This window comes from Lathyrus oleraceus, chromosome 1, assembly GCF_024323335.1.
Source record: "Lathyrus oleraceus cultivar Zhongwan6 chromosome 1, CAAS_Psat_ZW6_1.0, whole genome shotgun sequence".
Taxonomy (NCBI): Eukaryota; Viridiplantae; Streptophyta; class Magnoliopsida; order Fabales; family Fabaceae; genus Lathyrus; species Lathyrus oleraceus.
In genome coordinates, this window is record NC_066579.1 from 174,621,390 (window position 1) to 174,693,478 (window position 72,089).

Genomic DNA, 72,089 nt, shown 5'->3' on the forward strand with positions numbered 1-72,089 from the left:
ATTGGATGTCAAGCTGGACGAAGCCGAGTGGATTCGAACAAGGTTTAACGAGTTGAGCCTTATCGAGGAGAGACGGCTAGCAGCTGTGTGCCATGGACAGTTGTATCAGCGAAGGATGAAGCGAGCCTTTGATCAGAAAGTGCGTCCTCGAAGCTATCAGATCGGTGATCTAGTTTTGAAGAGGATCCTCCCTCCCGGTACAGATAACAGGGGCAAATGGACTCCTAATTATGAAGGTCCGTATGTTGTGAAGAAGGTCTTCTCCGGTGGAGCCTTGATGCTTACAACTATGGATGGTGAAGATTTTCCGTCTCCTGTTAACTCAGATGTAGTCAAAAAATACTTCGCATAAATTGACCCGCTGGACAAAAAGAAAAAAAGAGTCCAGGCAAAAATGGGCATCCCGGCGAACCAAAAAAACAGAAAAGAAAGGTTCGGGCAAAAATTAGGGATAAAATGAAAAGAATTTGTACACCCCGGTAAGTCGAAAACCCGTAAGGGCGGCTTAGGCAAAAATGGGTATCCCGGTGGATTGAAAACCCGAAAGGGCGATCCAGCCAAAAGAGGGATTAAAGCGAAGACTACAGTCTGAGTTGTCTGTACTTCATCGAGCTTTGTCGTCTGCCATCTCGAATGATGTGATCCGTCCAGTCATTCTTCTCAGAAAGCAAGGGGTTGGGAGGAAAACTGATGATCTGTGAGTTATAACAGAATTGGGAAATAGTGGATGTCGTGTTCACGTTGCCATTAGGATAGATTTTTCCTTTTGTGCGCAATTACCTCTTTCTAGGAATTGCCTCCCAATGTATTTGCCTCTTCAGGCACATTTTCAATCAATAAAAGTCGTTATTCAGATAAATGGCTCTTTTGTTTTTATTTTTACTGTTTTGTTTGCAAAAATGTCCGAATTTTTGATAAGCATTGCATATAAAAACATGAAGGCTAAACAATAGCTTGCAAGATGACAAAACATTTGAAAATCATTTTGAATGTTGAGGACACTTGAGCGTATCTTGTCCATGTATCCCCTGGGGGCATTTTGTTGTGCTGTTTTTCAGGTTGGCATCTGTGAGGACGTTTCCTTAGCAGATATTTTCCCCAAGCAAGTTTGGAAGCTATCAGAGCTATGTTCCCCTGCGGAGACGTCTGTGGATAGTGCCTTCTATTCCCCAACAGATCTAAGGATTGCCTATCCCCAGCAGGTCTGTATTTGCCGATTTCCTCCCCGAGTGAGGCAGGTTCATTGAAATTTATCTCCAGCATTTATCCTATCGTGGACTGAAGGATATCCCCAGCGGAGTTTACCTTTCCCCAGCAGCAGTGCTGTTCTCCAACAGGAGTGAGAAGTCGTTGCTCTCCCTGCAGAGTCTCCCCGCAGAGTTGGAGTACCCGATCAGTTTTGGCTCCCCAGCCGGAGTTTTTCATCATTTTTGCATTTTTGCATTTTAGTGATCATTGCATCCTCAAACTGCGTAGCATCCCCATTCAATATGGAGCATTACGCCATAGAAAAATTCAAACATATGCATTCATGTGTTAACCCAATCAGACAATATCCCCGGCAGAGGCGGATCATTTCATTCAACATCAGCACATCAAGTCTGCTACAGTTGCTCTTGACAGCATTCAGGATTGATATCCCCACAGAAGTTTATTACCTCACCCGTTGGTGACAGAAAATTTGTTTCTCCCCAGTGAGACCCCCAGCAAGTGGTCAACCTTGCCTTGACATACCTAAGATGTCGTTCTTGTGATACCGGTAAGTGTCATACCAGCACCCGCGTGTGTTTCTTTGTTTGGTGTCGGTAAACACCATTGTTTCGGTGTCTGTAAACATCGGGTATTCTCCCCAGTCATCGGTAAATGTCTGGTCATCATTTTGGTGTCGGTAAACACCATTGTTTCGGTGTCTGTAAACATCGAGTCTTTCCCCCAGTCATCAGTAAATGTCTGGTCATCATTGTTTGATGTCGGTAAACATCGAGTCTCACCCAGTCATCGGTAAATGTCTGGTCATTTTTTGATGTCGGTAAACATCATCTTTCGATTTCAGTAAACATCGAGTCTTTTCTGCAGTCATCGGTAAATGTCTGATAATCCCCAGCTAGGGATCCCCAGTAGAGTCATCGGTAAATGTCCTATCTGGTTTCCAGTTGCAAATATTTGTTTTTTCCCTTAGTAAAGTGTTCCCCGGGCATCGGTAAATGTCTGGTCGTTTTTGGATGTCGGTAAACATCATCTTTCGATGTCGGTAAACGTCGAGTCTCATCCCAGTCATCGGTAAATGTCTGGTCATGCTTTGTTTCCTTGTTGATAAAATCAAGATCCCCAGAAGTCGTCGGTAAACGTCTTGTTGATTACACCACAAAGATTTTGTTCCTCCCCAAGTGGAGACGCCGTCGGTAAATGGCCCGTATGCTTCGATATCGGTAAATATTGAATGCCCAGTTTTATCCGCCATCGGTAAATGGCCCCGTTTTCTTCGATATCGGTAAATATCAGATCCCCAGTTGCAGTAGCCATCGGTAAATGGTCGAGTTGAAATTGATATCGGTAAATGTCAAGTTTCTTTGAAGCCACCATCGGTAAATGGTTTTGCTTCCTTTTACATCAAAAGTTGTTTCCCAGCAGCCATCGGTAAATGGTTTTGCTGAAGTTGATATCGGTAAATATCAAGTTACCAGTTTCTAACCATCGGTAAATGGTTTCGCCTTTCTGAAGTTGTCAATGGCAGGCGTCATCAGTAAATGACGTGGTTCTTCTTGTATCATATCCGGCAGAGTGCAAATTTCTACGGTTCTTGGTATTCAATCCCTGTTTACCCTGAAAGTCTGACAGCCGTTGCTCTCATCCATTCGGGTTCCCAGCTGATTGAATAGGGGCAGCTGTAGCACCTCAAATTTGCACCTATCATTGTACATACATTTTCATATTAGGTCATAGCATATCATGGTCCACTGCATAGCATTGCATTGTCCCATTTGCCTCAAGTGCAAGCCAATCAAGAAATTAGGTCAAACTGATCAGGAGATCAGTCAACCAAGCAAGCAAGCACAATTCTCAAGGAGCCAAGGCCCTAGGGTTGGTCCAACATGTTCACATGACTTGGGGATCCATTTGAAGTGTTTTGGTCAAGGATTGGATGTTCAGAAGTCATCAGTCAATGCACAGTCAGTCAGAAACCCTAAAAGTCAACTGTTGGTCAACTGTCCATTTAATCAGTGATTTGATGATGGAAATTGGTTTGAGAAGGTCTCATTCATGTCCATATAGTCCTCATATATCATGTCAAACACCATCATGGAAGAATTTGAAGCCAGATCAGAAATTTCCAAAAATGGAAACTGGACCTGTAATTGAAACCTGCCCAAAATGGAAAGTCTTGATCCTCAAACTTACATCATGATACAAGCTTCAAATGAATTTTTGCCCAACATGAAAGTTGAAGATCTTGTTCTCCCATTTCCAAAAAGTCCAAGAACTCTCAATTCCCATGTATGGTTGGCAAGTTATGATCGAATCATTTTCAGAAATTCTTGAACTTCAAAAGGCCATATCTCTCAAACCATTTGGCCAATTTGGGTGGGGTTTTTCCTACAAGTCACATTTGATCCCCTCTTTCCAAAAATGTAACTTTCATGTACCAAAACCTTATGGATCAAAATGGCATTTTTTGACTTACTTGAATTAATTTCAAGTGAAGTGAAATTTGACTTTTTAAAATAAACCTTTTCATCATTTTGGCCATTGGAATTGATCTGAAATTGTATTTTGGACATGTTCTAAGTCAAATTCGTGCAGTACATACACCCATGCCAAGTTGCTTGAAAATTGAAAGAAAGTACATTTTTACCAACTCTCCCATATTTCATGGATTGTGATTTGTACTCTTAAACAGAATTTTTGGACATCATTTTCTGTCATTACAAACCCTAGTGGCAGCCTCAAAACACAAAAAAACTCACTCTCTAAAAATCTCATCTTCTTGCCATTTTCAAAATCTGTCAACGTTGGCCAAAGACTGAACCTTGCCTTGCTTAATACAACATCCATACAACATTTTGACTCATTGCAACTTCATTTCCACAACTGTAAGAAGCTTATACCCGACTGTTCTTCCAAGCATCATCCATGGCAAAGTTGGTTTAAAGCTATTTCAAGCGTTTTCAAGGCGAACCATCTTCATCATTCATCATCTGGAGGGTTATAGGTCATCTGTTTCGAGCTTGCATCATCAAACAACAACTGTTTCTCCACTTTCTTCAAAACTTGGTAAGAATTCGAACTCAACCTTTGATGAAATACATGATGCATCTTGTAGATCTTTTCACTGTGAGTGTCATGAACTTTAAACCGATTGAAACCGTGCCAGATGAGAGAGAACGAGGTTTTGAAATTTCATGTGCTTGGCAAGATTCAATCGATTCTTTAGTTTATTGTTGTTTGAGATGAATTACTTGTGGATTCGTGTTAAGTTTTGTTAGATCTTCATAAATATGTGCTTGAATGATGTTTCTGGGCTGTTTGTTTTTTCTGGGAATTTCACGCATGAAGATCATGAGGATCTTCATGCTGTTCATGAGACTGCACTTTCCTGCGGATTCTCGTGCGGCCTTCATAGCTAGCTACGGATTTTCCTGCGGATTTCTGGGCTAGGGTTTTTTCATGAATTTGTCACTGTTGCATTAAGCCTGGCCAATCAGCTTATTTCGTTTCCCTGGCCAAAACGGCGCGTTTTGATTAGTGGCGTGGGTAATTTCAAAAATGCCACTGGCCGTGCCCCCATGTCCCATTAAGTCATGTTGCTTTTCCATTTTTATTTCATTTGTTATATTAATCTTGTAAAAATCATAACTCCACCAATTTTAATCCAAATTTCATGGGATTTTTTGCATTGTGTTCATCTGAATCTCTACCTTTTTATCATGATTTTTCCAGATTTTTTTGATCAGTGAATTTAAATGGCACTAGGGTTTGTGACATGTATGCATATTTGTACACTTTGCCAAAACATTTGTGAAATGGTGATACTTTATCCAATGGCTCCCAAATTTTTGTGCTTAAACTAGACACATTCATGGTGATTTTGGTGTAGAGTTTGTGAATTTATCATTGCTGGTTTGTGAGTTATGATTTTTTGAATTAGGGTGTGACAATTTGTGTCACACCATTGATGTGCAACTTCATGATTTTTGATACCATGCTTCTTACCTCCAATTGATGTGAATTTTTGCATGAACCTACTCTTGGATGTCTAGTTTACATGTGAATTTTCTTGGAATTATTTGTGGCATTTCCTAATTGTTTGAGATTTTCTCCCCTGCTTGGTCTTATGTTGACGTTTTGTGACACATGTCCCATTTCATTTGTGAAATTCTCATACTTTATTAGATGGACATGAAATTTTACATGAGATTACTAGACATCTTAAGCTTTGCCATGGTTTTAGTCCCATTCATTTATCATACACCATCTCTGATTTATGAATTTTTCAAGTTGATGCATGTTTGGTTGACTTCTTTGAGCATGTTCAAAATTGCCTTGCCTTTCTGATTTTCATTGACTGCCTTCCACTTGTCCAAATGAGATGAAATTTGACATGCTTACCATGCTTTGGGTTGTGATTGATCATGATTTATTTGGTGATTTTTGGAAATGTTTGAGATTGCTTTTGAGTTAAGTCTTGCTGTTGACTTCTATGAGCTTCTGTTTGCTATACCTTGACCTAATTTGTTCATGAAATGATGATAGTGATTGATATGAATGTGAACCCAATTGGTTGTGTTTCTTAATTGTTTGAACATGATTTTGGATGCTTGCCCTTTGCTGTTTTGACTTTTTCATTCTCTTTTGACCCTAGGCTTGCCCTAGTGGTCCTGTTACTCACTTTTGAGCTTGTGTTTTCAGGTTGACCAACAAATGACCAATGAGACCAATACAAATTGATTGAGTTGCTTGTTTATCATGACTAACATGTTTGTTTTGTAGGTGGCTTGGCTCAAGCCTTAAGCCTTGTGCCTTGCACATTCATTTGCTTCTGACTGACTGTTGACTTCTGTTTCTTTTGCTTTGTCTTGAAGTTGCATACTAACATCTGCTTGACCATTTCAGGTGCTTTTAGTTGCTTAGTTCCTTGTGAACTTTTGCTTTGCTTTGCTTGTATAAGCAATTTGCATTGAGGTATACTTCTAATCTTCATGTAGTCTGGAAGACCTGGCCTGTTACTTGGCCAGGCAACTGTCTGAAGTCCTCCTTAAGAGGCAATGTTTGTGGATGTTTAATTTTGTCCTTGTACATAGTCAAAGACCTCCTAAGTGAAGAGGCAATTGGCAGAACCCAAGGGATATGCAACCTATCCCCTGCTATTCTGTGTGTCATCTGCTTTGCTCACACCACTGTGTTGATGCATTGCAGATACAAACCCAAGATCTTGTACAATTGTACAGTTGAGTCAGTTTTAAATGTGTAGAAGGGTTCCCACTTTCTGAACCCACACATTCTTGTCTTAAGCTCTCCCAGGCCAGGGATAAGAGCTGTGAAGTCTCATCTTCACTCACCTTTCATCTGCTTCACCTTAGCCCCTCAATGGCAAGGTTAAGAGCACATTCACCCAGTTCCAGAGGTTTGTTTGTTGAGGTTGATATGACCCCTCGACTAAAACCTAACCCTTGTTTGAGCCCCTTGTGTGTATATAGTGTGTGCTACCTGTGCTTGTATGTTTGTTTGACTTGCTTCCTGTGCAAGTTAGGGTTAGTTTAGACTTGCTTCCTGTGCAAGTTAGGTTTTGCTTGGCTTGCTTCCTGTGCAAGTTAAATGTGTGTGTGGCTTGCTTCCTGTGCAAGTCATGATTAGGATAGGCTGGCTCCCTGTGCCAGTTAGCTAGAAACCTTAACTTAGGGATGATTTGCATGATAACATCTAGGCTCGAGTCGTAGTCTCCCTAGTTGTGTCTCCCTCTGTTATCTGGTTAGGCTAGTCCTTATCCCTCTGTAGGGGAACTACGTCGCCCTGATCCTCATACCAGATGAGGTACGTAGGCAGGAGATGAGCAGATCTCTCCGGGCGCCTGTGTCTTTGTTTTGTCTTGTTGTGTGCTTGGAAGCTGATGTAAGTCCATCGAGTGGCAGTTAGGTTCCAGTGTGCGTGTGTTTTGGTTCGGATGCTGATGTAAGTCCAGTGATTGGCATTCAGGCTCCACGTTTGCCTTCTTGTGTGTTTTGGTTCGGATGCTGATGTAAGTCCAGTGATTGGCATTCAGGCTCCACGTTTGCCTTTGCCTGTGTTTGTTTGTGTGCGTGTCAGCCGAGCTACGAATGCTCTGATTCTCCTTCGTCCAAGGAGATACGTATGCATAGGATGCGACATCCTAGCGAGCATGTGTCGTTTCCCCAGTCCGAACTACTTCGACTCTGATGTCTATGCCTGATAGACTAAGTAGGCCCAGGATGCGATATCCTGCCGAGTCAGTTTCAGTCAGTTTCTTTTGTCTCTTTCAGCCAGTGTGTGTGTGTTTGAGCAGTGTTTAGCAACCATTTTCCTTTCTTTGTGCGTGGATCCCGTAGAGTACGACGGATGCGTAGGGGTGCTAATACCTTCCCTTCGCATAACCGACTCCCGAACCCATTCTCTTTGGTCGCGAGACCATGTCTTTCCCAGGTTTACTCTGAGCGTTTCCTTTCCCTCTTTTGGGATAAATAACGCACGGTGGCGGCTCTGTTGTTCTTGTTTTCCCGCCGGTTTTTCGCGTGATGCGACAGCTGGCGACTCTGCTGGGGATATAGAGAAGTTGACCTGTGCTGGTCCGTCTTCCCTAAGCGAGTCTCTCCTAGCGCTCTCTAGGTTAGGGTTTTGGTTGCTGTTTGCTGTTATTTATTGCATTCATTTATTTGTTGTTTGCATTTATGTTTGCATTGATGTTTGCATTCATTCACATTCATTATTCATCTGGCTGGTTGTCTGTTTCTCTCTGTTGGGGTGGGAGTTACATGAGGTAAAAGGCCCAATACCCAGGCCATGAGTGAAATCTAGGATACTTAGGAATAGAGTGATTCATGGGAAGCGGGTGGTATTGCGCCACTTAGCGGAACATTGATATCACGAGCAGTTCAGACCCTGGTGGGATATTATCGTTACATACTTCGGGTGTGTATATGATGATGTTCTGCGAAAGGTTATTTATGCTGCGTTTCTCTCGACCTTACCCTGGCCTAGATGACACCCGTGAGTGGGGAGGGAATGATCATTATTACAGGTACAGTTGGTGACTTGTTGGTGACTTGTTGGTGACTTGTGATCCTGTTGGTGACTATTGGTTCAGAATTTTGGGGTCTCAGATGACTTTGGGTTTCAGATGAATTTGTGGTTCCGAGTTCAAGCCGAAGCTTTGATCCTGTGTTCTGAGAGACACAGCCAACCAGTCCAGTCTGCATCATTTGCATCATAGCATATTTATTTTTCAAAAGAAACGCAATAAAAAAAAGAAGAAAAAAGAAAAGAAAAAAAAAAAAAAACTAATCCCTGCATGCATATCATTTCTCAGGTACATTCCAGAGCTTGTTCACTGATAGAGATGGCAACAGTCCCAGAGTTGAAGCGGAAGACTTGTTCCTACAGCTTTCACCGTGAACCTTTGACGTCTCTGATTGAGTTGAGCAACCTTATGACCAGTGGTAACCAGAAGGGGTTTGTTGACCAGTATGGAGATATTCTGACACTGTTGAAGATGGTAGTCGATCCGGTGCCGTTGCAGACTCTTCTACAGTTCTACGACCCAGAGCTTCATTGTTTCACCTTTCAAGATTATCAGTTGGCGCCTACTCTTGAGGAGTACTCCATTCTGCTGAGTGTCCCGGTCCGGTATCAGGTTCCTTTCTTGGATGTGCCCAAGGAGGTTGATTTCAGAGTTGTTGCCAGAGCTCTCCATTTGGGTATCAAGGAAGTCAGTGATAGTTGGAAGTCCAGTGGGGATGTTGTAGGATTGCCTTTGAAGTTTCTGTTGAGGGTAGCTAGAGAAGAAGCAGAGAAGGGAAGTTGGGAAGCCTTTCATGCTCAGTTGGCCGTCATGATCTATGGGATCGTCCTGTTTCCGAGTATGCCCAATTTTGTTGACTATGCTGCAGTCAGTATTTTCATTGGAGGAAATCCAGTTCCTACTCTGTTAGCTGACACTTACTATGCTATTCACAGTAGGCATGGTAAGGGTGGGGCTATCAGGTGTTGTCTCCCGCTTTTGCTCAGATGGTTCTTGTCTCTCCTGCCAGTCAGTGGACCTTTTGTGGATGCTCAGAGCACGCATAAGTGGACTCAGAGGGTTATGTCTCTTACCTCCTATGATATCAGGTGGCAATCTTACCGGATGGATGTGCGTAACGTCATTATGAGCTGTGGAGGATTCCGTAATGTGCCACTCATAGGGACTAGGGGTTGCATCAATTACAACCCGGTTCTTTCTCTCCGCCAGTTGGGGTTTGTGATGAAGGGAAGACCACTTGAGGCTGAGGTAGCTGAAAGTGTGTATTTTGAGAAGCAGAGTGACCCGGCCAGATTGGAGCAGATAGGGAGAGCTTGGAAGTCTATTGGTGTGAAGGATGGATCTGTCTTAGGGAAGAAGTTTGCCGTTGCTATGCCTGATTACACTGATTGGGTCAAGGAGAGAGTAGAAACTTTGTTGTTACCCTACGATAGGATGGAGCCGTTGCAGGAGCAACCACCTTTGATCCTTGCTGAGAGTGTGCCTGCGGAGCACTACAAGCAAGCCCTGATGGAGAATCGCCGTTTGAGAGAGAAGGAGCAAGATACCCAGATGGAGTTGTACAAAGCCAAAGCTGATAGGTTGAATTGGCTCATCAACTCAGAGGAGTGCGAGAAGAAGATGCTAGCAGACTGAGAAGCAAGAAGAGATCCTACGAGGAGGTGGAGAGCATGTTAGATGCAGAACACCGGGAGTGCTTGAGGCTGCAGAGAGTTGAGGCCAGCTATCAGAAGAAGATCAGAGACTTGGAGAAGCAACTCAGAGATAAAGACATCCAGTTGAAGAAGGAAGTAGACTTGAGACAGGCATCAGAGAACCACCTTGGAGGAGAAGTGGTAGAGCTTAGACGACAACTGAAGGAGAAGATCACTCTTTTGCCAGAATGTTCAGAATGTGACCTGTTGATAGACCAGTGTCAGTACTTGAAGACTCTCATTCCGGGAGGCCGTTTGTCTTAGCTTGTATCTTTGATGTGTATGTTGAGAATCACCTCCAGGCTTGTTGGATGGGATTCATTGTTGTACTCCGATTGTTTGGATTTTCTTTGTCGACTTTGTTGTATGATCCTGTTACTCATATAGATGAGGTTGTTGGTTTCACCTTGTACTCATCACTCTTGTGTATGTTGTTTCTGTGCTTCTGTGTTGTTCTTGCTGCAGGTTGCCATCTTTTGAGGATGACTCAGGCTCTTTGAATGCCTGAGAAATGAACATATCATGTGCATCATACGCATCATTAGCACCATACTCATATCATTTTGCATAACAGGTGTTCTTGGTCGTGACTTCTCACTCTGGTTCCTGTTCAGGCAGGATAGCTGATCAACGTCCGCACCGCTACTCAACAAGACTGAATCAACAGAGAGGTATGGATCAAGTTCAAGCTGAGTTGGCTGAGATGAAGGCTAACATGGCCCAGTTTATGAATATGATGCAAGGGGTTGCACAAGGTCAAGAAGAACTTCGAGCCATGGTTCAGAGACAAGAGGCTGCAATTCCACCGGTCAACCATGCTCCGCCAGAGGGAGGCCCGGTCAATGATAACAATGTTGCTGCTGCTGTACCCATCAACAACTATGCTGTAGGTGATGAGTTGGGGGGTATTCGAATCAACGGTCAACCTATTGCTCCAGATGCCGCTAATGCCAGAGCAGTCCGTGCCCCGGCCCGTAATCCTGCTCCGATTGTTGACAGACAAGAGGATATGTTCTCTCTGCTCAGTGAAGACGAAGACGTTCTGGGAAGGGTTAATGAGAGGGATCGTAAAGTTGATGCCCTTGCTGAGAAAATTAGAGCTATGGAATGTCAGAATTCTCTCGGTTTTGATGTTACCAATATGGGGTTGGTGGAAGGTTTGAGAATCCCTTACAAGTTCAAAGCACCGTCCTTCGATAAATACAACGGTACTTCTTGCCCTCGCACCCATGTGCAGGCTTATTATCGAAAAATCTCTGCGTATACCGATGATGAAAAGATGTGGATGTATTTTTTCCAAGATAGTCTATCTGGGGCTTCTTTGGACTGGTACATGGAATTGAAGAGAGATTCTATCCGCTGTTGGAGGGATCTGGGTGAGGCCTTTTTGAGGCAATACAAACACAACATGGACATGGCACCGAGCCGGACTCAGCTGCAGAGTCTTTGTCAGAAATCCAATGAGAGCTTCAAGGAGTACGCCCAGAGGTGGCGTGAACTGGCTGCTAGAGTTCAACCCCCTATGCTGGAGAGGGAGTTGACAGATATGTTTATCGGTACTCTTCAAGGTGTGTTTATGGACCGGATGGGGAGCTGCCCATTCGGTAGTTTTTCTGATGTTGTCATTTGTGGAGAGAGGACTGAGAGCTTGATTAAAACTGGGAAGATCCAAGATGCTGGTTCCTCTTCTTCTAAGAAGCCATTTGCTGGGGCACCTCGTCGAAGAGAGGGTGAAACTAATGCTGTTCAACACCGCAGAGATCAGAACAGAAGTGAATACCGTCAAGCTGCTGCAGTAACCATTCCGGCACCTCAACCTCGTCAACAACAACAACAAAGAGTTCAACAACCGCAACAACAACAACAGCAACGTCCGTATCAGCCCAGACAAAGGATGCCTGATCGACGTTTTGATTCGCTACCCATGTCGTACGCCGAACTGCTGCCCGAACTACTCAGGTTGGGGATGGTTGAGTTGCGTACAATGGCTCCGCCTACAGTATTGCCTCCTGGGTACGACGCCAACGTCCGTTGTGACTTTCACTCTGGGGCACCAGGGCATCATACTGAGAAGTGTCGGGCTCTCCAGCACAAGGTCCAAGATTTGATCGATGCCAAAGGCAATCAACTTCGCTCCAGTGCCTAACGTCGTAAACAACCCTATGCCTCAGCATGGTGGGCATAGAGTGAACAATATTGAGGGGAAAGAAGCTGAAGATCTGGTTGTTAATGTTGATGATGTTCAGACTTCTCTGCTAGTTGTGAAGGGCCGTCTGCTGAATGGGGGTGTCTACTCGGGCTGTGATGAGGATTGTTTGGGCTGTGCAGAATCTGAGAATGGTTGCGACCAGTTAAGGGCCGGTATCCAGGGTATGATGGATGAGGGTTGTTTGCAATTCAGTAGGGCTGTAAAAGATCGTGGAACAGTGTCAACTATCACCATTTACTTTAAACCGTCTGAAGGACGTGGACAAAGGGTCGTTAGTGCACCTGCAACAAATGGTACCCCAGTTACCATTTCCGTGCCTGTAACCATCAGTGCTCCAACTACTATCGCTGCGTCTGGAAGAAGGGCTGTTGAGAATAGTAGAGCCGTGCCGTGGAAGTATGATAATGCTCACCGCAGTTACAGAAGGGCTGAAAGTCAGACGAGACCAGTGAATCAAGCTCCAGTGACAATTGGTTTACCGAATAGAGTTCCTGCAACTGTTGGTCCGGCTGTGGATAATGTAGGGGGTCCAGGAGGTTTTACCAGAAGCGGTCGTCTGTTCGCACCGCAGCCTTTGAGGGACAATAATGCTGAGGCTCTCGCCAAAGCAAAGGGTAAGCAAGCTGTGGTTGAGGAAGAACCTGTCCAGAAGGAAGCGCCCGAGGGGACATTTGAGAAGGACGTGGAGGAGTTTATGAAGATAATCAAGAAGAGTGACTACAAGATTGTAGATCAGTTGAATCAAACTCCGTCCAAGATTTCTATACTTTCACTGTTGTTGTGCTCTGAGGCACACCGTAATGCCTTGCTGAAGATGTTGAATCTGGCTTACGTGCCTCAGGAGATTTCTGTCAATCAACTGGAGGGTGTGATGGCCAATGTGAGCACCAGGCATGGTGTAGGATTCACCAACCTGGACTTACCGCCTGAAGGGCGGAACCATAACAAAGCCTTGCACATCACCATGGAGTGCAAGGGGGCAGTGTTGTCTCACGTATTGGTAGACACCGGGTCGTCGCTGAATGTGCTGCCTAAGCAGATTCTGAAGAAGATTGATGTGGAAGGGTTTGTGCTTACTCCCAGTGACCTGATCGTTCGTGCTTTCGACGGATCCAAACGTTCTGTGTGTGGGGAAGTTACCTTGCCTGTGAAGATAGGTCCTGAGGTATTCGATATCATCTTCTATGTTATGGACATCCAGCCCGCCTATAGTTGTTTATTGGGGCGTCCATGGATTCATGCAGCAGGGGCAGTCTCGTCGACTCTCCATCAAAAGCTCAAGTATGTCTGGAACGGTCAGATTGTGACTGTGTGCGGTGAAGAAGAGATTCTGGTGAGTCATCTATCCTCGTTCAAGTATGTTGAGGTGGATGGCGAGATCCACGAAACCTTATGCCAGGCGTTTGAGACTGTGGCTCTTGAGAAAGTGGCGTACGCTGAGCAGAGGAAGCCAGGTGCTTCAATTACTTCTTACAAGCAGGCTAAGGAGGTTGTTGATTCTGGCAAAGCTGAAGGCTGGGGCAAGATGGTGGATTTGCCTGTCAAAGAAGACAAATTTGGCGTTGGTTATGAGCCTCTCCAAGCAGAGCAGAATGGTCAAGCGGGTCCGAGTACCTTTACCAGCGCTGGGCTGATGAATCATGGCGACGTCTCTGCAACCGGTAGTGAAGACTGTGACAGTGATTGTGATCTGGACAACTGGGTTCGCCCGTGTGCACCAGGGGGGTCTATCAACAACTGGACGGCTGAAGAAGTGGTTCAAGTTACTCTTCTGACAGAGTAATTTTCTGTTGTTTTGTCATTTTGCATGAAAATCCTACGTTCTGCCCAAGGCGTAGTGATTCATTGTAGGGCCTCATCATGTTTTAATGATTATCATTAATGAAGGACATTTTTTGAAATCAAACTTTGTGATCCCTTTCTATTTTTTTTTTGTTTTCATCTTTTTTTCAAAACAATAAAAATGGCAATGTTTTTGTTTTTTGTGACTTTATTGAACTCTTTTTCTAAAACAAAGCATTAAACATGCAGAAGCGATCTTATGGCATTCACTATGAACAGTTCTGTTATGGCTCAGTATGATTTCGACAATCCCATCTACCAAGCTGAAGAGGAGAGTGAGGAAGACTGTGAACTTCCTGCAGAATTGGTCAGATTGCTGAAGCAGGAGGAAAGGGTCATCCAACCTCATCAGGAGGAGTTGGAGGTTGTTAATTTGGGTACTGAGGACGCCAAAAGAGAAATCAAGATTGGGGCTGCTTTAGAGGACTCTGTCAAGAGGAGGCTGATTGAGATGCTGAGAGAATATGTGGAGATATTCGCCTGGTCATATCAAGATATGCCTGGGTTAGATACAGACATTGTGGTGCATCGATTACCTCTTAGAGAAGGATGTCCTTCGGTCAAGCAGAAGCTTCGTAGAACGAGTCCTGACATGGCAACTAAGATCAAGGAAGAGGTTCAGAAGCAGTGGGATGCAGGTTTTTTGGCTGTTACAAGTTATCCCCCATGGGTGGCCAACATCGTTCCTGTGCCGAAGAAGGATGGTAAAGTCAGAATGTGTGTCGATTACCGGGATTTGAATAGAGCGAGTCCGAAAGATGATTTCCCATTACCTCACATTGATGTATTGGTTGATAATACGGCTCAATCCTCGGTATTCTCTTTCATGGATGGTTTCTCTGGATATAATCAGATCAAGATGGCGCCAGAGGACATGGAAAAGACGACATTCATTACACCTTGGGGCACGTTCTGCTATAAGGTGATGCCATTTGGGCTAAAGAATGCTGGTGCTACCTATCAGAGGGCAATGACGACTCTTTTTCATGACATGATGCACAAAGAAATTGAAGTGTACGTAGATGATATGATTGCGAAGTCGCAGACAGAAGAGGAGCACCTGGTTAATTTGCAGAAGCTGTTTGACCGGTTGAGAAAGTTCAAGCTGAGGTTGAATCCGAACAAGTGTACGTTTGGGGTGAGATCAGGGAAGCTTTTAGGCTTCATTGTCAGTGAGAAAGGGATTGAGGTTGATCCAGCGAAAGTCAAAGCTATTCAAGAGATGCCTGAACCGAAAACGGAGAAGCAAGTCCGTGGGTTTTTAGGGAGATTGAACTACATTGCAAGGTTCATATCTCACCTAACTGCCACATGTGAACCAATTTTCAAACTGCTCAGAAAGAATCAGGCGATCAAGTGGAATGATGATTGTCAGAAAGCTTTTGACAAGATTAAAGAGTATTTACAGAAACCTCCAATCCTTATACCTCCAGTTCCAGGGAGACCTCTGATAATGTACCTGTCAGTGACTGAGAACTCGATGGGGTGTGTATTGGGACAGCATGACGAGTCTGGTCGAAAAGAGCATGCCATATACTACCTTAGCAAAAAGTTTACCGACTGTGAAACAAGATATTCACTGCTCGAGAAAACTTGCTGTGCTTTGGCCTGGGCTGCTCGCCGACTGAGGCAGTATATGTTGAACCATACTACTTGTTGATTTCTAAGATGGATCCAGTGAAGTACATCTTTGAGAAACCGGCTCTCACCGGACGCGTTGCTCGTTGGCAGATGATTCTAACAGAATATGATATTCAGTACACGTCACAAAAGGCCATCAAAGGTAGTATTCTGTCAGACTACCTCGCCGAGCAACCGATTGAAGATTATCAGCCTATGATGTTTGAATTCCTGATGAAGACATCATGTATCTTAAGATGAAAGATTGCGAAGAGCCTCTTGTCGAGGAAGGACCGGATCCGGATGACAAATGGACACTGATGTTTGATGGGGCTGTGAATATGAACGGTAACGGTGTGGGTGCAGTATTGATCAATCCTAAAGGTGCTCATATACCTTTTTCTGCCAGATTGACGTTTGACGTCACCAACAACGAAGCTGAGTATGAGGCTTGTATCATGGGGATAGAAGAAGCCATTGATCTGAGGATCAAAACTCTTGATATATTTGGAGATTCCGCTCTAGTGGTCAATCAAGTCAATGGAGATTGGAATACGAATCAGCCGCATTTGATTCCGTATAGAGATTACACCAGAAGAATACTGACGTTCTTCAAGAAGGTGAAGTTGTATCATGTCCCCCGGGATGAGAATCAATGGCTGATGCCTTGGCTACTTTGTCGTCTATGATCAAAGTTCATTGGTGGAATCATGTGCCACATGTTGCGGTGAATCGACTTGAGAGGCCTGCGTATGTGTTTGCAGCCGAGTCTGTTGTGATTGATGAGAAGCCGTGGTATTATGACATCAAGAACTTCCTCAAGACTCAGGAGTATCCTGAAGGTGCGTCGAAGAATGACAAGAAAACCCTGAGAAGGCTAGCTGGAAGCTTCTATTTGAATCAGGATGATGTGTTGTATAAGAGAAACTTTGACATGGTCTTGCTCAGATGCGTGGACAGACCCGAGGCGGACATGTTAATGCAGGAAGTTCATGAAGGTTCCTTCGGTACTCATGCCGGCGGACATGCAATGGCTAAGAAATTGTTGAGAGCGGGTTATTACTGGATGACTATGGAATCCGATTGTTTCAAGTATGCTCGGAAGTGCCATAAGTGTCAAATTTATGCTGATAAGGTGCATGTACCACCAAGCCCTCTGAATGTCATGAATTCGCCTTGGCCGTTTGCCATGTGGGGCATTGATATGATTGGGAAGATTGAGCCTACTGCTTCGAATGGACATCGCTTCATCTTGGTTGCGATTGACTATTTCACCAAATGGGTGGAAGCAGCTTCCTATGCTAACGTTACCAAACAAGTGGTTACCCGGTTCATCAAGAAAGAAATCATATGTCGTTATGGAGTTCCTGAGAGAATCATCACTGACAATGGTTCGAATCTCAATAACAAGATGATGAAAGAGCTTTGTAAAGATTTCAAGATTGAACATCACAATTCTTCTCCTTACAGACCGAAGATGAATGGTGCTGTAGAAGCGGCAACAAGAATATCAAGAAGATTGTGCAGAAGATGGTCGTTACGTACAAGGATTGGCATGAGATGCTGCCTTTCGCTTTGCATGGGTACCGTACCTCAGTACGTACGTCGACCGGGGCAACCCCTTACTCCCTTGTGTATGGTATGGAAGCTGTCCTACCTGTTGAAGTGGAGATTCCTTCTCTGAGAGTTTTATTGGATGTCAAGCTGGACGAAGCCGAGTGGATTCGAACAAGGTTTAACGAGTTGAGCCTTATCGAGGAGAGACGGCTAGCAGCTGTATGCCATGGACAGTTGTATCAGCGAAGGATGAAGCGAGCCTTTGATCAGAAAGTGCGTCCTCGAAGCTATCAGATCGGTGATCTAGTTTTGAAGAGGATCCTCCCTCCCGGTGCAGATAATAGGGGCAAATGGACTCCTAATTATGAAGGTCCGTATGTTGTGAAGAAGGTCTTCTCCGGTGGAGCCTTGATGCTTACAACTATGGATGGTGAAGATTTTCCGTCTCCTGTTAACTCAGATGTAGTCAAAAAATACTTCGCATAAATTGACCCGCTGGACAAAAAGAAAAAAAGAGTCCAGGCAAAAATGGGCATCCCGGCGAACCAAAAAAACAGAAAAGAAAGGTTCGGGCAAAAATTAGGGATAAAATGAAAAGAATTTGTACACCCGGTAAGTCGATAACCCGTAAGGGCGGCTTAGGCAAAAATGGGTATCCCGGTGGATTGAAAACCCGAAAGGGCGATCCAGCCAAAAGAGGGATTAAAGCGAAGACTACAGTCTGAGTTGTCTGTACTTCATCGAGCTTTGTCGTCTGCCATCTCGAAAGATGTGATCCGTCCAGTCATTCTTCTCAGAAAGCAAGGAGTTGGGAGGAAAACTGATGATCTGTGAGTTATAACAGAATTGGGAAATAGTGGATGCCGTGTTCACGTTGCCATTAGGATAGATTTTTCCTTTTGTGCGCAATTACCTCTTTCTAGGAATTGCCTCCCAATGTATTTGCCTCTTCAGGCACATTTTCAATCAATAAAAGTCGTTATTCAGATAAATGGCTCTTTTGTTTTTATTTTTACTGTTTTGTTTGCAAAAATGTCCGAATTTTTGATAAGCATTGCATATAAAAACATGAAGGCTAAACAATAGCTTGCAAGATGACAAAACATTTGAAAATCATTTTGAATGTTGAGGACACTTGAGCGTATCTTGTCCATGTATCCCCTGGGGGCATTTTGTTGTGCTGTTTTTCAGGTTGGCATCTGTGAGGACGTTTCCTTAGCAGATATTTTCCCCAAGCAAGTTTGGAAGCTATCAGAGCTATGTTCCCCTGCGGAGACGTCTGTGGATAGTGCCTTCTATTCCCCAACAGATCTAAGGATTGCCTATCCCCAGCAGGTCTGTATTTGCCGATTTCCTCCCCAAGTGAGGCAGGTTCATTGAAATTTATCTCCAGCATTTATCCTATCCGTGGACTGAAGGATATCCCCAGCGGAGTTTACCTTTCCCCAGCAGCAGTGCTGTTCTCCAACAGGAGTGAGAAGTCGTTGCTCTCCCTGCAGAGTTGGAGTACCCGATCAGTTTTGGCTCCCCAGCCGGAGTTTTTCATCATTTTTGCATTTTTGCATTTTAGTGATCATTGCATCCTCAAACTGCGTAGCATCCCCATTCAATATGGAGCATTACGCCATAGAAAAATTCAAACATATGCATTCATGTGTTAACCCAATCAGACAATATCCCCGGCAGAGGCGGATCATTTCATTCAACATCAGCACATCAAGTCTGCTACAGTTGCTCTTGACAGCATTCAGGATTGATATCCCCACAGAAGTTTATTACCTCACCCGTTGGTGACAGAAAATTTGTTTCTCCCCAGTGAGACCCCCAGCAAGTGGTCAACCTTGCCTTGACATACCTAAGATGTCGTTCTTGTGATACCGGTAAGTGTCATACCAGCACCCGCGTGTGTTTCTTTGTTTGGTGTCGGTAAACACCATTGTTTCGGTGTCTGTAAACATCGGGTATTCTCCCCAGTCATCGGTAAATGTCTGGTCATCATTTTTGGTGTCGGTAAACACCATTGTTTCGGTGTCTGTAAACATCGAGTCTTTCCCCCAGTCATCAGTAAATGTCTGGTCATCATTGTTTTGATGTCGGTAAACATCGAGTCTCACCCCAGTCATCGGTAAATGTCTGGTCATTTTTTGATGTCGGTAAACATCATCTTTCGATGTCAGTAAACATCGAGTCTTTTCTGCAGTCATCGGTAAATGTCTGATAATCCCCAGCTAGGGATCCCCAGTAGAGTCATCGGTAAATGTCCTATCTGGTTTCCAGTTGCAAATATTTGTTTTTTCCCTTAGTAAAGTGTTCCCCGGGCATCGGTAAATGTCTGTTCGTTTTTGGATGTCGGTAAACATCATCTTTCGATGTCGGTAAACGTCGAGTCTCATCCCAGTCATCGGTAAATGTCTGGTCATGCTTTGTTTCCTTGTTGATAAAATCAAGATCCCCAGAAGTCGTCGGTAAACGTCTTGTTTGATTACACCACAAAGATTTTGTTCCTCCCCAAGTGGAGACGCCGTCGGTAAATGGCCCCGTATGCTTCGATATCGGTAAATATTGAATGCCCAGTTTTATCCGCCATCGGTAAATGGCCCCGTTTTCTTCGATATCGGTAAATATCAGATCCCCAGTTGCAGTAGCCATCGGTAAATGGTCGAGTTGAAATTGATATCGGTAAATGTCAAGTTTCTTTGAAGCCACCATCGGTAAATGGTTTTGCTTCCTTTTACATCAAAAGTTGTTTCCCAGCAGCCATCGGTAAATGGTTTTGCTGAAGTTGATATCGGTAAATATCAAGTTACCAGTTTCTAACCATCGGTAAATGACGTGGTTCTTCTTGTATCATATCCGGCAGAGTGCAAATTTCTACGGTTCTTGGTATTCAATCCCTGTTTACCCTGAAAGTCTGACAGCCGTTGCTCTCATCCATTCGGGTTCCCAGCTGATTGAATAGGGGCAGCTGTAGCACCTCAAATTTGCACCTATCATTGTACATACATTTTCATATTAGGTCATAGCATATCATGGTCCACTGCATAGCATTGCATTGTCCCATTTGCCTCAAGTGCAAGCCAATCAAGAAATTAGGTCAAACTGATCAGGAGATCAGTCAACCAAGCAAGCAAGCACAATTCTCAAGGAGCCAAGGCCCTAGGGTTGGTCCAACATGTTCACATGACTTGGGGATCCATTTGAAGTGTTTTGGTCAAGGATTGGATGTTCAGAAGTCATCAGTCAATGCACAGTCAGTCAGAAACCCTAAAAGTCAACTGTTGGTCAACTGTCCATTTAATCAGTGATTTGATGATGGAAATTGGTTTGAAAGGTCTCATTCATGTCCATATAGTCCTCATATATCATGTCAAACACCATCATGGAAGAATTTGAAGCCAGATCAGAAGTTTCCAAAAATGGAAACTGGACCTGTAATTGAAACCTGCCCAAAATGGAAAGTCTTGATCCTCAAACTTACATCATGATAAAAGCTTCAAATGAATTTTTGCCCAACATGAAAGTTGAAGATCTTGTTCTCCCATTTCCAAAAAGTCCAAGAACTCTCAATTCCCATGTATGGTTGGCAAGTTATGATCGAATCGTTTTCAGAAATTCTTGAACTTCAAAAGGCCATATCTCTCAAACCATTTGGCCAATTTGGGTGGAGTTTTTTCCTACAAGTCACATTTGATCCCCTCTTTCCAAAAATGTAACTTTCATGTACCAAAACCTTATGGATCAAAATGGCATTTTTTGACTTACTTGAATTAATTTCAAGTGAAGTGAAATTTTGACTTTTTAAAATAAACCTTTTCCATCATTTTGGCCATTGGGAATTGATCTGAAATTGTATTTTGGACATGTTCTAAGTCAAATTCGTGCAAGTACATACACCCATGCCAAGTTGCTTGAAAATTGAAAGAAAGTACATTTTTTACCAACTCTATCCCATATTTCCATGGATTGTGATTTGTACTCTTAAACAGAATTTTTGGACATCATTTTCTGTCATTACAAACCCTAGTGGCAGCCTCAAAACACAAAAAACTCACTCTCTAAAAATCTCATTCTTCTTGCCACTTTCAAAATCTGTCAACGTTGGCCAAAGAACTGAACCTTGCCTTGCTTAATACAACATCCATACAACATTTTGGACTCATTGCAACTTCATTTCCACAACTGTAAGAAGCTTATACCCGACTGTTCTTTCCAAGCATCATCCATGGCAAAGTTTGGTTAAAGCTATTTCAAGCGTTTTCAAGGCGAACCATCTTCATCATTCATCATCTGGAGGGTTATAGGTCATCTGTTTCGAGCTTGCATCATCAAACAACAACTGTTTCTCCACTTTCTTCAAAACTTGGTAAGAATTCGAACTCAACCTTTGATGAAATTACATGATGCATCTTGTAGATCTTTTCACTGTGAGTGTCATGAACTTTAAACCGATTGAAACCGTGCCAAGATGAGAGAGAACGAGGGTTTTGAAATTTCATGTGCTTGGCAAGATTCAATCGATTCTTTAGTTTATTGTTGTTTTGAGATGAATTACTTGTGGATTCGTGTTAAGTTTTGTTAGATCTTCATAAATATGTGCTTGAATGATGTTTCTGGGCTGTTTGGTTTTTTCTGGGAATTTCACGCATGAAGATCATGAGGATCTTCATGCTGTTCATGAGACTGCACTTTTCCTGCGGATTCTCGTGCGGCCTTCATAGCTAGCTACGGATTTTCCTGCGGATTTCTGGGCTAGGGTTTTTTTCATGAATTTGTCACTGTTGCATTAAGCCTGGCCAATCAGCTTATTTCGTTTCCCTGGCCCAAAACGGCGCGTTTTGATTAGTGGCGCGGGTAATTTCAAAAATGCCACTGGCCGTGCCCCCATGTCCCATTAAGTCATGTTGCTTTTCCATTTTTATTTCATTTGTGATATTCATCTTGTAAAAATCATAACTCCACCAATTTTAATCCAAATTTCATGGGATTTTTTGCATTGTGTTCATCTGAATCTCTACTTTTTTATCATGATTTTTCCAGATTTTTTTTATCAGTGAATTTTAAATGGCACTAGGGTTTGTGACATGTATGCATATTTTGTACACTTTGCCAAAACATTTGTGAAATGGTGATACTTTATCCAATGGCTCCCAAATATTTTGTGCTTAAACTAGACACATTCATTGTGATTTTGGTGTAGAGTTTGTGAATTTATCATTGCTGGTTTGTGAGTTATGATTTTTTGAATTAGGGTGTGACAATTTGTGTCACACCATTGATGTGCAACTTCATGATTTTTTATACCATGCTTCCTGACCTCCAATTGATGTGAATTTTTGCATGAACCTACTCTTGGATGTATAGTTTACATGTGAATTTTCTTGGAATTATTTGTGGCATTTCCTAATTGTTTGAGATTTTCTCCCCTGCTTGGTCTTATGTTGACGTTTTGTGACACATGTCCCCATTTCATTTGTGAAATTCTCATACTTTATTAGATGGACATGAAATTTTGCATGAGATTACTAGACATCTTAAGCTTTGCCATGGTTTTAGTCCCATTCATTTATCATACACCATCTCTGATTTATGAATTTTTCAAGTTGATGCATGTTTGGTTGACTTCTTTGAGCATGTTCAAAATTGCCTTGCCTTTCTGATTTTCATTGATTGCCTTCCACTTGTCCAAATGAGATGAAATTTGACATGCTTACCATGCTTTGGGTTGTGATTGATCATGATTTATTTGGTGATTTTTGGAAATGTTTGAGATTGCTTTTGAGTTAAGTCTTGCTGTTGACTTCTATGAGCTTCTGTTTGCTATACCTTGACCTAATTTGTTCATGAAATGATGATAGTGATTGATATGAATGTGAACCCAATTGGTTGTGTTTCTTAATTGTTTGAACATGATTTTGGATGCTTGCCCTTTGCTGTTTTGACTTTTTCATTCTCTTTTGACCCTAGGCTTGCCCTAGTGGTCCTGTTACTCACTTTTGAGCTTGTGTTTTCAGGTTGACCAACAAATGACCAATGAGACCAATACAAATTGATTGAGTGTGCTTGTTTATCATGACTAACATGCTTGTTTTGTAGGTTGCTTGGCTCAAGCCTTAAGCCTTGTGCCTTGCACATTCATTTGCTTCTGACTGACTGTTGACTTCTGTTTCTTTTTGCTTTGTCTTGAAGTTGCATACTAACATCTGCTTGACCATTTCAGGTGCTTTTAGTTGCTTAGTTCCTTGTGAACTTTTGCTTTGCTTTGCTTGTATAAGCAATTTGCATTGAGGTATACTTCTAATCTTCATGTAGTCTGGAAGACCTGGCCTGTTACTTGGTCAGGCAACTGTCTGAAGTCCTCCTTAAGAGGCAATGTTTGTGGATGTTTAATTTTGTCCCTGTACATATTCAAAGACCTCCTAAGTGAAGAGGCAATTGGCAGAACCCAAGGGATATGCAACCTATCCCCTGCTATTCTGTTTGTCATCTGCTTTGCTCACACCACTGTGTTGATGCATTGCAGATACAAACCCAAGATCTTGTACAATTGTACAGTTGAGTCAGTTTTAAATGTGTAGAAGGGTTCCCACTTTCTGAACCCACACATTCTTGTCTTAAGCTCTCCCAGGCCAGGGATAAGAGCTGTGAAGTCTCATCTTCACTCACCTTTCATCTGCTTCACCTTAGCCCCTCAATGGCAAGGTTAAGAGCACATTCACCCAGTTCCAGAGGTTTGTTTGTTGAGGTTGATATGACCCCTCGACTAAAACCTAACCCTTGTGTGAGCCCCTTGTGTGTATATAGTGTGTGCTACCTGTGCTTGTATGTTTGTTTGACTTGCTTCCTGTGCAAGTTAGGGTTAGTTTAGACTTGATTCCTGTGCAAGTTAGGTTTTGCTTGGCTTGCTTCCTGTGCAAGTTAAATGTGTGTGTGGCTTGCTTCCTGTGCAAGTCATGATTAGGATAGGCTGGCTCCCTGTGCCAGTTAGCTAGAAACCTTAACTTAGGGATGATTTTGCATGATAACATCTAGGCTCGAGTCGTAGTCTCCCTAGTTGTGTCTCCCTCTGTTATCTGGTTAGGCTAGTCCTGTATCCCTCTGTAGGGGAACTACGTCGCCCTGATCCTCATACCAGATGAGGTACGTAGGCAGGAGATGAGCAGATCTCTCCGGGCGCCTGTGTCTATGTTTTGTCTTGTTGTGTGCTTGGAAGCTGATGTAAGTCCATCGAGTGGCAGTTAGGTTCCAGTGTGCGTGTGTTTTGGTTCGGATGCTGATATAAGTCCAGTGATTGGCATTCAGGCTCCACGTTTGCCTTCTTGTGTTGTTTTGGTTCGGATGCTGATGTAAGTCCAGTGATTGGCATTCAGGCTCCACGTTTGCCTTTGCCTGTGTTTGTTTGTGTGCGTGTCAGCCGAGCTACGAATGCTCTGATTCTCCTTCGTCCAAGGAGATACGTATGCATAGGATGCGACATCCTAGCGAGCATGTGTCGTTTCCCCAGTCCGAACTACTTCGACTCTGATGTCTATGCCTGATAGACTAAGTAGGCCCAGGATGCGATATCCTGCCGAGTCAGTTTCAGTCAGTTTCTTTTGTCTCTTTTCGGCCAGTGTGTGTGAGTTTGAGCAGTGTTTAGCAACCATTTTCCTTTCTTTTGTGCGTGGATCCCGTAGAGTACTACGGATGCGTAGGGGTGCTAATACCTTCCCTTCGCATAACCGACTCCCGAACCCATTCTCTTTGGTCGCGAGACCATGTCTTTCCCAGGTTTACTCTGAGCATTTCCTTTCCCTCTTTTGGGATAAATAACGCATGGTGGCGGCTCTGTTGTTCTTGTTTTCCCGCCGGTTTTTCGCGTGATGCGACACCTTGTTGGTGTGTTTATCTCATGCTGTATGTGCTTGTGTGGTGTGATTGTTTCCCCTAGGTTTGCTAGACTCCGCGTAGTCTCGTTTGCATGTCAATTAAGGTAGCACGGTTCCTTCGTATAGGACTTCCTTTCTTGCTTGAGCTTTCCTAAAACACAAACAAACATTATCCCCTCTTAAGGATACGTTAACTCCTTCTACTACAGGTGAGTAAGTCTCCAAAGGTCGAGCATCAGGTAGATTGCGCAGTGACGTTGTCCACTTAAAAAACACAAACCAACGGGAATAGTTTGGCCGAACTACGGCAACTCTGATTCTCATGTCCAGATGAGATACGTAGGCACGAGATGCGATGCCTTGTCGAGTTTGACTAACAACTAACACTAATTCTCTTCTCTCGCCCTCGTTGCGATTGAGACCTCCCCTTTCTCTTGCCCTAGTTGCAATCGAGACCCTTGCTTCCTGTGCAAGTTAGGTTAGGTGTGGCTTGCTTCCTGTGCAAGTCATGTTTAGGATAGGCTTGCTTCCTGTGCAAGTTAGCTAGAAACCTTAACTTAGGGACGACTTTGCATGACAACATCTAGGCTCGAGTCGTAGTCTCCCTAGTGTTGTGTCTCCCTCTGTTATCTGGTTAGGCTAGTCCTTTTTTCCCTGCGTAGGGGAACTACGTCGCCCTGATCCTCATACCAGATGAGGTACGTAGGCAGGAGATGAGCTGATCTCTCCGGGCGCCCTTTTTCTTTTTTAACCCTTTGTGTCTTAACCACCCCTTGCGTGTGTGTTGGTTCGGATGCTGATGTAAGTCCAGTGATTGGCATTCGGGCTCCACGTTCGCCCTTTTGTTTTGTTTGTGTGAGTCGTTTCTTCTTTTCTGGTTGGAGTCCGACGTAAGTCCAGCGATTGGCAGTTGATTTCCTGTGTGTGTTTGTTGGTTTGGATGCTGATGTAAGTCCAGTGATTGGCATTCAGGCTCCACGTTTGCCCTTGCCTGTGTTTGTTTGTGTGCGTGTTAGCCGAGCTACGAATGCTCTGATTCTCCTTCGTCCAAGGAGATACGTATGCATAGGATGCGATATCCTAGCGAGCATGTGTCGTTTCCCCATTCCGAACTACTTTGACTCTGATGTCTATGCCTGATAGACTAAGTAGGCCCAGGATGCGGTATCCTGCCGAGTCAGTCTTGTTTGTTTTCTTGTGTCTCTTTCAGCCAGTGTGTGTGTGTTTGAGCAGTGTTTAGCAACCATTTTCCTTCCTATTGTGCGTGGATCCCGTCGAGTACGACGGATGCGTAGGGGTGCTAATACCTTCCCTTCGCATAACCGACTCCCGATCCCATTCTCTTTGGTCGCGAGACCATGTCTTTTCCAGGTTTACTCTGAGCGTTTCCTTTCCCTCTTTTGGGATAAATAACGCACGGTGGCGGCTCTGTTGTTCTTGTTTTCCCGCGGGTTTTTCGCGTAACGCGTCACGGGGTATTCGTTACCTTTAGATTTATTGACTAAATCAAAAGTAAGCATACAATTCGAGTCGCCACCGCGCTTCTATTTATCCAAAGGAAAGGTTAGAAAGCAAACAAAAACCAAGTAAGAAGTTTTATCAAATCAAAAACTAATAAAAATGTCATAGATCTGGGTAAGGGGGTTGGTTATGAAATGGGAAGGTTTTAAGCACCCAAAACATCCTTAGTACTCTAAGGGAGCCCTTTTTGCAAATGTGTATTGTAGGTTGGTATTTGTGAAAATATTTGTGCAAACAAGATTGGAGAGATGAGAAGAGAATATACATATTTACAATTTTGTTATTTGAATGGATAAACCCATTGCCTACGTACCATCACAAAGGTAGGATCAAAACCTCGTAGTTCGGGGTAAAAATCTTAAAATATTGATGAATTGGTTTGCCAAAAGCCTTAAGGTCTTTTGTTATAAAAGGGAGAAAACTCAACCTAAACCAACAATCCACCATGTGAGGAGAGCTTTAACATACTAGTGAGGGGTTAACCCTATAATAAGTATGGAAGACTTATAGTCCAATCACTAAGGATAAGGTGAGGTTTACATCAACCACTATGATAACTCAAACCTATGGCTAATGTTTATGAAAAAAGGTTTTAACAAAGGTGGCCATTGGAACCACAAAAACAACTTGAAGTGAGTTGTATTTACAAGTTAGAGGTATTCACAAAATGAAGTCAAAGTTGACTTAAGGTTAATTCATAATGAGTATTAATGAAAAGAGTTTGGAAAATCAAAGGCATAAGGCCTAGGTTTCTAGTTTGAAAACAATGTCAAAGTTTGCACAAAATGAGTTTGGCTTGGGTTAGAGTGGAGAGAAGAAGATAAGGGCTAGTCCTAAACATGCAAAGGTGAGAGAAGAGATAAAACCCTTGGAGTTCCTTTTCTTGAGATCATAAAGATGATTCAAGATGCTCCTTTCCTTTGGGCTTAGCAAGCAACAAGCAATCAAAACAAATATACATTCAAGCTCCTAGGATCTCCATTTGGCTTGTCTCTCTTAACTTGGCTACTCATGACAATGGTACTCCTTTCTATCTCAAGATGGAATCCCTATCACACAAGAACAAACATCAAAAAGTTCACAACACAATAAGAGAAATGGACAAAGAGTGAGTTTAGATTAGGGGTCCTTTGAAGTACACTTTAAGATTTAGCATTCTGAATGCATGAGGCTTAGTTGCTCTTCAACAAGTTTGGCATTCTAAAGGGATGAGGCCTAGTTGCTCTTGAACTCCTTTAAGTATAGGTAAGGTCCTAATTCTAAGTCCTTTCTCCTTTTGCATTGGGTTTACACAAACAAATACAAAACAAACACAAAGCAACAATATATTTATATACAAGTGTTTAATTGGCTGCATTATATGGTAAAACACTAGCTGGATTCTAATGTCTTGACTGATGTCATGACATGCTGTGGAGGTGTTTGTGTGACTGCATTGTATGTTAGACTCTCTAGCTGTACTCTGATGTCTTGGCTGATGTCATGACATACTTGAGTAGTATACTGCAGGATTAGCTAATACAGGATTTATTGAATGTCAAACTGGATGTTATGACATTCATCCCTGTCAGCAGATATTGAGGAATAGAACAGTTGGTGTTCTGTTAGAACTCAGTATTTATTTTTAGTCTGGTTATCAAGGAAATACCAGAACTACCATAAGGCCTACTGTCTGAATGTCAAACTGGATGTTATGACATTCATCATTGACAGCATATACTGAACAATAGGCAGAGTGGTTTTCTGCTACACTTCAGTATGTATCTCAGTCTGTTCTTCAGGAGGATAACAGACCTGACATAAGGCCAAATGTGTAAATGTCAAATTGGATGTCTTGACATTTATTAGTGTATGCTGATACTGAGGTATGGACAGATTGGTCCTGTACAGTTCAGCAAATTTGTACTGTCTGTTTTCAGGAAAAACAGACTTAGCATATGGTCCTTGATTTGGATGTCAAACTGAATGTTGTGACATTCATTCCTGACAGCGTATGCTATATTGTAGGTTGTTTAGTTTTTCTGTTTCAGCATTTTTCTTAGGCTATTCTTCAGGGATTCAACAGCTGAGAGAAAATCCAGGAAACCAACAACCAAGCTACAATTAATGAACCTAACAAATAGCCTATTTGTTAGTAATCTAGATGTGAAATTTAGGGGAACTCGCGTGACCTTAATTTCAGGAGAATACAAGTACAAGGCCCAAGTGCTGCAATATAAAAGGATGGCAATCCTTCATTCAGAACTGGGGATTTTAGGCGTGAAGATTTAGTGTGTCCATCATACTTCACTGCTGTATTTTTGTGTGTCTTGTATTAGACGTATCTTGTAAGCCAAGCTATTATCACATAGATGATTGCATTGGTATAGGGTGTTCATTGAGTTGTAAGTGTTGTGTCACTCTAAGCTTTTAAGCGTGAGTGATGTGTATATTGATTAAAGTTGTTAAGCACAATCAAGAGTTGTTTGAAGTGTGACTTCATAATTGTCTTTAATATTGATTAAAGGTAGTAATCACTGAGGTGATTGAGGGGGAGTGAGTAGGAACTCTGATCTTAGTGTAAGATTGAAATTGCATTGGGTAGGTATTAAGTGATAGGGTTAAACAGTTGGTTTAAGGTCTGAATTAATACTACTAATAATGGATTTCCTCCCTGGCTTGGTAGCCCCCAGACGTAGGTCATGTTGGACCGAACTGGGTAAACAATTACTTGTGTTATTTACTGCACTTACAGTTTAAGTTCTGCATAATTCTTGTCTGCGCAGAATTGGATGTCATAACAACCCTTGTGACATCGGAAGTCTGTTAACTAGAATTTCAATTGGCATCAGAGCAGGCACCCTGCCTGTTAATTTCTGGGTGAGATCTAGGGAAGTTACTTTCTAGTACCATGGACAAGGATATAGGACACTCAAATAGACCACCCATGATTGATGGTTCTAACTATGATGACTGGAAGCCTCGTATGATAGCCTTCTTAAGGTCTCTAGATAGCAACGTCTGGAGAGTTGTCAACAAAGGATGGGAACATCCAACGAAGACAGGTGAAGATGGAGTCAGTGTGCAGATTCCTGAAGAAGAGTGGGACAAGGAGCAAGAGGCATTAGCCCTTGGAAATTCTAAGGCCTTGAATGCATTGTTCAATGGAATCAGTAAGAACATCTTCAGACTGGTGCACCACTGTGAGCTGGCTAAGGAAGTTTGGGATACCCTCAAGATAACTCATGAAGGTACCTCCAAGGTGAAGATGTCCAAACTTCAGATGCTGACCACCAAGTTTGAAAATCTGAGGATGAAAGAGGATGAGACTATTCATGACTTTCACATGAATATTCTTGAGATTGCAAACACCTATGGTGGCTTAGGTGAGAAAATGGCTGAAGAGAAACTTGTAAGAAAGATTCTCAGGTCATTACCTAAGAGATTTGCCATGAAGGTCACTGCAATAGAAGAGGCACAAGATATCTGCAACATGAAGGTGGATGAGCTCATTGGTTCTCTCCAAACCTTTGAAATGGGCTTGTGTGAGAATGTTGAAAAGAAGAACAAAAGCATAGCTTTTGTATCGAATACTGAAGAGGAGTCAGAAGCTGGATATACTGGAAGTGATGAAAGCATATCAGAAGCCATAGCCATGCTTGAGAGACAGTTTAATAAGTTTGTGAAGAAGATTGATCAAAGAGGTAGACCAAATGTCAAGAACATCCCGTCTGACATAAGGAAAAGATCAACTTCTGAAGAAAATTTCAACCAAGGCAAGGGAATCCAATGTCATGGATGTGAAGGTTATGGACACATTAGAGCTGAATGCCCTACTTACCTCAAGATGCAAAAGAAGGGGCTAGCTGTCACATGGTCTGAGGGAGATTCTAAGAGTGAATCTGAAGGAGAATCTGCTAAACGTGTCACTGCACTAACGAGTGTTTGTGCCACTGATGATGACTCAAGTGCAGATGAACTGACCCTTGATGAAATTGCTACAGCATATAAAAAGCTATGTGTCACCAGTGCAGAAGTGCGTGTACAAGGAGAAAAGCAGAAGAAGCTCATCAAGGAGCTGGAGGATGAGAAACAGAAGCATCTGCAGTCATAGAGGGTCTAAATGGTGAAATAACCTTGCTGACCTTCAAGCTGGATCAAATGACTAAATCCATCAGAATGTTGAATAAAGGAACTGACACCTTGGAAGAGATCCTAAAGGTGGGACAGAAGTCTGGAACCATGTCTGGTTTAGGCTTTGTGAAAAAATCCTCAGCTGAACTCAAACGCTCAAAGGCTAAATTTCAGAAATTCAAGCGGAGGTCACACCCAATGTCTCAACATCAGGGAACCAGGATGAGTAATCATCAGAAGAGGAAATTCCAGCAATGGAGATGTCACTACTGTGGTAGGCTTGGCCATATAAAAGCCTTCTGCTACAGGCTTCATGGTTACCCTAACCAAGCCCCTCATGTCAGACCTAAGCATAAGACATATAGGCACAATGTCCCCATCAAGAAGCGACAATGGTATGCTAGGTTAGCTCACACAGCTCTAAGGGCATCTACCAGAGAAGACTGGTACTTTGACAGTGGCTGCTCAAGACATATGACTGGTATGGAGAATACATTGTTGGATATACAACCTCACACTACCAGTTATGTGACCATTGGTGATGGTGCTAAAGGAAAAATAAAAGGTGTGGGTAAGCTGGACTGCTCTGGAGTTCCATAACTGAATAATGTGCTGTTAGTAAAAGGACTAACTGCTAACCTCATCAGCATAAGCCAGTTGTGTGATCAAGGGTTCTATGTTCAGTTTACTAAGGAGCTATGTGTTGTGACAAATGGAGACAATCAGGAAGTTATGAGAGGATCCAGATCCAAAGATAACTGTTATCTTTGGGATCCCAAAGTCTCAAACTTTTCCACAATTTGCTCCTCATCCGAGGAAGAACAGGAGGTGAAACAGTGGCATAGACGCCTTGGTCATCTCCACTTACGGGGAATGAAGAAGATCATATCCAAGGAAGCAGTCAGAGGAATCCCAAAGCTGCTTATTGATGAAGGAAGAGTCTATGGAGAATTCCAGGTTGGCAAGCAAACCAAGATGTCACACCCGAAGCTGGGACATCCTACAACTTCCAGAATTCTGGAACTGTTGCACATGGACTTAATGGGACCTATGCAGGTTGAAAGTCTGGGTGGAAAGAGGTATGCTTATGTGGTGGTTGATGATCATTCCAGATACACTTGGATAAACTTCATCAGAGAAAAGTCAGATGCTTTTGATGTCTTCAAGGAACTGTGCATCAGACTTCAAAGGGAAAAGGACAGTTGTGTTGTCCGAATTAGGAGTGATCATGGTACGGAGTTCAAAAATTCCAAGTTTGATGAGTTTTGCTCGTCTGAAGGAATAAGTCATGAGTTCTCCTCTCCTATAACTCCTCAGCAAAATGGGATACTTGAAAGGAAAAACAGAAGTATTCAAATATCTGCCAGGGCAATGATTCATGCAAAGAAGCTTCCTATGCACTTTTGGGCCGAAGCAATGAATACAGCTTGCTATGTTCACAATAGAGTTACCTTGAGAAAAGGAACCTCCTCCACTCTGTATGAAATATGGAAAGGCAGAAAGCCCACCGTGAAGTACTTTCATATCTTTGGAAGTAAATGTTACATTCTCATAGATCGTGAACAGAGAAGGAAAATGGATCCCAAAAGTGATGAGGGTATATTCCTAGGATACTCAACTAACAGCAGAGCTTATAGAGTGTTCAACTACAGGACCAATGTCCTGATGGAATCCATAAATGTTATTGTGGATGATAAAGAGGAAGGAATCGATGTCATAGAGGATGTTGGAACATTCCTTGATACTTCAACAGACATACCAGTTAAGTCTGAAGAAGTAGAGGAGACTCCTCCTGAACGTGAGGTAGATGCACCCACCAAAATGCCATCTATCAGAATTCAAAAAGACCACCCTAAGGATCTTATCATAGGGGATCCCAATAGTGGTGTGACTACCAGATCAAGGGAAATTAGCTCAAATTCCTGTTTTGTATCTAAGGTTGAACCAAGAAATGTGAAAGAAGCCCTGACTGATGAATATTGGATCAATGCCATGCAAGATGAACTGGAGCAGTTTAAAAGGAATGAAGTATGGGAGCTAGTTCCATGACCAGAAGGGACTAACATCATTGGTATCAAGTGGATCTACAAGAACAAGTCTGATGAGAAAGGAGTAATCACTAGGAATAAAGCAAGACTAGTGGCTCAAGGATATACTCAAGTTGAAGGGGTCGATTTTGATGATACGTTTGCACCTGTTGCTAGACTTGAGTCAATCAGACTGCTATTAGGTGTGGCCTGCATTCTGAAGTTCAAATTGTTCCAAATGGACGTGAAGAGTGCATTCTTAAATGGCTACTTAAATGAAGAAGTCTATGTGGAACAACCTAAAGGGTTTTGTGATCCTAACCAACCTAAACATGTGTACAAGTTGAGGAAAGCCTTGTATGGGTTGAAGCAAGCACCTAGAGCTTGGTATGAAAGGTTGACTGAATTTCTGACCTCTCATGGGTACAGAAAGGGTGGGATAGATAAGACCTTGTTTGTGAAGGAAAATGATGGCAAAATCATGATTGCCCAAATTTATGTTGATGACATTGTCTTTGGTGGAATGTCAGAGCAAATGGTGAAACAGTTTGTTCACCAGATGCAATCTGAGTTTGAAATGAGTCTGGTTGGGGAATTGACTTATTTTCTTAGAATGCAAGTTAACCAAATGGAAGATTCTATGTTTCTCTCCCAGAGCAAATATGCCAAAAACATAGTTAAGAAGTTTGGTATGGATAATGCTAGGCACAAAAGAACTCCTGCACCTACGCATTTAAAGTTAACCAAAGATTATGGAGGTCCCAGTGTTGATCAATGCTTGTATAGAAGCATGATAGGTAGTCTACTATATCTAACTGCAAGTAGACCTGATATTTCCTATGCAGTTGGAGTATGTGCTAGATACCAGGCAGAACCCAAAGTGAGCCACTTGAATCAAGTCAAGAGGATTCTCAAGTATGTCAATGGGACTTGTGACTATGGTATGTTGTACTCTCATGGATCTGAGTCTATCCTATCTGGGTATTGTGATGTTGATTGGGCTGGGAGTGCTGATGACAGAAAAAGCACATCAGGAGGATGTTTCTTCTTGGGAAACAATCTCATATCATGGTTCAGCAAGAAGCAGAACTGTGTATCTCTGTCCACTGCAGAGGCTGAATACATAGCGGCTGGAAGCAGTTGTTCCCAACTGGTGTGGATGAAACAGATGCTTACTGAGTACAATGTCTCTCAAAACGTCATGACATTGTTCTGTGATAATCTCAGTGCCATCAATATTTCCAAGAATCCCATCCAACACAGCAGGACCAAACATATTGACATTAGACATCACTTCATCAGAGATCTGGTGGAAGACAAAGTGATTACCTTGGAACATGTAGCCACTGAACTACAACTGGATGACATATTTACAAAGGCTCTGGATGCTACTCAGTTTGAAAACCTAAGAGGCAAATTGGGAATATGCCTCTCTGAGGACTTATAGCAACCAATGATGTTTGGGATGTATTGTTTAATATCTCAACCGATTAAACAATTGAAAGTGTGCTATGACTGGACAACAGTTCACAGCTATGTTACTTACTGCAAGTATAGTAACAAGATGTTAAGGGGATATCCTAACATAGGTTGTCATATGTGTCTGCTGGACTTCAAGAAAGTGTTCATGCAGGAGGGGTTCAAGATGTCAGACTCAAAGTCATGGCATCTGATATGGGTGTAAAGCAAGAATGTGTAACTACTTGATCAAAGCTATGAAGCAAGATTAAGTGGATGATGTCTTGATCAAAGCTGTGAAGCAAGATCAAGAGGGGGTATGCTTGATTGAAACTGTGAAGTAAAATCAAGTCTGTAATTCTGTTTATGTTATGTTGGTCTGTAAATTAAAGTGTTGCTTTGGCAACATTTTTGACAAAAAGGGGGAGTAACACCTGTGATGCCCCCAGGACAACAGATTGTTTTGTTAAAACAGATATTCAAGACAGATTCAAGATCCTCTATGCTGCAGCTGATGTTCCACTTCTATGAGTGTGAGTGTGTTTGTATGTGCTACAATTAGAAGTTTTTATTTAACTTCTGTATGTATGATGTTTTGTGAAGTTTTTATTTGACTTCCAGTTGTGTGAGTGTGCTGCCACTCTGAGTGTATTAGCTAGGTTAACTTCCTGCTAGATGTGTGTTTTCCTCTGCTATGGACTCTGTTGTGAGACCAAGGTGTTTTAGCCAAAAATTTGCCAAAGGGGGAGTTTGTAGATGTTTAATTGGCTGCATTATATGGTAAAACACTAGCTGGATTCTAATGTCTTGACTGATGTCATGACATGCTGTGGAGGTGTTTATGTGACTGCAATGTATGTTAGACTATATAGTTGTACTCTGATGTCTTGGCTGATGTCATGACATACTTGAGTAGTATACTGCAGGATTAGCTAATACAGGATTTATTGAATGTCAAACTGGATGTTATGACATTCATCCCTGTTAGTAGATACTGAGGAATAGAACAGTTGGTGTTCTGTTAGAACTCAGTATTTATTTTCAGTCTGGTTATCAAGGAAATACCAGACCTGCCATAAGGCCTACTGTCTGAATGTCAAACTGGATGTTATGACATTCATCATTGACAGCATATACTGAACAATAGGCAGAGTGGTTTTCTGCTACACTTCAGTATGTATCTCAGTCTGTTCTTCAGGAGGATAACAGACCTGACATAAGGCCAAATGTGTAAATGTCAAATTGGATGTCTTGACATTTATTAATGTACGCTGATACTGAGGTATGGACAGATTGGTCCTGTACAGTTCAACAAATTTGTACTGTCTGTTTTCAGGAAAAACAGACTTAGCATATGGTCCTTGATTTGGATGTCAAACTGAATGTTGTGAAATTCATTCCTGACAGCGTATGCTATATTGTAGGTTGTTTAGTTTTTCTGTTTCAGCATTTTTCTTAGGCTATTCTTCAGGGATTCAACAGCTGAGAGAAAATCCAAGAAACCAACAATCAAGCTACAATTAATGAACCTAACAAATAGCCTATTTGTTAGTAACCTAGATGTGAAATTTAGGGGAACTCGCGTGACCATAATTTCAGGAGAAAACAAGTACAAGGCCCAAGTGCTGCAATATAAAAGGATGGCAATCCTTCATTCAGAACTGGGGATTTTAGGCGTGAAGATTTAGTGTGTCTATCATACTTCACTGTTGTATTTTTGTGTGTCTTGTATTAGACGTATCTTGTAAGCCAAGCTATTATCACGTAGATTATTGCATTGGTATATGGTGTTCATTGAGTTGTAAGTGTTGTGTCACTCTAAGCTTTTAAGCGTGAGTGCTGTGTATCTTGATTAAAGCTGTTAAGCACAATCAAGAGTTGTTTGAAGTGTGACTTCATAATTGTCTTTAATATTGATTAAAGGTAGTAATCACTGAGGTAATTGAGGGGGAGTGAGTAGGAACTCTGATCTTAGTGTAAGATTGAAATTGCATTGGGTAGGTATTAAGTGATAGGGTTAAACAGTTGGTTTAAGGTCTGAATTAATACTACTAATAGTCGATTTCCTCCCTGGCTTGGTAGCCCCCAGACGTAGGTCATGTTGGACCGAACTGGGTAAACAATTACTTGTGTTATTTACTGCACTTACAGTTTAAGTTCTGCATAATTCTTGTCTGCGCAGAATTGGATGTCATAACAACTCTTGTGACATCGGAAGTCTGTTAACTAGAATTTCAAGGAAAATGGCATAAACATAAAATATGAGCTCAAGTGAGCAAAAATAAAAAGCGATATGAATAAATGAGCAAGAAAATAAATTGCATTAAAGTGAATTGCAAGAAATTAAATGCTTGAATTTAAAGTTAGTAGTTAATGGTTATGTTAGTGTGTCATAAGACAATTTAGCATTATGTTAAGCAATCGTAAGTGGACTAATGTAGTAGTCACACCTATCTGAGGTTGGTCAATAAAACTATAGGCAAATAAGTACAAGTTAGAGATCATGACTAGTTAGCCAAGCTCCTACAACTTGCCATGCCAAAAGAAAAGAAGGAAAGCCTTATATGGACTTTAGGTTTTTTGCTTGACCAATAAGCAACCTATCTTGGACACAAAACAACTCACTTAATATTTGATCAAGTTGATTTTGATTTGGATCAAAGAAGGTTAAGCCTCTCATATGTCAAGACTAACCACAAATCATTAACTCATTGGCCAAAATAAAAAGAAGTGAGATGAAGATGAAATGAAATAAAAGGAGAAATCAAATGAAGTATCAAAACACAATGATCAAATGTGAATCAAATCATCATCAACCAATGTAAAACAGAAGAGAAATGAAGATTAGAAGTCAACAAAGTCAAACATATTTTTTTGGTATTTTTGAAATTAAAATAAATGCAAAATTAAAATGGACAAAATAAGGTCAAACCTCAAATTCAATTCAAATCAACTTCAACAAGTCCAATTGAATCATCATAGGTCTAACATGGTCAAACAAGATTTGACAAAAAATTTCAACATTTTTTGAAATCAGAAACTTTTTTAAATCAATTAAAAACAATGAAAAATAACACAAATGAATTAAAATCTCAAATAAATCTCAAATCAATTAAGAAATTGATGAGACTATTTTTCATAGACTTATCATGATCCATATGTGTTAAGAAAATATTTTTGGAATTTTCAGATATCAACAAGTATTTAAAATGAATTAAAAACTATTAAAAACAAAATAATTCAAAAAAAATATTAAATGAAGTCACAAAAATAATTAAAAATCAGATTATGAAACTAGATTTTTCAAGAAAATTTTTACCATTGGTCTCATATTTTTGTGACTCCATATAAAATAGTTATGAATTTTTGAAATAAAAAGGAATTAAAAGAAAATAAAACAGAAAATGGAAAATAGCAAAAAACCAGGAGCGCTGGATTGAATACATTAAACGACGTGGCCTCATCCAAGGGCCCAAAGGCGCTGATGTACCATGGTCTTAAGTCAAGCACGAAACAAAATGAATTAAAATAAGTCCAACACATGCACGGCCACAATTAGAACAAATGAGAGAGATCCAAAGGCTTGGAGTCATCCACATGGGGATGGTGGTGGAAACCACCATCTTCTCCGACCAGCAAACAACTTCAGGCCACCACGCGTAGGTTTTTGAACCTCAACCAAAATAAAAAAGTCTGGTACCAAAATGAAGTTGGGGTGATGTACATCACCCCTGTAACCTTGGATTGTGCTCAATGTTTCTATTAAGTGAGAAATCTGAGCTTGAAAATCCAGGTATGCAAACTGAAATGCTTCAAATCATGAAATCAAGACCACCACTGGCCTGCCTCTTGCTCAAGGACTTCAGAAAACAGTTTAAACACAAGCAATTCACATTGTATAGCAAGCTTTAGACCAAAACAATTTGGTGTTATACCTTTGAAGAGCAGCTTTGAACAGCACGATTCCTTCAAACTTTTGCTTCCAATTTGATCTTGAGATGTGATATGAATGCAAGGCTAAGGAATAAGACTTGAAGATCAAGTGATTGTGTTGAAATTCAAGCTTGAATTTGAGAAACAAAAATTGGAATTCCTTTGAGTGAGGTTAGGTTTTGATTTCAGCAGAGCTTCAGATCACCATAAGGTTGAGATTTGAATGAGGGAGAGCATGTATTTATAGCTGGAGATGAAGCAAGCAAGTGAAATGCTCGTGTGCATGAGAATTGGGTCCTCTATGCATGGGCCTGTACAGGCGCATGTGAGGCCCAAAAGTGGATGGATTTGCAAGCTGGTATCATAATAAGTTGAATTGGATGTGTCATTGGCATGGTACTTGCTTGTATATGAAGATTCAAAGTGAATTGGATAATTAGACATAAATGTTAAGCCCTTCGAAAATCACACATGGCAAATCCAAACATGGTGGTGTGAGTAATGGTTGGAAAGATTTTTTGAATAAGGAACAAAATCTATGTTGGGAAAAAATCCATTTGGAGTTTGGAAATTTGTGAAAACTGGCCTTGAAGTTTGAGGTACAAAACATGTCTAGGTTTCCTTTGAAAAAATTTCCCAAAAGTGATCAACTTCAAGCCCTTCTATTTCAATGATGCAAGCCTCAAATGGAAAAAGCTCCAACATCAAAGTTGTAGATCTTTTCAATATGATAAATTTGGACTTAACTTTTGCATCATTTAGATTTTTAATGAGAACGTTATGGGCACTTGAAGTTGGACATTTTTCAAATTCAATGGTTTTGGTCCAAAGTGACCTATAATGTTTTGTATTATCACATGTATTTATTTTAGGATTATGAAATTGTGTCCAACATAACATTTGAAGTAGACATATTAAGATTTCCAATTCAATTGGTCTCACCTAAAAATCATAAAAAAATGAGGAAGTTAGGTCCTTGGGAAGTTGACCCAAAATTAGGGTTTCAGTCAAAATGACCCATAATGTTTTGAAATGAATGATGACCTTCCAAGTTTTAAATGAATTTTTGATGAACATGAAAGTTGTTCATATGGTTCTTAATAACATTGTTTCTCTTGGGGTCATCTTCATTTGACAAACACATAAAAAGTTAGGTCTCAGGGATCCTCAGTTTAGTCATATGACTTGATTGGTCAACTTCTCAAGGCCAAACTTAAAATCTTGATGAATGAATGATTGAGGATACTCACATAAGATAATATATGCATAAAGTAATGAATTAAAGAACTCCCCTTTATTTAATTTGATCATAGGTTGAGGTTGCTTCATGAGCAAGGCACAGTCAATGCACAGTTGAATTAGGGTTTCCTTGGGAAACAATCCTCAAGCCCTTTGGGTTGTCTTGATCAAATTGGAAAATTGAGATACTTGGGAGACATATATGATGATTGAGAGCTTTGTGAACCCTTGTCATGCTTGCTTTCATCTTCATCTAGCCATTTTAATGAGCATAGAAGCCTCCTAGGAGCAGGGGATCTCATGATTACTTGAGCTTCAAAACAAAAGAGGTTAGTGACATATTTTTGTGCTTTTGGTTAGTTAAAAAAATAAGAAAAGCAATAATATACAATGCAAGCATGCTTGTTAGTCTCAATCACTCACACAAGTCCCAACCCTAGGGTTAAGGAGCCACACATGCTATGATCCTTGAGGCAATGCAATGAGCAATGAGGGATCTTAGGGTCAAAATTAGGGTCTTACAGTTTCAATATAACTTGTTGTTACTGCTACTTCTAGTTTGGTGTTCTTTGTTATATGTGCTCATGTGGTCTAATCATATGGTACATGTTCCCAAATTTGAGGTCCTTTGGCAGATGATGTGTGTAAGTACCCTAATGTTTGTTGTTTTGCTTTGAGCCGGTTCTGTAATGGCTCTATAACTTTGGTGTTTCTGTTTCTAGCTAGATATGGTTCTTCACTATGACATGGTATTTAGGTCCAAATATGATTTAATGTTGTATAGTATTTCTCTTGTTTTCATTTTCAAACCTTTTCCAAATTATGGAAAAAAAAGGGGAGTAATGATCATGTGGGACAAGATGTTCCAGCATGATGTTCTGATGTGGTATGTATAGCAACCACCTTTCATAATTTTTGTTGTGTGACATTTACGATGCTATTCTAATTTTGAGGATACTCTCTTTTGTGGTGTGCTTCCTTTGTGTTACATATTGTAACTCACATCTTGTAAGTTATTTTAGCCACACAAAAATCCAAAGGAGGAGATTGTTGTTCTATGTGATTGTCCGCGTTAGGTAAAACAACACGTGTACCAAATGTATTTTATGTATAGGAAACATGTGGAACAAGATGTTCCAGCATGTGTTCCAACATCTGGCCTCAGTATGTTGGCTAAATTTCTTGGAGAAATTTGAGCAAGATTGTATGTGTTTCTAAGAAGATCTGTTATGTCCAAGTTTCTGTTAAGTGCTTGATAGAAAGATTTGGTTGTAATGTAATACCCCAAAATTTACCCTTCATTTTTCCTGGAAGCATGGGATTATGTTTTACACTTCATTAGCATCATATTAGGTCATACTCATTGCATACTGCATTAGAGACATGGAGATCAGGTTTTGATCGATCACTCCTTAACAGAAGGAGCCCACACAAAGCAAGATTGAGAATAGGACTTCATTTTCTAAGTATACCAGTCTCAAGGGTCTCAGGGGGGTCCAAGTATCTTATTATGGTCCTCAGTTCATCAGTGAAGGATTCAAAGCTATCAGAGTGTTCATCTGGATTTAATCAGAAATTAGGGTTTCATGGCTACCTGCAACAGGCAATGTTTGGTTGGAAGTAGAGGAGCTAATCCATGTCATGATTAGAGAGGTATCTTGGCCTAGGAAGATTCACAATTATCTCAGAAAGATCTATTGGCAATCAGTGCAATCAGTTCCTGATCATTTTGCCCTAAAACTAGGGTTTGGTATAAAATCAGTTTATTTTTTATTCTTTGGGTGAAACTCTTTTCCATGGCCCTCCATATGTCCACAAGGGTCTACATACAAAAAATCAGCTCTTTATTTGAGCTAGAAGTGCTTCAATTGATCAATGGAATCGGGAATCAGACAATTTAGGAAAAGTCAACTGTGGGGCCAGAAAAGTCAACTCCTGACATTTCGAGAGTGGAATCTCAAAATCCATGCCTATTGGAGCCTACATGTGAAATTTGATCAAAGTTGGATCACGGATTCATCATTTAATCAGGCATTGGAAAAGTTACTTAATTTGGAAATGGTTGACTTTCCATTTTGGGCCAGTTTTTATGATTTTTGCACTCAGTTTAAGCCCATTTTCCATCAAGATAAAAGCTCCATTTGAAACTATCTCCAACATTAAAGTTGTTCCTCTTGTTCCAAGCTTTCTAGAGATATAAAGTTTGCTCCATTTGGATTAGAATTGAGAAAGTTATGCTTAGTCAAAGTGAGACATTTTTTTAGGACACTTAGAAAAATTTCGAAGTCCAAAATCTTCAAAATTTGTCAAGACTTCATGGCCAGTTTTCTTTCACTTCAAGGAATTATTTGAAAGTACTTTATTCACAACAATTGTACCTTGCCATGTCCTCTTTCACATCCTTTTGGAATCATCTCATTTGGATCCATGGTTTGAGAGATACATTCATTTAAAGTGGGCACAATGACTTGATTTTCTAGGCAGATTTTGGGCCTGGCTGGCCCAATCAGATTATCTAAGCATGCTGCACAAACCAGTCACGTTTTTACCTCTTTTGGCCATGCATTGGACATCCATTCAATTAAGTTTGGCCCAAAATAATAAAATTTTACACCTCACTTCACACTTTTATTCTTATGGATAAATCACTTATTAAAAAGCCCATGAGAACACCTAATCCACCCTATTTAAGAAGCTGAAACCCTAAACCTAAAGGAGCATTGGAATTTCGTGGCAAGGAGGCAAAGCTTCATCACATATCAGATTCCATTCCACTTCTATTTTCCATTAGGTAATCATCTCTTCCATGGCCATGTTTTGATATATCTACGCTTGCTTACCATGTTCATCACCATTAATCCTTTCATTTTCATATTTCTTTTTCTTATTTAAAATATTTTCTTCGTCCATAAAATTACCCAAAAATATTTTTCACTTTTCTTAACGTTTTATTTAATTTTATATAATTTTTAATTTCGTATTTTTTTAATATTAATATTTTTTTAATTATTTATTCTAAACGGTCCATTTTAACACACTTTTTTTATTGATTTTATTTTTATGACTTAAAATTATTGTTAGCATTTGATTTTTGGGATGAAGGTTGACCACTGTCTCATGGTCAACCTGACCTTTTCTTGGAATTTTATTTCACATTTTCAATTTATTTTGGATTTATTTTTGACCTAGTTTGGTTGGTGGACTTTTAATTTGACTTCTGTTTCATTTTAATTAATTCACGTGCCAATTTTCATTATTTTTAAAATCTTTTTGGGGGATGATGATGTCCTAACCCCACCTTATTTAGTTTAATTTTTCATAATTTTCTTGATTAATTTAATATTTATACTTGATTTATTTATAACCTAGTCTTATTAATTCACTTTTGGTTTGACCTATGTTTTGTTTTAATTAATTCACGTGCCAATTTTCATTATTTTAAAAATCTTTTTGGGGGATGATGATATCTTGACTCCACATTATTTAGTTTAATTTTTCATAATTTTCTTGATTAATTTTCTATTTATTTGTTATTTTTTAAGTTGACTTGAATTTTCAGTTGACTTCTTTATGATCGATGTTTGACTTAGGGATTGCTTATGGCAATTGAAGAGAATTAAAACGAACAATCCCCATTCATAACAAATGTACCCCTCTCCCATAAAGTGTATAATATTTATTTCTTTATTTCTTTATTCACCTGTTAATACAAGAATTAAAACGAACATCCGATAACCATTTCAAAATAAGATCAAAAGCTCGACCCAACATCGAGTAATCATTTTCAAAACTTAACCGAACCAGCACGCATTCATCCATCCTCTTGTAAGTCGATTGCCTCAGGCATCGCCATCTACCTGTAAGTCGATTGCCTCCGGCATCGCCATCTACCCTTATCCGTAATTCCTCTCCGCGCTCCATCTGTCGACTCTTGTTCCGTTTAGGTAGCACCCATTAGGTAGAACCATTTGTATGATAACATAGGTAGAATTCCCCTATTCTTTGCATGCTAACATTAGGTAGATGTTCCCCTTTGTAAATCCTAACAAATAGGTCCATATTGCATGACAACTCTAGAGCAGAGCTTCCCCACTTTTAGGCCTTCCGTGCGTCTCCGATCTTGTGGCATGTTAGTCCGTTCTATTGCAAAGAGGTAACTGCCTAAGACTCGATTCAGCGAGCTGCGACACCTACTGCTAGGACGTTGAACATATTGCCCACCCTCCTTTGACACAGCCGGTGTCCTCTTTTGTAAGTCCATGTTCAGATGGCAATCCTTAACCCCTAGTTAGCCGAACTACATTTTGCTCTGATTCTCAGTCCAGATGAGATACGTAGACATAAGACGCGACGTCTTACCGAGCACACTTCTCTTTAACCCATAGGTAGCCGAGCTACGAAGACTCTGATTCTCATACTCAGATGAGGTACGTAGGCAGTGGATGCGACATCCTTGCGAGTCATTTTCTTTTAACCTTCCTTTTAGTAAATAGTACTTTAGATATACCTACACCCTTTAGACTAGAACAACACTTATGAAAAGGGCTCCCTAGAAGTACCTAGGATGTTTTGGGTGCTTAAAACCTTCCCATTACATAACCAACCCCCTTACCCAAATCTCTGACATTTTTACTAGTTTTTGATTCGATAAAATGTTTAGGTTTTTGTTCGCTTTCTAACCATTCCTTTGAATAAAAAGAAGTGCGGTGGCGACTCGACTTGTATGGTTTACCTTAGATTTAGTCAATATCTCTAATGGTAACGAATACCCCGCTACAAAAAAGTGGCGACTTTGCTGGGGACTATCATTTGCCTAGTGGGTTTTGCCTACTTTTCATATTTGTTGTATTGTATGGTATATTGCTTTGTGACATATTTTTGTGCAATTTGGGATTATTGTATTGTATGTAATGATTGAATTGTTTGAATATTAATTCCTTGTATGCTTGGTGATCTTCGTGAGATGAGTTCTATACCCAAACTCGAGTGCACTTAGGATAGGAGAATGGCAGTCTTGTTGACTTGTGTGGAGTTATTCCTTAGCAAGTTGACTTGCAAGCCCATTCACTTGGTGGAGGTTATGTGGGATCAATAATGTCACACGAGTAGTCGTGGTTAGGCATTAGTCTTTCCAATATATGCCTTAGAAGCCAAGGACCTTAGTTTACCACGCCCATCTTGGCCTATTTTTAGGACGTAGTGTGAAGATCGTTCAAGTGTAAGATTTGATACGATTGTTACGTGATACTACACTCATAAGAGTCTCTCTTAAGAATATTTTTGGAATACGAGTAGTCGTTTATCCGATAATATCCGAAAGACTGGATGATGACTATGGGAACCTCTTGTAGAACATGATTGTCAGGTTTAACCATAGTACACTCCCTTTGGGTGGTTCTTAACCAAGACTCCATGCTCGCGACCCGCAACAAACCCTTGATTCGTGGTTGATCCGTTCTTGTGTATCCTTAATATCAATGGAACTTGGGTGTTGATAAGGTGTAAACCATAATCCACCAAAATGGATGATTGATATTAAGGATGACTTGATCCATCCCATGACCTTTGTGTGGTGTGATTTACTTGATCCTTGAGTGTGATTGTTGCATCCATGCATTCATGCATTCATACACATCCATATCATCAATAATGAGAAAATTTTCAAGGAACTTAAGAGGTCTATTTGCAAATTTCCAGACATGGATAAGCAAAGAAGGAATACGAAGAAGTACAGTTTCAGACAACCCAACTTGAAAGAGTTAAGGAGTTTGACATCCTATGTATTAGATCCCTTGGAATTCAAGGCTCGTCATGGGAAGCTTCTGTCTATTCTGGCTACTCAAGTGGATGAAGGTCTAATGAGTGTGTTGGTGCAGTTCTATGATCCCTTGTACCGTTGCTTCACTTTTCCGGATTTCCAGCTTTTGCCCACGCTTGAGGAGTATGCCTATCTTGTGGGCATACCTATCCTAGACCAGTTTCCGTTCAGTGGCTTGGAGAGAGTTCCTTCTTCTCAAGAGATTGTTGATCTGTTGCGTATAGATGAATCTATTATTGGTGCTCATATGACTACCAAAGATGGAATTCAAGGTCTCCCGTCTGATTTCCTCATTGATCAAGCTACTGTGTTTGGGAAGGCCATGAGTGAGGACGCCTTTGAGGCCATATTTGTACTTCTCATCTATGGGTTAGTGTTATTCCCCAACATCGATAAGTTTGTGAATGTGAACGCCATTAGGATTTTCTCTACTCTTAATCCCGTTCCTACTCTGTTGGGTGACACTTATTTCTCTTTGCATATGAGGAATGCAAAAGGCGGTGGTACCATTGTGTGTTGTTTGCCTCTGTTGTACAAGTGGTTTATTTCGCACTTGCCTCAGACGCTCGCCTTCAAGGAGAACAAAGGATGTCTACGGTGGTCCACGAGACTTATGTCTCTCACTAATGATGATATCTTTTGGTACAACCGTGTATATGATGGTGTGCAGATTATCGACTCTTGTGGTGAATTCTCAAATGTACCTCTTCTTGGTACATGCGGTGGAATTAACTACAACCCTATTTTGGCACGTCGTCAGCTTGGGTTCCCCCTAAAGGATAAACCCAATAACATCCTGTTAGAGGGTGTGTTCTTTCAGGAGGGTAAAGATCCCCAAGGCTTGAAGGGCAGGATGGTCCGCGCTTGGCGCAAGATCCATAAGAAAGGAAGGAAGGAGCTAGGTCCAAAGAACTGTATCGCTTTGGAACCCTATACCTCTTGGGTTAGGAGGAGAGCTTCTGAGTACCTCATGCCTTATGAGTATCCAAGACCCACTCCTTTGGTTTTGGTTGGGCCTTCAACCCTCCCTAGCCAAGGAGTAGAGGAGTTGAGAGACGAAGACTGTTCGCGTGCTTGGATCCGTGAACGAGAGGAGTTGCTTCAGCAAATCAGAGAGAAGGATGCTTTGATAGAGTTCCTTGAGCACCAGGTTATTGATGACCCTGATGACGCATTGACTTCTCTACTTCCTCAGTCTTCCAGGTTTTGGAAGAGGAAGTACGACCGACTCGCCAAGGAGAAAGCAGATATGGAGGCAGCCTATGAGAGGGAGGTGAAGAGGCTTCGTGCAGCTTATCTTCCGGTCTCGAGGGCTTTGGACGATTGCTTCTAGGGATCCATAGGATGTTCATCTTCCTTCTCTCTTGTATTGTATTTGGTTACCAAGACTATACTTCTTTGGTGTAAAAACATTTCCAAATATTAATTGACGTGATATCTCCGTATGTGATAAACGTTTAATATTTCCAAAATTTGCAAATAAGACTCTAAAGTTCCTCTGATATAAAAATTAAATCATAAGCATTACATGCATCATGTTTATCTATTCCTAGGGGTTTATATCTTCTTCTTGATTCTAGTCGGGGTTTTCTTACACTGTTTATCTAATGTGAGACTGGAATCAAGGGGTAGAATACCCTTTGAAATTGATAAACATGTCATTGCATTTGCATATTCATTAGCATGTCTTGCATAACAGGTACCGCCGCAGTGTTCTCATCTTGTTTGGTATTCCATTATTAGGATAGCTGACTCAGGCATTCACCGATACGGTACCCGAAGGAATCTATAGAGAGCAATGGAAGGTTTACAAGCAGAGCTCGCTGAGATGAGGATTCGCATGAATCAGTTCATGGAAGTGGTCCAAGGAGTGGCTCAAGGACAGCAGGAGATTAGATTGTTGGTACAGGGGAATCTCCCTACTACTCAACCGGAGGTTGTGGCTGATCCTCCCGCTGGAGAGGCTAATGGACCCAATGGACCGGGGCCTATCCCAATCCCACATGGCAACCTTGGTCAACAACCCATCCATGATGATCAGGAGGATCAATTCCCCCTGCTTCAGAAGGACTTTGGCATGGGCCATGGTATGGACCCTATGTTTCGGAGACTGGACGAGAGGTTGAAAGTTGTGGAAGGGCAGAATGCTCTTTGTGTGGATATTGCTGACTTGGGGCTGGTCCCAGACGTGAGAGTTCCGCCAAAATTCAAAGTCCCCGTGTTTGATAAGTACAATGGCAACTCTTGCCCGAAGACTCATGTACAAGCTTACTTCCGCAAGATGGTTGCGTATTCTGATGATGAGAAGCTGCTCATGTACTTCTTCCAGGACAGCCTAGGTGGGGCATCCTTGGAGTGGTATATGAGGCTGGACAGAGCCCATATTCGCTGCTGGAGAGACTTGGCTGAGGCCTTTGTGAAGCAATATCAGTACAATGCGGATATGGCACCTGACAGGACTCAGCTCCAGAATCTGTCTCTCAAATGCAACGAGTGCTTCAAAGAGTATGCTCAACGTTGGAGAGAGTTGGCTTCTCGTGTTCATCCTCCGATGTTGGAAAAAGAGATGGCCAACATGTTTATGAACACGCTGCCCGGGTCTTATTTGGAGTGTCTGGTGGGTTGCAACGCCTCGAATTTTACTGATGTGGTCTCTATCGGTGAGAGGGTGGAGAACTACTTGAAGACGTGTAAGATCCAAAACGGGGTTGGATCATCTTCGGGGTCAAAGAAGCCGTTCTTAGGAGGACAAAAGAGGAGAGAAGGGGATGAAAATGCTGTGTCTTCTCATCAGAGCAGGGGTAACCGCAGGAATAACTTTCAGAATTACCATCAACAACCTTATGTTGCAGTAGTGACCATTCTGGCTGCAGCACCAGTGCAACAACAACAACCTCAACGTCAACAAAATCAATACCAACAACAACAGGGTAACAGACCTGCTTATCAACAGAGACAGAGGATGATGGATAGGCGTTTCGACACTCTTCTGATGTCGTATGCCCAGTTGCTTCCCAACCTTCAACATTTGCAACTTGTACAGTTACGCACTTTGGCTCCTCCCGTTGGCAGGCTTCCAGTGGGTTATGACGCCAATGCTAGGTGTAATTTCCACTCTGGGGCACCTGGCCACACTATTGAGAACTGCAAAGCTTTTAAGCACGTAGTTCAGGACCTTATTGATTCAAAGGCCATTAACTTTGCGCTGGCTCCTAATGTTGTCAACAATCCTATGCCGCAGCATGGTAGAGCAAATGTTAACATGGTTGAAGGAGAAGTCAAATTAGTCAAGGAGGTGTTGAAGCTGAAGACTCCGCTGTTAGAAGTCAAAGAATACTTGCTAAAGGCAGATGTTTTCCCCCGCTGTGGGAGCGGTTGTTTGGGTTGTGTTGCACAGAGTGGGGGTTGTGTGAAGCTGCAGCAAGGTATCCAGGCCTTGCTTGACGATGGTATCCTCCAAGCTGAAGACTTATCTGCCCAAAAGTCGGTTGAAGGGGTTGTCGAGAATGTAGATGTTGACCCTCTCTTTCCTGAAGATGCTGAAGAATTTACAAATGTTGTTCCTGCTGATTTTGTAATTCCCAATGATGTAATTAATTTTTCTGATGCTGCTGCTGATATTCCAAACATGGTGTTTGATTCTGATGTACTTGCTGAACTTGATTCCGATGTTTCAGATGTTTGTACTTCAATAAATAAAATTTCTGAGTATGATTGTGACGTTGCCACTATCACAATTTTCTACCTGACCGCTCAGATCAGTGCGCTAGTAGTGCAACCGGTACCACCAGTGCGACCGCATCAATCCACTATGACCATCACGACCCCTGGTCCTTTACCTTTCACCAGCGAAAGGGCCATTCCTTGGCATTACGGGGTGAGTGTGTACACGCATGATCATGGAGTGGAGCAGCCACTGAAAGTAGAAGAGGTGCAGGATCAGAAGTCTGAACCTGGAATTGAGATAAAAGATCCCGCATTGGACAATGTTGGTTGAATCGGGCGATTTGCCAGAAGTGGTAGACTGTTCTCACCACCGGTTACCCAACCTGATAGTGTTGACGCCGCGGCGAAGGCTAAAGGCAAGCAAGTTGTGAATGAGGGTACCTCTGCACCACAGACTAGCTCTGAGCCTGCTTTTGCGAAGGATGTGGACGAACGTTTGAGAATTATAAAGAAAAATGATTACAAGGTAGTCGATCAGTTGATTCAGACGCCATCCAAGATATCTATTCTCTCACTCCTGCTGTGTTCGGAGGCACACAGGGAGGCACTCCTGAAGGTCCTTAATGCTGCATATGTGCCTCAGGAGATCTCAGTGAACCAACTAGAGGGGATCGTTGCAAATGTTCATACAAGCAACGGGTTGGGTTTTACTGAATCTGACTTGACGTCAACTGGACGCGATCATAACAAGGCTTTGCACATTTCGATGGAGTGTAAAGACACTGTGCTATCCCATGTTCCGGTGGATACAGGTTCCTCTCTCAATGTGCTACCCAAGAGAGCCCTGTCAAGGTTTGATCTTGAAGCCTTACGATCTTGTGGTAAGAGCCTTCGATGGTTCTAAGAGGTCGGTGTTCGGAGAGGTAGAATTGCCAATTCATATTGGATCACAAACCTTTAACACCGTATTCTCTGTGATGGATATCAGTCCTTCGTATAGTTGCTTGCTGGGTCATCCTTGGATCCACAATGCTGGGGCAGTCTCCTCGACCTTGCATCAGAAGATCAAGTTCCCGGTCAACGGAAGAATTATCACTGTCTGTGGTGAGGAGGATATTCTGGTCAGTAACCTGTCTACATTCAAGAATGTAGAGGTAGAAGGTGAGATTCATGAGACCCTGTGTCAGGCCTTTGAGGCAGTTCAAGTCAAGGATGCAGCTCCAATGGAAGAGGTTGAAGCAGGTGCCTCTTTGTCGTCCTTCAAGCAGGCACAGGCCTTGGTAAATTCAGGTGTTGCTCCCGGTTGGGGACGTCTGGTGGATTTACCTGTAAAGGAAGACAAGTTTGGGATTGGGTATCAGCCGGCATTGACTTCTACAACTTCAACACCTCAGACTCGTCAGGGGCTGATTACTTTCTCCAGTGCTAGCATCATTCAGTACGGCCAGGTTTCTGCAATCAACAAAGAAGATGGGGATAGTGATTGCGACATTGACAACTGGGTGCGTCCAAGGGTCTCGGGTGAAGTTCTCCGCAACTGGTCTTCTGAAGAGATTATCCAAGTCACTCTTCTTAAAGAGTAATTTTCTTTATTTATTCATGCATATCCAAGTCTTACGTTCCGCCCAGGGCGTGATGACTCATTGTAGGGCTCATCTATGTGGATACCTGCATTTTTTATCATAAATAAAGGACGTCTTTTTGCATTCAAATATTTTGTTCACTGTCTTTCTATTTTTGCATTTTTCAAAAATAAAAAAAAATATAGATATATATATATATATATATATATATATATATATATATATATATATATATATATATACACATTTGGAAATGTTTTGTTTAGTTTCCACTTCTTGTTCACACTCATAAGCACATACCATCACTCATGCAGATGCACGTCACCGGATCTTATTGATAACAGTTCTGCTATGGCTCGCTTCGACTTTGAAAATCCAATCTTTCAAGCTGAAGAAGAGGGTGATGAAGACTGTGAACTCCCTGAAGAACTTGCCAGGTTGTTAAAACAGGAGGAAAGGGACATTCAACCGCATCAAGAGTCTACTGAAGTGATTAATCTCGGCATCGAGGACGTCAAGAGAGAAATCAAGATAGGGGCTGCTTTGGAAGATAATGTGAAGAAGGGGCTGATTGAATTGCTGCAAGAGTATGTTGACATCTTCGCTTGGTCTTATCAGGACATGCCAGGGCTTGACACAGACATTGTGGTACACCGTATGCCTCTCAAAGAGGATTATCCTCCAGTCAAGCAGAAGCTCAGAAGAACAAGACCAGAGATGGCTGTCAAGATAAAGGAAGAAGTGCAAAAACAGTTGGACGCAGGGTTTCTAGCAGTTACAAATTATCCACCATGGGTTATAAATATCGTTCCAGTACCTAAAAAGGATGGAAAGGTACAGATATGTGTTGACTACCGGGATCTGAACAGAGCTAGTCCTAAAGATGATTTCCCATTACCTCACATCGATGTTTTGGTGGATAACACGGCTCATTTCTCGGTATTCTCCTTCATGGATGGCTTTTCTGGCTATAATCAAATTAATATGGCACCAGAAGACATGGAGAAGACAACTTTCATAACCCCATGGGGCACCTTCTGCTACAAGGTGATGTCGTTTGGTCTGAAAATTGCTGGGGCAACATATCAACGAGCTACGGTAACTCTTTTCCATGATATGATTCATCATGAAATCGAGGTTTATGTTGATGATATGATTGCCAAATCTCAGACGGAAGAAGAACATCTGGTGAATTTGCAGAAACTGTTTGAGCGTTTGAGGAAATTCAAGCTAAGGCTTAATCCAAACAAGTGCACTTTCGGGGTGAGATCTGGAAAACTGCTGGATTTTATTGTTAGTGAAAAAGGGATTGAGGTGGATCCGACCAAAGTGAAAGCGATACAAGAAATGCCTGAGCCAAGAACAGAAAAACAAGTTCGTGGTTTCTTAGGAAGGTTGAACTACATTGCAAGGTTCATCTCTCACCTAACAGCCACGTGTGAGCCAACATTCAAATTGTTGAGAAAAGATCAGGCTATCAGGTGGAATGATGATTGCCAAAGGGCTTTCGAGAAGATAAAAGAGTATTTGCAGAATCCTCCTGTAAGACCCCAATTTTGACCCTAAGATCCCTCATGGCATCATATCATTGCATTTGCATAGCCTCAAGGATCATGAGCATCTTGGTTCCCTTTGCCTTTGGGTGGGACTCCTTGTGATTGGTTTGAGATCACCAAGCATGCTTGAATAATACATCATTGTTTCTCTTACTTTTGTTTACGAAAAAAAAAACGAAAAAAAAAAAGCAAAACGAAAAACGAAAAAATAAAATAATAATAATAATAATAATAATAATAATAAATAAATAAATAAATAAATAAAATATAACAAAAAAATTTGGACTTGGGCCTCTCTCATTTGAGCCCACAAGTCCACAAAAACCAGGTTATAAATTCAGAGTTTCCGTGAAACAAAAGGAGATTTCATTCCTATTACCCTGGCAGGAAAAAGAAAGTGAGAGAAGAGCTAACAGAGTTCAGAGCAACCTCCAGAGGCTGAAGGGAACTCATCGGCAAAGAACCAATTCCCTCTTATATAAACCCTCAGATTGCTCTGCAAACCCAACGGTGCAATTCAATTTCATTCGATTTCTCCAATCAGGTTTGCCCTATATTCATCAATCTTTATGCCTTCAATTTGAATTTTCTGAATATATGAGGTATTATGGGTGAATTTGATACCCTTTTGATGCATGTGTTTGACAGGAGGTTTAGGCCTCCTACCCTTGGTTGCTTTTTGTGAGCTTTTTTGTGAATTTTAATGGCATGATTCATGTGGTTACATTTTGATTTGGGCGTAACTCTTGATTACCCTATCTTGTTTCTCTAACTTGTTTGTTGAGTTTTTTTTTGTGAGGGCTCACATGACTCTTGCAGAGATGGCCTGGTGTTCCACTTTATTTGTGGGATACCACCTGGAGGTTTATTCCGATTACCTGTGCTTAATGGCTTGAGATATTTGTTTGTGACTGCTTATTCCAAAGGATGGGAGCTACTTGGATCATCAATATGATCTCAAGAGGGGAACTCCTAATGTGGTTTTATTTTCTTTTCCCTTATCTCTGGTATGTTTAGGAATTTAACCCTTCTTTTTTTTTCTCTCCCCATTCTAACCCAAGCCAAAACATTTTGTGCAAACAATAACTTTTGTTTTCAACATTAGAAACCTAAGCCTTATGCTTTTGATTTTCAAACTTATTTTTCATAACACTTATTTTGAATTGAACCTTCTAATCCACTTTAACCATATTTTTGTAAATACTTTTAATTGGTAAATATAACCCATTCAAATACTTTTTGTGGTTTCAATGGCCACCTTCTTAATCAAACCTTCTTTTTATAACCATTAGCTATTAGGTTTGAGTTATCCTTGAGGTAGATATAATACTCACCTTTATCCTTAGTGATGGACAATGATTCTTCCATGCTTATTATAGGGTTAACCCCTCACTAGCATGTTGAAGCTATCCTCACATGGTGGATTTGTGGTTTTAGGTTGAGTTTTCTCCCTTTGATAACAAAAGACCTTAAGGTTTTTGGACCAATCAATTCACCAACTCTTTTTTGAATTTTTTTACCCCGAACTACGAGGTTTTGATCCTAATCTTTTTTTAAGATGGTACGTAGGCAATGCGTTCATCCATTCAAACACAAAATGTAAATAAATTTTTATATTCTTTTCTCATCCCTCCAATCATGTTTGCACAAATAAATTTTCACAAAAAAAAACAACAATCTTACAACAAGTGTGAAAAGGGCTCCCTAGGAGTACCTAGGATGCTTTGGGTGCCTAATACCTTCCCATTGCATAACCAACCCCCTTACCCAGATCTCTGACATTTTTACTAGTTTTTGATTCGATAAAACTTTTAGGTTTTTGTTCGCTTTCTAACCATTCCTTTGGATAAATAGAAGTGCGGTGGCGACTCGACTTGTGTGATTTACCTTGGATTTAGTCAATATCTCTAATGGTAACAAATATCCCGCTACACCTCCAATCCTTATGCCTCCAGTCCCAGGGAGACTGCTGATTATGTATTTGACAGTACTTGATAATTCCATGGGTTGTGTTCTCGTTCAACACGACGAGACAGGTAGGAAAGAGCATTCCATGTACTACCTGAGTAAAAAATTCACAGATTACGAGTCGAGATACTCAATGCTTGAAAAGACATGTTGTGCACTTGCATGGGCTGCTAAGCGATTGAGACAATACATGCTGACTCACACAACCTTACAGATCTCCAAAATGGATCCAGTCAAGTATATATTTGAGAAGCCAGCTCTCACCGGAAGGGTTGCTCGTTGGCAAATGGTACTGACAGAGTATGACATCCAGTATACGTCCCAGAAAGCCATCAAAGGGAGTATTCTGTCAGACTATCTTGCTCAGCAGCCGATTGATGATTATGAGCCGATGAAGTTTGATTTTCCGGATGAAGACATCATGTTCCTCAAGATGAAAGAATGTGAAGAGCCAGTTGTTGAGGAGGGACCTGATCCAGATGAAAAGTGGACTTTAATGTTTGATGGGGCCGTCAATGCCAGAGGAAGTGGAATTGGTGCTGTCATTACCACTCTGTAAGGTGCCCACATGCCTTTCACCGCTCGTCTGACTTTTGAGTGCACCAATAATGAAGTTGAGTATGAAGCTTGTATCTTGGGTATCGAGCAAGCCATTGATTAGAGAATCAAGACTCTAGACATCTTCAGAGATCCAGCTCTAGTGATCAATCAAGTGAATGGTGATTGGAATACTCTCCAGCCTAATCTGGTCCCCTACAGAGACTAGACGAGAAGACTGTTGACTTTCTTCACAACAGTAAGGTTGTATCATATACCTCGTGATGAGAACCAGATGGCAGATGCTCTTGCTACTCTGTCCTCCATGATCAAGGTGACTCGGTGGAACTATGTTCCCAGGATCGATGTTATGCGCCTTGATAGGGCCACGTATGTGTTTGCTGCTGAACTGGTAGTTGATGACAAGCCCTGGAACCACGACATCAAACGCTTTCAAAAGAATCAAGAGTACCCTGCAGAGGCATCCAACAATGATAGAAAGACTTTGAGAAGATTGGCAGGCAGTTTCTTCTTGAACAAAGACGATGTGCTGTATAAGAGGAACTTCGAAATGGTTTTGCTCAGATGCGTGGATAGACACGAAGCAGACATGTTAATGCAGGAAGTTCTTGAAGGCTCCTTCAGTACTCATGCCGGCAGACATGCAATGGCTAAGAAATTATTGAGAGCGGGTTATTACTGGATGACCATGGAATCTGATTGTTTCAAATATGCTCGGAAGTGTCATAAATGCCAGATTTATGCTGATAAGGTGCATGTGCCGCCAAATCCTCTGAATGTGATGTCTTCGTCGTGGCCATTTGCTATGTGGGGCATTGATATGATTGGAAAGATTGAGCCGACTACTTCCAATGGGCATCGTTTCATCCTTGTTGCCATCGACTATTTCACCAAGTGGGTCAAAGCAGCGTCATTTGCGAAGGTCACCAGACATGTGGTTTCCCGATTCATTAAGAAAGAAATCATTTGTCGTTATGGGATTCCCGAAAGAATCATTACTGATAATGGTTCTAACCTAAATAACAAAATGATGAAGGAGTTGTGCAAGAACTTCAACATTCAACATCACAACTCTTCCCCTTATCGTCCTAAGATGAACGGTGTTGTTGAGGCAGCAAATAAGAACATAAAGAAGATTGTGCAGAAGATGGTCGTTACGTACAGGGATTGGCATGAGATGCTACCCTTCGCCTTGCATGGGTACCGTACTTCAGTACGTACATCGATCGGGGCAACCCCTTATTCCCTTGTGTATGGTATGGAAGCAGTCCTACCTGTTGAAGTGGAGATTCCTTCTCTAAGAGTCATGTTGGATGTCAAGTTAGACGAAGCTGAATGGATTTAGACAAGGTTCAATGAGTTGAGTCTTATCGAAGAGAAGCGAATGGCAGCCATTTGCCAGGGGAAGTTGTATCAAAGTCGGATGAAGAGAGCCTTTGATTAGAAAGTGCATCATCGATGCTTCCAAGGCGGAGATTTGGTGTTGAAAAGGATCCTTCCTCCTCAGACAGATCACAGAGGCAAGTGGACTCCTAAATATGATGGACCGTATATTGTCACCAAGGTTTTCGATGGTGGAGCCTTAATGCTTGCAACTATGGATGGTGAAAACTTCACTTCCCCTGTGAACTCAGACGCAGTTAAAAAATACTTCGCATAAAATAGACCCGCTGGACGATAAAAAGAATAGTCCAGGCAAAAAAAAGGGCATCCCGGCGAACCAAGAAAATGAAAAAGGTTCGGGCAAAAGTTAGGGATTAAAAAATGAAAAGATTGTACACCCGGTAAGTTGAAAACCTGAAAGGGAAACTTAGGCAAAAATGGGTATCCCGGTGGATCGAAAACCCAAAAGGACAATCCAGGAAAAAGTTAGGGATTAAGTGAATGGCTGCGTTCTGAGTAGTTCTGAATATCATCTCGTGTCGATAACCGGAAACTTCCGAAGGATAGGAAACAGTCCAATCACCTTTTTCGAAAAGCTGATCATCTGGAGGATCTTGAAGACGAGCGAATCATAGCAGAATTGGAACCCGATAGAATCCATTTCACATTGCCATTAGATTAATTTCTGTTTTTATCTGTTGTGCAATTACCTCTTTCCAGGGATTGCTTCCTGATGTAAATACCTATTCAGAGGCCACTCAATCAATAAAATCATGTTATTCAGTACATCTCTGTGTTCATTTTCATTGTACTGTTTTGTTTGCAAAAATGACGTCCGAATTTTTGATAAACATTGCATCATGAAACTTAAGAGCTTTACAGGTACGTGCTTAATAAACATTGAAAATTGTTGTAAATTTTAAGTGCTTTGGATCGTCTATTCAGAACAGGTACACTCGGGGCATTTCCTTAAGGTCCCCATCAAATGATCGCGGATGTTTTTCCTCAACAATTGGAATTTGGTATCTTATCCCTGCAGAGCTGGTCCGAGCGTTGGATTCTTCAATCCCCTGCAAGCTCTCACTACTGTACTTCCCCAAGCATTTGTTTCAGATTATACATTCACTAGTAGAGTCGACAGTGTCAGATTGTATATCCCCAGCGGAGTTGACAGTGTCAGACTGTATATCCCCAGCGGAGTTGACAGTGCCAGACTGTATCTTCCTAGCAGAAGCGGATGCTCCTCAGAGTTCGATGCCAGATCGATGATCTCGACGCTAGACCCATGGTCTCTTTCCTTGAAGCAGAATCTCGGTACCGTATCAGTGTTTGCTTCCCCTGCTGAGTCGTCTCTCTCGCAGATTATGGTTGCGAGAACCACTGTCGCTTTCCTCAGCAGCAAGTTTTCAGTGCCATTCTCTCCCCAGTCAGAGCCTCGGTATTTTGTTATTTGCCAGAACACCGTGTGGCGGGTCATTTCCCTATAGAGTTATTTGTGTTGTGCATCTCCAACAGCCTTGCCAGGGTCCAGAAGATGGTGATCATTTCCACAGCAGAATTCCTTGCCTCAGCTTGGCGTTCTCTCTAATCAAGCATTTCGCATCCCTGCATGTAGAATCATATTGCATTGCATCCTCCCAAATTGTGTAGCATTTCCATTTTCATGGAGCATTACGCTATTGAAAAATTCAAACATACGCATGTAAAGCATAAGACATTTTTGGTATCCCAAGTGATACGCCAGAAGTTTTGTTTCCAGTACTCAGACTGAAGTTTGTTCATGACTTATCTTTATTATTCCCAGCAGGGGTCGTTGGCCCACGCGCCGCCTCAATTATCATTTTCCCTATTTCTGCCGAGGGTGACAGGCATGAAAGATTCCGGTATTCAGACCGAAGTGGCATTCAGGCCAGTTTTCCGATGTTCAGATCGAAGAAGTTTCTGATGTTCAGGTCGACGCAACTTGTGGCATTCAGGCCAAGTTTTCGGTATTCAGACCGAAGTGGCATTCAGGCCAGTTTTCTGATGTTCAGATCGAAAAAGTTTCTGACATTCAGGTCGTTGCAACTTGTGGCATTCAGGCCAAGTTTCCGGTATTCATACCGAAGTGGCATTCAGGCCAATTTTCCGATGTTCAGATCGAAGAAGTTTCTGACATTCAGGTCGATGCAACTTGTGGCATTCAGGCCAGTTTTCCGGTATACAGACCGAAGTGACACTCAGGCTAGTTTCCCAGTGTTTTGACCGATATTTGATAATCAAGTATCGTCTGATGCTCAGATCGAAGTCATTTCCAGTATTCAGATTGATGAGCGGCATTCAGGCCATGGTTATTTCTGTGTTACCATTTATTTTGGTATTTAGGCTAACATTCCTTGTTTCGGTGTTCAGACCGACTCTCACCGTACCAGACGGATTCTTTTTCAAGACCACCTCCTTGCCGATTCTGACAGGCATTGTTACTTCATTTTTTCACTTCAGTGTAAATTTTCGGGCTTTTATCGTATTCAATCACTTGATACCTCGAAAGTGCGAAAGTCGTTGCTATCTTCCTTTCGGGTTTCCAGTTGATTGAATAGGGGCAGCTGTAATACCCCAAAATTTACCCTTCATTTTTCTGGAAGCATGGGATTATGTTTTACACTTCATTAGGATCATATTAGGTCATACTCATTGCATACTGCATTAGTGACATGGAGATCAGGTTTTGATCGATCACTCCTTAACAGAAGGAGCCCACACAAAGCAAGATTGAGAATTGGACTTCATTTTCTAATTATACAAGTCTAAAGGGTCTCATGGGGGTCCAAGTATCTTATTATGGTCCTCAGTTCATCAGTGAAGGATTCAAAGCTATTGGAGTGTTCATCTGGATTTAACCAGAAATTAGGGTTTCATGGCTACCTGCAACAGGCAATGTTTGGTTGGAAGTAGAGGAGCTCATCCATGTCATGATTAGAGAGGCATCTTGGCCTAGGAAGATTCACAATTATCTCAGAAAGATCTATTGGCAATCAGTCCAATCAGTTCCTGATCATTTTGCCCTAAAACTAGGGTTTGGTATAAAATCAGTTTATTTTTTATTCTTTGGGTGAAACTCTTTTACATGGCCCTTCATATGTCCACAAGGGTCTACATACAAAAAATCAGCATGAAAGTTACTACATGCGAAATTTGATCAAAGTTGGATCATGGATTCATCATTTAATCAGGAATTGGAAAAGTTACTTAATTGGGAAATGGTTGACTTTCCATTTTGGGCAAGTTTTTATGATTTTTGCACTCACTTTAAGCCCATTTTCCTTCAAGATAAAAGCACCATTTGAAAATTTCTCCAACATGAACGTTGTTCCTCTTGTTCCAAGCTTTCTAGAGATATAAAGTTTGCTCCATTTGGATTAATATTGAGAAAGTTATGCTTAGTCAAAGTGAGACATTTTTTTAGGACACTTAGAAAAATTTCTAAGTCCAAAATCTTCAAAATTTGTCAAGACTTCTTGGCCAGTTTTCTTTCACTTCAAGGCATTATTTGAAAGTACTTTCTTCACAACAGTTGTACCTTGCCATGTCCTCTTTCACATCCTTTTGGAATCATCTCATTTGGATCCATGGTTTGAGAGATACATTCATTTAAAGTGGGCACCATGACTTGATTTTCTAGGCAGATTTTGGGTCTGGCTGGCCCAATCAGATTTTCTAAGCATGTTGCACAAACAAGTCACGTTTTTACCTCTTTTTACCATGCATTGGACATCCATTCACTTAAGTTTGACCCAAAATAACAACGTTTTACACCTCACTTCACACTTTTATTCTTATGGATAAATCACTTATTAAAAAGCCCATGAGAACACCTAATCCACCCTATTTAAGAAGTTGAAACCCTAACCCTAAAGGAGCATTGGAATTTCGTGGCAATGAGGCAAAGCTTCATCACATATCAGATTTCATTCCATTTCTATTTTCTATTAGGTAATCATCTCTTCCATGGCCATGTTTTGATATATCTACGCTTGCTTACCATGTTCATCACCATTAATCCTTCCATTTTCATATTTCTTTTTCTTATTTAAAATATTTTCTTCGTCCATAAAATTACCCAAAAATATTTTTCACTTTTCTTAACGTTTTTTTTAGTTTTGTATAATTTTTATTTTCGTATTTTTTTAATATTAATATTTTATTTTAATTATTTATTCTAAATGGTCCATTTTAACACACTTTTTTTTATTGATTTTATTTTTATGACTTAAAATTATTGTTAGCATTTGATTTCTGGGATGAAGGTTGACCACTGTCTCATGGTCAACCTGACCTTTTATTGGAATTTTATTTCACATTTTCAATTTATTTTGGATTTATTCTTGACCTAGTTTGGTTGGTTGACTTTTAATTTGACTTCTGTTTCATTTTAATTAATTCACGTGCCAATTTTCATTATTTTTAAAATCTTTTTGGGGGATGATGATGTCCTGAGCCCACCTTATTTAGTTTAATTTTTCATAATTTTCTTGATTAATTTACTATTTATTCTTGATTTATTTTTAACATAGTCTTATTAATTGACTTTTGGTTTGACTTATGTTTTGTTTTAATTAATTCACGTGCCAATTTTCTTTATTTTAAAAATCTTTTGGGGGGATGATGATGTTCTGACCCCACCTTATTTAGTTTAATTTTTCATAATTTTCTTTATTAATTTGCTATTTATTTTTTATTTTTTAAGTTGACTTGAATTTTCAGTTGACTTCTTTATGATCGATGTTTGACTTAGGGACTGCTTATGGCAATTGAAGAGATCTTTTGATCCTCCCTCGTTCATCTGATATGCCATGTATTAGAGGTCTTTTACCTTGACTTTATTTGGTTCTTACCTTATTTCCTGATTAAATTATTCAGTGGACCCTTCGTGTGCATATTTTCATCTGTTTGATTCATCTGTTATCTTTTATACTTGTTTCTCTCATTCATGCTTTCTATTGCTTTCAACCTGACCTTTTATTGGAATTTTATTTCACATTTTCAATTTATTTTGGATTTATTCTTGACCTAGTTTGGTTGGTTGACTTTTAATTTGACTTCTGTTTCATTTTAATTAATTCACGTGCCAATTTTCATTATTTTTAAAATCTTTTTGGGGGATGATGATGTCCTGAGCCCACCTTATTTAGTTTAATTTTTCATAATTTTCTTGATTAATTTACTATTTATTCTTGATTTATTTTTAACATAGTCTTATTAATTGACTTTTGGTTTGACTTATGTTTTGTTTTAATTAATTCACGTGCCAATTTTCTTTATTTTAAAAATCTTTTGGGGGGATGATGATGTTCTGACCCCACCTTATTTAGTTTAATTTTTCATAATTTTCTTTATTAATTTGCTATTTATTTTTTATTTTTTAAGTTGACTTGAATTTTCAGTTGACTTCTTTATGATCGATGTTTGACTTAGGGACTGCTTATGGCAATTGAAGAGATCTTTTGATCCTCCCTCGTTCATCTGATATGCCATGTATTAGAGGTCTTTTACCTTGACTTTATTTGGTTCTTACCTTATTTCCTGATTAAATTATTCAGTGGACCCTTCGTGTGCATATTTTCATCTGTTTGATTCATCTGTTATCTTTTATACTTGTTTCTCTCATTCATGCTTTCTATTGCTTGATTATTTAACATGTTCATACTCCCATGAATTGTTTAAATGCTCCATTATTTGATTCTTTGGTTTGATTATATATTGTTTATTTATCTGATCTGATTCATAATTGTTGCCTGCTTGTATGATGTATGAGGCATATATTCTTATTGTTTGTTTGCCATGAACAATCCCCATTCATAACAAATGTACCCCTCTCCCATAAAGTGTATAATATTTATTTCTTTATTTTTTTATTCACCTGTTAATACAAGAATTAAAACGAACATCCGATAACCATTTCAAAATAAGATCAAAAGCTCGATCCAACATCGAGTAATCATTTTCAAAACTTAACAGAACCAGCACGCATTCATCCATCCTCTTGTAAGTCGATTGCCTCAGGCATCGCCATCTACCTGTAAGTCGATTGCCTCCGGCATCGCCATCTACCCTTATCTGTAATTCCTCTCTGTGCTCCATCCGTCGACTCTTGTTCCGTTTAGGTAGCACCCATTAGGTAGAACCCTTTGTATGATAACATAGGTAGAATTCCCCTATTCTTTGCATGCTAACATTAGGTAGATGTTCCCCTTTGTAAATCCTAACACATAGGTCCATATTGCATGACAACTCTTGAGCAAAGCTTCCCCACTTTTAGACCTTCCGTGCGTCTCCGATCTTGTGGCATGTCAGTCCGTTCTATTGCAAAGAGGTAACTGCCTAAGACTCGATTCAGCGAGCTGCCACACCTACTGCTAGGACGTTGAACACACTGCCCACCCTCCTTTGACACAGCTGGTGTCCTCCTTCGTAAGTCCATGTTCAGATGGCAATCCTTAACCCCTAGTTAGCCGAACTACGTTTTGCTCTGATTCTCAGTCCAGATGAGATACGTAGGCATAAGACGCGACGTCTTACCGAGCACACTTCTCTTTAACCCATAGGTAGTCGAGCTACGAAGACTCTGATTCTCATACTCAGATGAGGTACGTAGGCAGTGGATGCGACATCCTTGCGAGTCATTTTCTTTTAACCTTCCTTTTAGTAAATACTACTTTAGATATACCTACACCTTTTATACTAGAACAACACTTATGAAAAGGGCTCCCTAGGAGTACCTAGGATGTTTTGGGTGCTTAAAACCTTCCCATTGCATAACCAACCCCCTTAGCCAAATCTCTGACATTTTTACTAGTTTTTGATTCGATAAAACTTTTAGGTTTTTGTTCGCTTTCTAACCATTCCTTTGGATAAATAGAAGTGTGGTGGTGACTCGACTTGTATGGTTTACCTTAGATTTAGTCAATATCTCTAATGGTAACGAATACCCCGCTACATGTAGGTAAGATGTTCGGCACATGTTGAGTGACATCTTGGCGTAATAATTGGGTTCTGATTATCTTCAAATTTCCTTCAGATTTGTTTTTGTGTTAATTTCTTCAAAAGATACAAAAGTTTTCTTTTGGAAGAAGTTTTGTTTTTTAATCAAAATAAATGTGGAAAAGATTTGGATTGATGTAGGAAAAGAATATTTGAATGAATTTGATTTGAAGGAAGATGTGATTCAGATTTATTAAATCTAAGATTTACTCTGCGAGTGTAACTTCTCGTTAGATGTATTTGAAGATGTGAAAAACACAAGAAATGGGGGTTTGAATTGGGTTTTACAAAACAAAAGCTTTTTACCAACTCAAGAACACCACTTAAAAGTTAATAACAAAGAGATAAAAACACAAGTATTTTTATCTTGGTTCGCTTAAAACTCAAAGTTACTCCAGTCCATCCGCCAAGTTAATTTTTCCTTATATGCAAGGACTTAATCCACTATAATCAACAGATTACAAAAATCACAAAGAATAACCTTCTTTTTCTTCTGAAGGATCCGACTATACCCTAGTCTCCTTAAGGTCTCACAAAGAATAACCTTATTTGTCTTCTCAAGGATCCGACTATACCCTAGTCTCCTTAAGGAATCAAACAAACAATTTGAATAATATTTTGTGTGTTACAAGTTACTTCTATACAAGCATATTTTACACAATTGATAAGCAAATATTTAAAGAAAATTGTGTGCAAAAATGGATATCTTTTTCACAAAGAAACAGACTTTTCAAGTTGTTGTAGCACCGACAGATTTCTTCAATTCTCCAAGTCTCACTTATATAGCATAAGAAAAAGATTGTTGGAGGGTAAAATGGGGAAAGCTCATAGAGAGGCTATCCACTATTGGATGGTGAAAGGAGTGATATTGCGTACTGTCCTTCGCCCATAAAAACAGTGACATATGTGATGTATAATATTGTCATTGCCTATGAAATCAGGTAATGGAGAGGATATTTGATTTGTACTATGTACTATTTAATCACGTACCCATTTGATCTTACCTTCAAGTTCATTGGCTTCTCATGAAAGTTGATGACGCATGAAATGAAGAAACTTAAAGCTGGATTCATAAACTTCAGAATCTTTAGTCAGAACCTTGATAGTGTCAGTAGTCTGACTTGAGATCTTCAGTATCTTCAGAATCTTCAAAGTCTTCAGAATCTATAGTCAGAACCTTGATAACATCAATCGTCTGGATTGAGATCTTCAGAATCTTCAGCTAAGTAACACAACTTCAGAAGCTTGCCATTCTTCAAAAGTTTTAGTGATCAGAGTCATGTCCAGAAGCCTACGCTGGGAGAATGTTGCAACAGCAACATAATGTCTCCTCAAAATCTTTTCATGAGTGAAACAACACAGAAGCATAAAGATCATTGCAGCATTAACATTGATCATCTTTCAGAACTTCTTATGATGGTGCATAAGAAAATTTGGAACTTTTCATTCAGAAACTGACGACGTTGCACATCATATACTTAGAATTGAAATTTTTTGTGTTGGTTCTATGTGTTGGCAGCAATTTTGGTAAAACCTAGAGTGTTCACAAGTTGTCACAAGTGTTGTCTTAACATAAGATAACATGTACCTGCAGGATGTTTAAAATGTGAATATGCAGGATTTTACTGAGATGTCAGACCCGATGTCATGATATCTGTATACAGAACATTCAGTCTGAATGTTATGTATTGTGTGATTGCATCTTTTATGCTAATCTATGTGTGATTGATGTAATGATTGAATGTGCTCTCAATCAGTAATTACAACCAGATTGACTTATTTTCTAACGAGATTTAATCAGCTGTCATGAGAAGATATGAATGGAAAATAGTTTTAGGGTTTTATGATGTCCAAGCCCAGCGAAATGCTTCTATATAAAGGACATGGAAAACCTGGTTTTATACACAAGAAATAACGAACGAAATATTGAGAGAGAATAAGGGTTTTAGTCTTGTGTGGTCGTGTGAATTATAAGCCATTCATTCATCCATGGATGATTGAATTGGACTAATTTTTGAGTTGTAGTTTGTCCACTCTAAGCTTTGAAGCATGAGTGTGTGTTTACTTGATTGAAGCTTTTAAGCAAGATCAAGTATGTGTCTTTAAAGAGTGTCTTCTTTTCACTATAATTCTTGTTTTATATCACTGCTGTGATTGAGGGGGAGTGAGTAGGATCTCATATCTAAGAGTTCTTAGGTAGAAGTCACATGGGTAGAGATTAGGTGAAAAGACTATAACTTGAAGTTGTTTACTGAGAGTCTTTGAACTGATTCTATTTAGTGGATTTCCTTCCTGGCTTGGTAGTCCTCGGATGTATGTGAGTTTGCACCGAACTGGGTTAACAATTGCTTGTGTCTCTTGCATTACTGTTCTTTATCTTTTATCCTGTTTGTATTGTTCAGATATTAGTGTCGTGACATTACCTTCGACATCTCATATTTGATACCAGAATTTCAATTGGTATCAGAGCAGGCATCCTGCTCTGGTTCTGGGTGAGATCTAGGGACGTTACTTTCTGGTACTATGGATAGAGACGGAGGATCTGTTCACAGACCACCTATTCTGGATGGATCCAACTATGACTACTAGAAACCTCGAATGGTAGCCTTCCTAAAATATTTGGATGATAAGGCTTGGAAGGTTGTTTTAACAGGCTGGGAACATCCAGTTATTACTAAGGAAGGAGAACCTACAACTGATAAGAAGGCTGAGGAACAATGGACCAAGGAGGAGGAGGATCTAGCCCTTGGGAACTCTAAAGCATTGAATGCTATATTCAATGGAGTAGATAAGAACATCTTTAGATTGGTAAACAACTGTGAGGTGACTAAAGATGCTTGGAACATTCTCAAAACCACTCATGAATGCACCTCTAGAGTGAAGATGTCTAGACTACAGCTGCTCACTACCAAGTTTGAAAATTTAAGGATGAAAGAAGATGAAAATATTCATGAATTTCATATGAATATCCTTGAAATTGTTAATGCCTCAGGAGCTTTGGGTGAGAAGATATCAGATGAAAAACTAGTGAGGAAAATACTCAGGTCACTTCCTAAGAGATTCGCCATGAAAGTGACAGCCATAGAAGAGTCTCAAGACATTTCCAATATGAGAGTTGATGAGCTAATTGGATCCCTCCAAACATTTGAGATGGGAATGTGTGATGGATCTGAAAAGAAAGTCAAAAGCATAGCCTTCATGTCAAACACTGAAGAGAAAGAGGAAGAAAGTGGTCAAGATACTGATGAAGATCTGGCAAATGATGTAGCATTACTGGGAAGATAGTTCAACAAACTTCTGAAAAAGATGGATATAAGGTCTAAGTCTAATGTCAAGAATATCTCATATGACATCAGTAAGTCCAATAATGCTGGAAGAAGAACAAGATCTGATGAAAAGTCCAAAGAAGGAAAATGAGTTCAGTGCCATGAATGTGATGGGTATGGCCACATTAGAGCTGAATGTAGAACATACCTCAAGAAACAGAAGAAGAGTCTTGCTGCTACTTGGTCTGATGAAAGTGAAATAGAAGAGTCTGCAAATCTTGTGACTCCCTTGACAGGAAGATGGGGTTCTGATGAAGACTCAAGTGATGATGAAGTAACCTTTGATGAGTTAGCCACTACCTATAGAAAGTTGTGTCACAGAAGTGAAGAAGTGTGTCAACAAGTTGAAAGTCAGAAGAAAGTGATAACACAACTGGAGAATGAGAAGGTAGAACACTTGGAAACCATCTCTAAGTTAAAAATTGAAGCAGTGTTCTTGAATTCCAAACTGGATGAGATGACAAAGTATGTCAGAATGCTAAACAATGGATCTGACACCTTAGACAAAATTCTCCAAACTGGTCAAATGGCAAGAGACAAGTCTGGCATTGGGTTCAATGAATCCAAACCTGAGTGCAGTCACACTGGTAGCAAACCAAAGATGTCACATCATATGTCACAACATCATAAAGGAAGACAGCAGAAAGGGAAACATCAAAGATGGAGATGTCATTACTGTGGAAAATTTGGCCACATAAAACCATTCTGCTATAAGTTGTATGGCTATCCTAGTCATTCTCATCATCAACCTAAACCCAAACATCGAATACCTGTCAACAGAAAACAATGGGTTCCTAGGACTAGTGTTACAAACCTGATAGCTCACACTTCCTTCAGAGTTTCAGCCAAAGAAGACTGGTATTTTGAAAGTGGGTGCTCCAGACACATGACTGGAAACAAAAACCTGCTAACTGGCCTTCATCCTCAGGCCACCAGCTATGCAACCTTTGGTGATGGAGCAAACGGTGAAATCAAGGGGATTGGTAAGCTTAACTGCCCTGGAGTCCCTAACCTTGACAATGTCCTACTTGTTAAGGGACTGACTGCAAACCTAATAAGCATCAGTCAACTATGTGACCAAGGTCTAACTATAAACTTTACAAAAACTGAATGTCTGATTACTAATAAAGACAATGAAGTGATCATGAAAGGAGTCAGGTCTAAGGACAACTGCTATATATGGAGTTCTCAAGAAACTGGTTATTCATCAATGTGTACTCTAGCCAACGAAGAAGAAGTAAAGATATGGCATCAAAGATTGGGCCATCTGCATCTTAAAGGAATGAAGAGGATTATATATGTTGAAGCTGTTAGAGGAATTCCAAACTTGAAGATTGATGAAGGAAGAGTTTGTGGGGAGTGTCAGATTGGAAAACAGACAAAGATGTCACATCAGAAGCTCAGACATGACACCACTTCCAGAGTGCTGGAACTTCTCCATATGGACTTGATGGGACCCATGCAGGTGGAAAGTCTTGGTGGGAAGAAGTATGCTTATGTAGTGGTGGATGACTTCTCCAAATACACCTGGGTCAATTTTATAAGAGAAAAATCTGATGTATTTGAAGTCTTCAAAGATCTTTGTCTAAGACTTCAAAGAGAAAAAGAAAGTCAGGTTATCAAGATCAGAAGTGATCATGGGAAGGAATTTGAGAACAGCAAATTTGCTGGATTCTATGCATCAGGAGGAATTAGTCATGAGTTCTCATCTCCCATTACTCCTCAGCAAAATGGTGTAGTAGAAAGGAAAAATAGAACTCTCCAAGAATCAGCCAGAGCTATGATTCATGCTAAGAAATTGCCTTACCACTTCTGGGATGAAGCTATGAACACAACCTGTTATGTTCACAACAGAGTAACCTTGAAGAAAGGGACTCCTACTACTTTATATGAAGTCTGGAAAGGGAGAAGACCTACAGTCAAATACTTCCATGTGTTTGGTAGTAAATGTTATATCTTGACTGATCATGAACAAAGAAAGAAGATGGATCCCAAGAGTGATGAAGGAATATTTCTGGGCTACTCAACAAACAGCAGAGCATTTAGAGTCTTTAATTATAGAACAAAAGTAATGATGGAATCTATCAATGTTGGGGTTGATGATCAGCAGACTGATGTCACGGACGATGTTGAGACATCCCTAAATGATTCCCCAGCTGATTTCCCAAACAAAAGTAATGAGAGTGAACTCATTCAAGTTGAACCTGAAGCTAACAAAATTAATAAGGGACCCTCTATCAGAATTCAGAAGGATCATCCTAAAGATCTCATTATAGGAGACCCAAATAAAGGGGTCACAACTAGATCAAGGGAAGTGATCTCACATGGCTACTTTGTGTCCAAGATTGAGCCTAGGAATGTCAAGGAAGCCTTGACTGATGAGTTCTGGATCAATGCCATGCAGGAAGAGTTAGGCCAATTCAAGAGAAATGAAGTATGGGAACTAGTTCCAAGACCTGAAGGAATAAATGTCATTGGAACAAAGTGGGTGTACAAGGATAAATTTGATGAACAAGGGGTGGTTACTAAAAATAAAGCAAGATTTGTAGAACAAGGATACACTCAAGTTGAAGGAGTTGACTTTGATGAAACATTTGCCCATGTAGCTCGCCTTGAGTCCATTAGACTATTGCTTGGAGTGGCATGTATTCTGAAGTTTAAACTGTTCCAAATGGATGTAAAAAGTGCCTTCTTGAATGGCTACTTAAATGAGGAAGTATATGTTGAACAACCTTAAGGGTTTACAGATCCAAATCTTCCAAAGCATGTGTACAAGTTGAGGAAAGCCCTCTATGGTTTGAAACAAGCTCTTAGGGCTTGGTATGATAGACTCGCAATATTCCTCACTAACAATGGATACAGGAAGGGAGGCATTGACAAGACCCTATTTGTTAAGAATGAAGGAGGAAAACTCATGGTGGCTCAAATATATGTGGATGATATTGTGTTTGGTGGGATGTCAGATCAGATGGTCGAACATTTTGTTAAACAAATGCAGTCTGAATTTGAAATGAGCCTTGTTGGAGAGCTGACCTATTTTCTTGGGCTACAAGTCAAGCAGATGGAAGATTCTATCTTTTTATCTCAAAGAAAATATGCCAAAAACATTGTTAAGAAATTTGGCATGGAAAATGCAAGTCATAAAAGGACACCTGCTCCTACACATCTGAAAGTCTCCAGAGATGAAAATGGTGTTAGTGTAGATCAAAGTCTCTACAGAAGCATGATAGGAAGTCTGCTATATCTCACAGCAAGCAGACCTGACATTGCTTTTGCTGTAGGTGTTTGTGCTAGATATCAAGCTGAACCAAAAGTCAGTCACATAAACCAAGTGAAAAGGATACTGAAATATGTCAATGGCACCAGTGACTATGGGATGTTGTATACTCATGGATCTGGATCTATGCTAACTGGATACTGTGATGCTGACTGGGCTGGAAGTGCTGATGATAGGAAAATCACATCAGGAGGATGTTTCTTCTTGGGGAACAACCTAATATCATTATTTAGTAAGAAACAAAATTGTGTGTCCTTGTCCACTGCCTAAGTTGAATACATAGCAGCTGGAAGTAGTTGTTCTCAACTAGTTTGGATGAAAAACAGATGCTGACTGAATACAATGTCACGCAAGATGGCATGACATTGTACTGTGACAACCTGAGTGCTATAAATATTTCTAAGAATCCTATTCAGCACAGCAGGACGAAACACATTGATACTCGTCATCATTTTATTAGAGAATTAGTGGAAGAGAAAATCATAGCCCTGGAGCATGTTACTACTAAAATGCAATTAGCTGACATATTTACAAAGGCTTTGGATGCTAATCAATTTGAATGTCTAAGAGGGAAATTAGGGATTTGTATCTATGAGAATTTATAGCAATTAATTTGGAGTGGAAAAGGTAATAAAAATATTGTCTGCCCACTTAAAAGAAAGTGCCCCATTTATGGTAAATCATTACCTAGTATTGGAACTTCCATCTATAGCATTTTCACACGTAACCTTAGCTCAAACATTTCCACCTTCCTCAAACTTCATTGACCTTCTCTGCTAGGGCAACAGAAATCCTTCCACAAGCTCAACAAGATGTCACAACATCCTTCATCTTCTGGTTCTAAAAACACCAAACCTGCGCACAAAGCTAGATCACCCTCTATGGACTTTCTTAATGAAGACATTTTGGAAGTGATTCCCCTATCAGTCATCCCAGGCGACGCTCCTGGTCCATCCTCCACTGCAGGACATACTCAAGGTAATAGTTCTGATAAGCCTAGCTCTAAGGATGACATGCATCATACTGATCGTGTCATTAGAAATCTTGTTACGAGGATCCTTAATGAAGGACACTCGGTAAAGGGAATTTCTACTCCTCTATCGAGAAGGGACCCCTCTCCTGAGGTTGGACCTCACAATGAGAAATATGATGAGTCATCTAGATCTGAAAAAGATATAGCTGCTGAAGGATTATGCTCTTTAGGGCAAACCTTGCCTTGTAAGAAATATGTAGATGCTTCTCAGTCTAAGAAGCATGACTCTACTAAGAAGGTGATTGACTTGGAAGATGAGAGCTCAAATGATGAAGATGATAGCTTGCTTCATCACTTGAAGCCAAGTGTTGTTAAGAGGATGAAGACCATAAAGGGTAGGTCTGTGGCTGAGATGATGACAACCAAAACTGCTAAGAAGGATACTGTTGTAGGCCCCTCAAAGTCTTGGAGTAAAGTGGAGGTAAAGAAGATAAAGGTAAGAGAAAGTTCTGATTTAGAGGAAGATGTTGAAGATGATGTCCCTGACATCTCTCCTGTCAAAAAGTCAACTGTTAGAAAATCCCCTGCAAAGGTTGTTGTTGTACACTTGGATAACATTTCCTTCCATCTTGAAGATGGTGCAACAAAGTGGAAATTTGTAATCCAAAGGAGAGTGGTTGTGGAAAGAGAACTGGGAAAGGATGTTGTGGAGATTAAATAGGTCATGGACCTAATTAAGTCTGCTGGATTAATGAAAAATGTTAGTGGGTTATCTTAGTGTTTTGAAGGTCTTGTTAAAGAATTTGTGGTGAGCATCCCTGAGGACATTGCTGATAAGAACAGCAAAGAGTTTTGTAAGGTGTTTGTTAGAGGAAAGTGTGTGAAGTTTTCTCCAACTGTGATTAATAAGTTCCTAGGAAGAGGAACAAAAGGTGTTGGTGAACTAGAGGCCATAGACAATAAGGTCTGTAGGGAAATAACTGCTGGACAGGTCAAGGAGTGGCCAAGCAAGAAGCATCTCTCTGCTGGAAAACTAACTGTGAAATATGCTATCTTTCACAAGATAGGGTCAGCAAACTGGGTACCAACAAATCACATCTCTACAATCTCAAATGCTCTTGGAAGGCTCATATTTGCTATTGGAACCAAGCTTAATTTTGATTATGGTAGATTCATGTTTGAAAAAATTGTCAAACATGCTTCTACAAATGCAGTGAAGCTGCCCATAGCTTTTCCCTCAATAATTTGTGGGATAATCTTGAGCCAGCAACCTGGAATTCTGAGAACAAGTGATATCCCTAGTAGAAGAAAACCTCCATTGTCAGTTCATTACAAATTATTTGAAGGCAGTCATGTCAATGACATTGTCATAACATCTACTGTGAAGAAGCCAGCCTTTTAAGGTGGTCTGATTGCTGAATTGAAAGAGACTTGTAAGGAATTGGAGACTGTGATAAGGGTAGCTAAAGCCAGGAAAAAAGCTCTGGAGGTTTTGATTAATAGCTTGGAGCAAGGTGATAGAGAATATGTTGGTCAAGTCAAGGAAACAGAAGCCCACACCTCTAGTGAGAGGTCTGAATCTCAAGATAAATCAAGTGGCAGTTCTGGTTCTGAAGCTGATGAATATGCTAG